The sequence below is a fragment of the Panicum hallii genome, chromosome 3 (genome assembly GCF_002211085.1).
Source record: "Panicum hallii strain FIL2 chromosome 3, PHallii_v3.1, whole genome shotgun sequence".
Classification (NCBI taxonomy): domain Eukaryota; kingdom Viridiplantae; phylum Streptophyta; class Magnoliopsida; order Poales; family Poaceae; genus Panicum; species Panicum hallii.
Genome location: NC_038044.1, coordinates 55,628,016 through 55,699,093, shown reverse-complemented (window position 1 = coordinate 55,699,093; position 71,078 = coordinate 55,628,016). Strand labels below are relative to the sequence as shown.

Here is a 71,078-nt window from a genome sequence, read left to right as displayed (position 1 = left end):
CCTTGACCATATTTCCATCCTAATAGCACTTATTTATTTTCCTATGCATGCAAGCATTAATACGATGGAATCATTGTTCGCATACATGACCGTTTAACCTGTTTACATACCGTATAAATGCTACACAGTGACTAACCGTATCCATTTAGTCAATCGTTTATCCTCTTTAATGACTGTTTAACTTATTTAAATGGTTGTTTAGTCCGAATAATAGCTAAACGATAGATGGCCGATAATTTAGTGTTTATCATTTAGGCTAACATTGGATGGAACCCATTTAATTTGTCAATTATTATCCTTATCCTTAAATCCGGGTTTACCTTTATGCTAGGTAGCATGCTCAACTGGTACTTTGGATATGAGTGGTTTAATGATGTTGAATAATACTGAAATAATTGTTTACTGTGAAGTGGATCTGTTCGCTTGTTTTGTACACTTTTGTTTGATTTTTTGTCACACCTTAGGCAAGCTAAACCTTAGTGGGCTATTACTTATTAGAGAGTTTTTGTAAAATCCTCGTAGTATACCCATGCAGTCATACCTCAAAAGTGCAATGCGTGATGGGTAACATGGCTCGTGGGTAAAGATATACAACCTCCGCAGAGTGTAAAACTGATGTATCAGTCGTGCTCATAGTTAAGAGCGACTTAAACCTGGCATGACACTTAATTGGAATTTGTACTTTAATTTGGTTATTTAATTGATCCATCCTTACTATATTGTTGCTTATCTCTCTATTATCATGAATGTGGGTTGGAAAACACTTATATAATAGTAATTAGGTTGCTAATAATTTAATGTTCATTAAATTCTACCAGCAGTCAGTCAACCAACTGTAATCCTTGTTTGGCCTTTCATATCATTTATTTATTTATATACTTGTTGAGTACTAATCATAAGTGGCTCATTCTTACTAAATCAACGTTATTCAGAAGAGAAAGTTATTATGAAGTTTTATGAACCTGTTGCCTGTGAAGTTGGAGCCTTCGTTTTCAGGATAAGAAGTTGTGTATTTCTGATAGAATTTTTAGTCATTCTAAGTCTCTTTTTCGTGATACTACTAATTATTCCATTATAACGTCGCTATACATATGGAACTGGATCCTAATATATATAGTTGTGCATTCAGTTTTCTTTTAAAAATTGGGTGTGACATCTTTTTAGAGTGATGGAGCATTTTAGGTGACATGGCAATATTTGAAACAAGAGCTCGTAGAGTATGGAGCATTTTTGTGTATTTCTGATAGACTTTTTAGTCATTCTAAGTCTCTTTTTCATGATACTACTATTTATTCTATTATAACGTCGCTATACGTATGGAACTGGATCCTAATATATAGTTGTGCATTTAGTTTTCTTTTAAAAATCGGGTGTGACATCTTTTTAGAGTGATTGAGCATTTTAGGTGACATGGCAATATTTGAAACAAGAGCTCGTAGAGTTCTAGCAAATTCATGACGCATCGGTAAGTTATGTCAATCATTGTTTTTTCCTAACTCACCTAACTTATTTGGTAAAACAAAAACGGCACGGGCTTGATAAAGAGAATCTTGCGTAACTACATACAGCAACTCTGACGTATGACATCGTGTTGGACAAAAGAAAAGTTAGCCGTGACTAAATTTGGCTAGAACCAAACACTGCCTATAGATGCCTATATAAGAAACATTGGCAAATTGTGGTGAAATTCGGCACCAAAAAATAAACAAGCCTAGAGTTAAGTTCTTCCCCATTCCCTAATCAATACTTTTAGTATTAGCCTCAATCAATCTCTATATATATTACTAAAGCAAGCAATGATTCATTGGTCCGTCAATCAAAATTCTAATCGGAATCTGGATAAACACCGCACATTTCAGTTGGCATCTATGAGTCTATCTTATAGCTACATTTGCCCTAATCGAGTTCCACCTAGCCACGTATCCCTCCCGTGTCAACTCCATATAAGCGGACACAGCCACCCGAGGTCCTACCAACCAAGCCTCGCGTACGTAGTACCGAACCGGTAAGACAGTGTGAGCAGTGGATGGCAATCAATGCTTAGTGATATACATGTGGACTTTAAGAAGGGGTATCTCATGCTTGCGAGGGGTGGCAACGCCTCTTGCAGTAGCGCCACAGCCTCCACATGAAGTAGAAGAGCATAGAGTTAGTTGTGTCATGTAGGCGGGCGGCCTGCCGACAATCTTGCTTCAACGCATTGATGAGGAGCTCGGCCAGCACCAACGGTGGTGACGCGCCTCACGCATGTTGTCATGAATTCTATCCCTAAAGTTATTTCTTGATAGATAGATGTGTCTTTATATTTGAGCCCATGAGTCAACATCATATCGTCGTTCTGGAGTTGGAATCGAACTGCACAAACTCCGGATGTACTCCGAAGAAGCACCGGCCGCTATGGCGGCGCATCACTGCATACAAGGCTGAACATAGATCTCACTCCAGTCATGAATGGAATTTTTTATTTCAGTTACAAATTTAGGGTATATTACAGCATAAATAACATCTAATATATAAAATTTTATAAAATCATATTTAGCATTACATTGCGATGATGTATACATGTACTTTCTAGTAAATAAATAAATGTTTCATTTATTTTCTAATATGTTTTAATAACAAACTGAAATATTTGCACAACAATAGAGCTAGTGCTTAAACCGAGGAAGGTTTTGAACATAACCAACACGCTAACAAAGAAGTTCAGTCAAGCTATTGTTTAGTACATTGAGCAAAAAAGTAAATATCTACCTTGTGAACTAGTTATTCATTGATTTTATATATAATTATATATATGTCCTTTTTTAATGTCCAATTAAAATATCTTTGGCATAGTTTTCTGGTGGTTGACACTAACTCTAGACAAGATGCATAATAAATATCGGAACAAATTTCATGTTCGCAACTCAAGATAGTGTGTGGAATAAATATTGGAAGGAATTCAATACTACTACATAGATCAAGAATGATGATATCCAAGAAATTGCTGCTACCTAAGTCTAGAAAATAATTGAAATTAGCTTAATCTTGGTACCCTCCTAGAAGGGTAGCCAAAAAAAACATTGTAGTGAGATGTCTGTAGTTTTCCCTTCAAAGCAATTCGCTTATTGTAGCTTTAGGACAAATTGAAAACAAATTTTCTTCCAATATATTGAGTTTAGGTGGGAATTTTCAATTTTCCACCGGTTTAGACTCACTTCACTAAATTGTGTTTTCTTTCATACTGATGTAGACATGCACATCTACAAACATATAGTCATTTCAGTTGTATTTTTCTTTCTAACTAGTTGTTTTGTTATATATAGGAGCCAGAACACCCTCATGTTTATTCTTTGTTTTTGAATCTTACTTTAGCTTCACAATTGTTGTTGTTCCAAATACTTGCACATGCTACACCTAAAATTAATTTTTATATTCTTCAAGGTTTCAATGTCATCTTCTATTTTGCAATAAAGAATGCATTTTAAGTGTCCTCGTAACCATCTACACCGTCAGACCCCTTCTCCCCTAGTATTATAAGGACATCAACTTGAAATCTTTCTTATCAAAGCTTTTCTTCTTGTATTGATCATCATCATCTTGCTTCTTCTTAAGCTTTGATGGTTGAGGGCAATCGTAGGAGATATGATCATACTTTCCACGATTGTCGCATCTTTTGTTGCCCCTATCTTGACTTCTCTAGGTACGGAACTTGTTCTTCTTGGGATCATAATTGTACCATCTAGTTTTCAACTTTAACATCATCTTGGGCTTGTGAAGTGACTGTAGAATCTTTTGGATGATGTCACTATTGGATAAAGGAGAAATCTCAAGTGTGTTAATGTCCTCAATTAATACATTCAAATGAGTATACATTTGTCCGATCTATTCATTTGGAAGCATTTTGAAATCATTAAGATTTTCTTTTAGAGCTTGATACTTCTCCTCACAAAATTTCTTATACCCAACATGGATTTTCTCAAGCTCATCCTAAATATCATAATCATTAGCTTTGCTACGAACATGAGCAAAAACTTCCTCACTAATAGCATCAAATATAACATTTCTAGTTCTAGCATTCCACCTAACTTGAGACTCAGTAAAATTTCCAATCAGGATGAGAGGTGACTTCCCAAGCTTCAGGGAGGTCCTCAAGGTAACTCGCCATGTGAGTCTTCCGATACTCATACTTCCGATACTCATAGTTTCACTCATCAAACTTCGGGGGTCCACTACTACTTCCTGGGGCCATTCTCTAGGATGATAAGTCTAAAAAGGAGAGCCTAAGGATACCAATTGTAAGGATCGTGGCCTAAGAAAAGGGAATGAATTGGGTCTTTTTCAATTTCTAGCAATCCTTAGCCTAAGACTAGTATTGCCCAACCTATGAGTTTTTTAACCTATCAACTAGAGCACACTACCAACATGATACTAGGTAGGTGACCACACTAACATGCTCATTTTCCTAGTACAAAGATCACACTAACAAATAATTTACCTAGTCAAGAGATCACACTAGCATGTATTTCACCTAGGCAACAAACAAGAAAGCAAGAACAAAGACAAGTAAAACTGAAGTAAGTTGTTTGAGTGTAAATGAGAGTGAGGTACATGAGAACACCAAATTTTTTTCTTGTGGTATTGAGGAGTTGATGCCCCCCAGTCCATGTTGGAGCACGCACTAAGGGTTTTGCTCCCTTGCATCTAAAATGGGGATGGCAACGGGTACAAACCCATTGGATTTTGCTATCCCTACCCAAACCCATGAAAAATTTCTAAACCCACTAAAAAATCCATACCCGTGATGGGTTTCAAATTTTGCCCAATCTCTTGCCCGTGGGTTAACGGGTACCCACGGGTCACCCGTGGATCTACACTTTACTATACTAGTTTTTATCATAACCAACAAGTTTACAGTGCATGGAATACATGATAAGCAAGAAGTTCATTGTTCACTAAAAATTACTAGAGGGAATAAAAATATAAATAACGAGTTCCATATTCAAGTGATCATGACACCATACTAAGTCAAAAATCCATCATATACATACATAAACACTACATCAGCAAAGTAACAACACCTCTACCAGCCACCAAAACATTAAGAGTTCACCAAAATAAGAAGTGAAGGAGAAGGAATATTAAGTTTATTATAAATTCATAAAATAAAATGACAACTGCACTAGGTTGGACCGGATTTAGAAAAATTCATAAGCTTAGGGTTCGGGTATTATAGGAACAAACCCGTGCCCATTATGCCCACTAACAAACCCACGGATAGGAAAATTGACCCATAATCATACCCTAATATAGTAACAACCCATCGGGTTTCGGGTACCCATTGTTATCCCTAGTACAATCTCCATCTCCGGAATGGCAAGCTTCAAACTATGTACAATCTCCATCTTAGGGCTCCCACAATCTCCAAGAGCTCTCAACCTCCGGGTCACCAAGATCATCTAGGTGCCGTCAAACACCAAGAGTAACAAACCTCTAAACTTTTGCTTGACCTACACTAAGCTGGCCCTAAGCTTGAAGCACACTTGCTACTCTCACATGAACTTCTTCTTGTTCGATCAACTCATAAGCACTATATCTTCTCTTCTTGGCTCAAACTCTCACTCAATGGTTCTAGGGTGGCCTTGGGTCTTCAGGATGTCAAAGGCAGCTCAAGAAGTGCTTATATAGCCTAGAGGTCACTCCATAGTCGTGCCAACCATTTTCCCAAAAAGTTTAAAGCATCGGATGAACCAATACTAGGTATCGGATGATCTGGTCACACTGAGCCTAAATAGTAGCTGTTAAACCCTAATTGCTCCCCATTGCTGACATCATTGCACCCACATATTGGACCAACAAGTATCGGACAATCCGGTGCTAAAGAGATGGCTGAGGAGAACCTTCTGTCGTGAAACATGCTCTCTGGGTAATCAAAACATGATTGCACCGATGCCTCTTGAAGTAGTACCGGATGATCCGGTACTGATAGCATTTTTTTTAAAGGTAGGTACTGATAGCATTTTTTCCCCAAACCTTCTGGAGCAAAACATGCTCTATGAGTAATCACACCATGATTGCACCGAAGCTCACCTTCAAAGTATCGGTTGATCTGGTAATGTAAGGATTTTCTGGACTTCATCGTCCTCTGAATTCTGCAGTAGTCTGCACTGTTATAGTTCGACGTCATGTTGGTTGTTCCAATGCCCTATTTCATGCCGTCCCTTGTTCAAACCAACTTGCAATGGCTTCTAACTTTGATTTCTTCCATTTTCAAGTATTTTAACTTCTTTGAGGTGTCTAGTACTAAGCTTGAGCCAGTGTGCATCTATTCTAAGGCTAAGCTTTGATATGTCAAGCTACTAACTCATAAGCCCTCCTTAATAGTACAGTTAAAGACTAAAAACTATTAAACCTAAGCTAAATATGGTGTCCTTCATCTCCTTATAGCACTTGATACTAGAAAGATTATTAATCTTCATGTCCAAGTCCTTGGCATGCATTCCAATGCAAATTGAGGAGTTTCCTTTCATATTTCATATCGTAACATAATCAAAGATAGATAATTCCTTCAAAACACACATTAGTCACATATGGTTGTCATTAATCACCGAAATTTACCATGCATCTATCGATCTAGATGCTTTCAAACAAATATTATGAATTCCAAGCAATGCCCTCCACTTAGCATCCATGTTCCCGAGGATGAAAAGATAGAAAACCTTGCATATGAAACCAACATTCACCCAAGTACTAAAATATAGTGTGTTGCAATCACCATTTGCTGCACGTCCAGACTCCCTACCTCCACATTCAGTACGGTGCGAATGGTATGCACCATTTCCAAACCCAAAGCAACAACAATATTTCTACCCAAATATTTAGTGTCCAATTTTCTCATTTGCTACGGTTACATTCCATTACTCCAACAAATCTTTGCATACCATACCTGAAGGATTTAGGGGAGCTTTTGCCTGCACGTAGAATGTCCTTGATTACTTTTGTGGGAGTTCAGCTCTGCCATGTTTATAGGGTATATTTTTTTTATTTATCTTGCTTCTTCACCTTTTCATTTATTTTTTCCTTTTTGCACATCCATTGTTGCGATATTTAGAATTCTTTTATACTAGTGAACCAGCTTCTGCAGCTTACTTCAGAGCTCAGTGTTAGACATTGGAGTTTGCAGCCATCCATACTTGCTGGAGACAGGGTAAATTTGAGAAAATTAGTTCAGCTTTTGTTTAAGACTATGAATGACCTCTTGTTGTTGGTTCTCACCCAAGAACTGTTGGAAAATTCGCACACCCTGACACCTCGAGTAAAAACATGATACTATATTACTATGGTTGAGGTTCCATACACATTGACAAATCATTGAATTTATGTAAGTAGAGCATTATTGTAGTGATTTTTTCATTTTGGTCCTTTTCACGAAATATTTTTTATAAATGGACTCCTCCGAGAAACTAGAGTAAATTTCACCAACGGTCCTTCAACTTGTCCCGAGTTCTTATCCCGGTCCCGGTACTCTTAAAATATATATAATAGTCCTTAAACTTATCTTGTGCTCTCATCCCAATCCTTAAACTTATCCCGAGTTCTCATCTCGGTCCTGATATAATGGTCCATAAACTTATCCCACACTCTCATCAAGGTCCATATACTACCAAAATGCATTCATTTATTTAGGGAAAAAAATTGTGGATTGTTTCAAACTTAGGGATATCAAATTAAGTTCTAACCTCACTCACAATTGATCAAAAAATCGTGAGGGAATCGTCTTGGATATAATATTTGATGATTTTTAGTTTTGTTATTTCAACACATTTATTGAACAATTGATTTTATTTTAGAGATTGAATGTTAAAACCATTTATCCTTTGCTTTAAAAAATCATGAGAAAACAGCAAAAAATATTTGACTCTAGGTTATTTTATGAAGAAATTATTTGTAAAATAACTTCGCAAAAGGGTGAAAATGAAAAAAACCCACCATTGTTTTAGTCTACTAGACCTTTTATGTTAGGCCACATTTTTGCTGCTGCTGCGTAATAATTTGCCCGCAATAACCTCAAGTAACACTTCGTCTTCCTCCTTATCACGACCCACTCTTCCCAACTCCCATCCTGTACATTGTGACTGCCTGGTATTCTGGTACGCTACCAGTACCAGGTGAGCTGAAAACTGTGGGCGTGCTTTACTGAATGCAAGTACAGCCCACCGTTTCCCGATATCTGACGCCATGGATCCTGCAGGGTACGGACGATCCAGCCTCTCCTGATTTTACAGCCACCACAGCCGGCAATGTCACGGACGGCCAGCGGTTCACTGCATCTTCTCGTCCAGCCTCTTCCGGCCGCCCAATCGCGTCTCCACATCTCTCCCTCCATCTGCAAGGTCCGCATGAACTGAAGTCTGAAGCCGTCCTTGGACTTCCTTTCCAACTCTTCCTGCTACGAGTGTAGGTACGCTCCAAAACCGTGATGCTTCCAGAACACCAGAATCGAGCCCGTGACCCCGAGATGCCCGCGAAAATCAAAGTCCGCGGCCTTTGTTAAATGCCGCGAGGTCACAAGAGGGCCCAGATGGCCTTCACATGCCCTTGTTTCATGTGAGTTGGAGGGATGTGTGCTCACCATATCCCTATCCCTTTCAGACCACAGCAATTCAGCATGCTCCACTCAGCTGCGCACTTCATTCCTTGTTCATCTCCTGATCTCCCAACCACTAGATGAGTGCTTCGATTTTCATAAAATGCAGATACAGCCGAGTTACTGATGATAGTTTTTGAGTTTTTTCTCGTGGCGCCGGCGTTAGCGGAGTTCAGAGGACCCACCTGTCAGCGGATGTTTTGATTTATTTATTTTTTGTTTCATACTGGTGCTCTGATTTTATTTTATTTTATTAGATGTATCGTGAGTTCATGACATTCGGCATATGCCACTCGACACCTCAGCTAATAAGGCTGAAGTGGACGTGCTACTATACTTTGACAGAATGGATATAAAGCAGGGTGTGAGGCCTACCACCCTCTTCTCAGCCATCACAGAAGCTCACAAATGAGCTCTGTGTGAAGAGCCAAGACTCTCAGCCATGAAGAAACCAAGAGCGTCGCTCGCGCTGGAGATCCTGGTGGTGTTGCTTGCCGCTCTTCTTCACGGCGCGCAATGCCAGAGCTCTCTGGGTGGCGCCGGCGGTGGTGGTGGCGCCGCTAACCTCACGGTGATCGGTACCGTGTTCTGTGACGCCTGCTCCGCCAGCTCCTTCTCCAAAAACAGCTACTTCTTGCCAGGTACCCTTCGCATATGTCAGTTGCATTGTAAATTACTGAGAGTTATTTAGCTCCTCCTATTGCCTCCTTAATCTAGGAAGACGAAGCAGCTCTGCCCTGTAAATTGTGCTTATTCTTTCTTGTTTGGAATTACTGAACATGGTGTTCTTTCAAATGAAGCACTGCACTATCGTCAGAACTTTAATTCCAAACCTTTTTTTTAAAGACATTTCATTACTCTGTGAATTGCTTGTGCACATACTCTGTTTTAATTGCTGCCACACCTAATTGCTTGTTTCTCTTTGCCTTCAGAAGGGTTTTCACTGCCAGTTTGAACATTGGTGCTCTGCTTTTGTTTTCAGATTTGACACTTTTAACTTACGGAGTTTAAATTTGTATCTTTCCAATAATTGTGCAAGAAGCATACGCACACAACTTGCAAGCCCTGGCCTGGCCTCAGCTGCATTATCATGCCACTTCCACTATCCAACAATATATTACAGTTAGGATGGAAGATTTGCTTAATTCATTGATACTGCCATGCTTCTTTGACAGAGTAGCCACTAAAAGCACTCAATTTTCTAACATCAACATGTTGGTAACCTTCCTCTGAACGTTTAAAAGTCCATAGCACAAGGAAATTTAGTCCAAAGTCCAAACGTTCAGTAACAATTAGCAGAACACAGCAATGCCAAATTGTCCCTTAATTTGCATAAGCTGACTATTGCAGAGATGACCCACAAAACTTGAATACTCTGCAAATTCTGGGCATGAAAGAATTCAAACTAAAAGACTTTGCAAACTTCTCTGTATTAATGCGCTTCTGAAGTAAATATTTATTCGAATAGATCATTTCGTCTGGTTACTCTGTGAATTGCTTCTGCACATACTCTGTTTTAATTGCATCCACACCTGAATGTTTGTTTTCTCTTGCCTCAGAAGAGTTTTCACCTCCACTTTGAACATTGGGACTGTATTTTGTTTTTAGATTTGCCGTTTTTAACTTACGGAAATTTAAGTTGTATCAATAATTGTTGAAGAAGCATACATGAAACAACTTGCAAGTCCTGGCCTGGCCTCCTCTGCATTATCATGCCACTACCACTACCCAACAAGATAATGCAGATAGGATGGAGGATTTGCTTAATTCATTGATACTGTCATGTTTCTTTGACATAATAGCCATTAAAAGAACTCATAGCACAAGGTAATTTAGTCCAAACGTTGACTTACACAATTAGCAGAACGCATCAATGCAAAATTGGTCCTCAATCTGCATAAGCTGACGATATAGCAGAGATGAAGTGTAAGCCTTGAATAATTTGCAAATTCTTGGGTTTAAAAGTAAATTTTTATTAGAATTGATCATTGCATCCGGATAAACTTCAATTTGATTTTTTTTCCATTCTCACCTCCATCAGGCGTGAAAGTCAGGCTGGACTGCATGATCAAAGTGAACTCGAATTCCAAGGAGGAGATCAAGATCACTGCCGAGAAGGTGACCAACAGCTACGGCGCCTACCAGCTGGACATCCCGGCGATCGACGGCTTCGAGTGCGCCGCCCCCGGCGCGACCGCGGCCGAGTCCTTCTGCCGGGCCGCCGTGCTGGACAACCCCTCCGCGCTCTGCAACGTGCCGGCCGTGACCACCACCGTCGGCCACATCTCGTTCCCGACCCAGGAGCCCAACGCCTGCTTCTACAGCCTCAACTCCCTCTACTACCGCCCCGGCAAGCCGGGCCCCGCTCAGTGCGGCGGCGGCGGCGGCGGCGACGTGTCGCCCGCCGCGCTGAACACGTCCCTGTTCTACTGCCCGCCGTGGCCGTGGCCGCCCATCCCGTTCTGCACGCCGCGGCCGTGGTTCCCGCCCATACCATTCTTCACGCCCCCGCCGCCGGCGTTCCCGTTCCCGCTGCCGCCGATACCGTTCCTCACCCCGCCGTCGCCCCCGCCACCGGCGTTCCCTTTCCCGCTACCACCGTGGCCATGGACGCCGCCATCGCCTCCGCCATCGCCGTCATTCCCGTTTCCTCATTTGCCTCCGATTTTTACGACACCATCTCCCCCGCCGCCGCCGCCGCCAGCATTCCCGTTCCCGTTTCCGCCGCTTCCACACCTGCCTCCGTTGCCGCACTTGCCACCATTGCCGTCGCTGTATCCACCGCCCCCTCCGCCGCCGCCGCCGCCACCTCCACCACCGTCATTTCCTTGGCCTTTCCCGCCATTACCCTTCTTCCCTCCAGGTTCTTCAGGGCCGTCTCCTCCACCTGTGAAGTATTCTCGGAAAGATCCAAGCACTTGGTCTCCTTCCGATAATCAGCCATAAAGTAAATAATTATAGTTTCGGCTCCTGCTGGGAAGGATAATGTGCAGAACACTGCTTGGTATATGAATTTTCTTTTTTTCTGTTTTTATATCCACTTAGCTGTAAGAACACGAATGTAAATTTGTGCTTGTGCCCTTGCACATATATAAACGAAGAATTTCTAGGTTCTAAACACAGGGCTTATGTGGGAATTTGTGCAAACCAAAATTATTGTAGCTTTCTCAGTTTCTCTCGAAGTGTGCAATCAGGGCCCAAGCTCAAGTCAGATTGTGAGGCCCTGCCTCAACTAGTGACACCTCCTTGAGAAAGAAAAGGAGTTTTGAACCAAGTTTAACATGTGATTTTATATTCTAGTCATTGCCGTCATCAGGGGTTTAGCGCTTAAACAATGGAGGGATGCTTACTTTCATTAAGAGTACTTCTGTTGAGGCACAGAAATTGTGCTTGGCCAGTTGCAATTGGGCTCTGGTTGATCCTACGAGGCCCAAAATTGGCTATTTTCATAATCTTTTTTATCTAATTTTGGTGCTTCTTTCACTGGGATTGAGTTTGCGCACCTTTCGGTGTTTGAGGTTATATAGAAGATGGATGGGTGAGATGAGGTGAGTAAAGCACATCACCAATATATGGCACAATTTGGTTAGAGAGGACGGATGGTTATTAACTGTTTGCATCTCGAACCTGAAATACGTTTCTCTGCCAAATGTGAGTTTAGTTTTTAACCCATTTTCAACCACTGTGTTGTCTAGATGAATGCAACAAAATGACATCCAATATAAGTATATTTTTCTTATTTATTTATTAAAAAACAGCATGCGCAATGCTTTATTCAGCATTTTGAGATGCTAATTCCACCTTAAAAATACACTTTTTTCAAAAGTTGACTGTAAATGCTGGACCTGTACCCGTTAATTTCTGAGTTATTTAATACAAAAAGTTGATTGGGCTGTCAGGACACAAAATACCCTACGATTAGAAAATTGAAAGCCCCATGGTGGGGGCTGCGCGCAGGCCGCTGGGCCACTTGAGCTCGCGCTGAACCGCTTGCTGGGGGCTGGGCTGTCTATATTGGGCCATGTTGGCTTGTGCGCTAGGGATAACTAACTATGCTGGACACCTTGTTGGAGAGGAGGACATTCGGCAGCTACACGTAGCTAGTTACGTTTCAAAAAAAAAAAACTACACGTAGCTACAGTAGCTAACAACAATGGCCTCCAAGTCCATAGCGTCCCCTTTGCTCATCCTGTTCCTCGACATGGCTCTCGTGCTTGCGGCTACGTGTATTTAAGGACAGTACGGAGTATCGAGCACGGTCACCTAAGTGCCCACGACTGATCGCTCACATTCTTTATCTACGTCTTACTAATATATTCGAGAAATACACTTAATCTTTATATATCTATCCACTTTTAATCTTTATTGTCCACATGACATGATAGGCATAAGTAATAATCAGAATAAGGGAGGAGTATTCTGCCTCCTTGAGCAACTCGTTTCCCTTTCCTTGCACACTAAAAATTCTTATGTCCAATTGCTTCGAGATCTGTTCTGCGACCTGCAAGGAGCACGAACAGCAAATAAAACATGGGAGCACGGATTTGAATAATATATACTACCGTATTCCAAAAACCAAAAGCTGTCTTACGGTATCCAAATATGAGACCTGAATTTTTGGCTGGTCCAGAAATAAAGCCAATTCGATCCGCGGATCCCAAAATGCGCTGCAAAAACAAATCATGTGTTGCTACCCCTAGCTAATAACATTCGGTGATCATGTAGCTAGACACTCCAAGACAAGGAAAAAGCTGGGAGCCAAGGCTGAAGAAGGAGAAGGAAAGCTCACACCGGAAATCTTGTACGGAGCACTATTGCATGCCACGAACTGCCTCTGTCTCTGTGGGCCGGCGGCCTGCGTCGGAGCAGCTAGCCGTAGAGAGAGAGAGAGAGAGAGAGAGAGAGAGAGAGAGAGAGAGAGAGAGAGAGCGAGCGAGCCCGACCAACAATTAGCATATCTTGGGCTTCGCGATCAGTGCCCCACTCAACGCACGTACGCGTGCGCGCGGCACGCACGCATGGCTCGTCGCACCTTTAGTTCCATCCCTTAACCCTGTTTTGCGCCTGTGCCTGTGGAAAGGAGAGCTAGTCCATGTCAAAACCTCATCTCGTCCGATCCATTTGTCAATCCCAGCGGCTTTAACCGGACAATGAACAGGCCCCTAGCTTGATGCTGCTCCTGCCTGTTCATGGATCAGAGCCCTAGCGATCGACTTCTAAAATGTGTCTTCAACATTAACAAGAGAAATACTCGAATAGCATTTTTTTTAGGACAATATAATGAAGTAGCATATTTGCCAGCCTTTTTTTGAGGTAAATATCCAACAAAGTTTGTTGCAGAGCGTAAACTCCTAAACATTATTAAGAAAAATGAATGAAAAGTGGCAGGACATTTATTTTAGATTTTTGTCAGCTCTGTATGTCCCAGCTAGACTCGCGTGAAAAATTCAGCTTTTCCCCAGTTGGGGCGGCGACGCTTGACATCTGAGAGACGCGCGAGCTGACTAGATTCGCGCGCCGCTTTACGGCATCGGTTTGGCAACGCATGCGCTCAGCTCAGCCGTGGGATTGTGGTGGTGGGAAAGATCGATCGATCGATCGACGGATGTACTAGCAAATGATGACTGATTAGCCTGCCGCTGCTGCCTGTGCGTGCCAAGGAATACCATCAGCTTGCGTCATCCGGATTGTTTATGTATCAGGGTGACAAAGACAAGGTTACATCAGCAAAGTGAAGCTCCTGCTAGGATAGAGCCGTGCGGTATCCTACGTTTAGGAGGAGGATCATCATGCGTCTCCTGTGCTAAATTGTTACCACTCCCGCGTGGGCTCGTGTGGTAAGAGAGTGCCGCGGACCATTTTGAGTGTTGTACGTTTGGAACATGCTGGGGTAGGGTTGCTCTGGTCATTTAGCTTTTTCTTTCATGCTCAAATTTAGTTTTTATGCAACATGGCTACTTATGCGCATTGGCAGAATTATTTTTCATGGAACAACGGTTACTCACAAGTTACTAGTAGTAGTAGTCTGACCAACAGCAACAGGGCAGGACACTTTGACTGACACCTTTGGGCTTTGGGCTTTGGGCTCACACTACTCAAGGTCGTGGACAAGGCGGAGGCCAGAGGAGAGCGTACATTTTGCGCCCAGAGAAACCTACGCTTGGAGACCTTTTCGCTTCTTGGAAACCAATTTTTCTGACAGAAACTAGCAGTGGTAGCGTCAGGTTTTAGATTTTGCCGTCGCTGAGAAACGGATTCGAAAGTACGTACGCGCGTACTGGACCGGGAAAACCAGATACAGAGATCCTCCTGCGACACGCGCATCGCTCTCCCTTCGGCTCAGATCCTGCCTGCGCAAGATCTCGAGCAAGATCCCTTGCTCAGTGCAGTAGTCTGCGTTTCGCAGCTCATGAAGCTAGACGATGTGACGGACTGAAGTGATTGAGTGCAATTGTGCTCATCTTTAGATGCTCTCTCGTCTCGCTGCCACGAACACAAAACCACACTACGAATTGGGCTCTGGCATGGTTTTTCACACGCGGCAGAGGAAAAGCGGTGCCTCTTTTTCTGTACTTGGACCAGAGCTCGCAACCGCAACAGTAGAGCCTGTCTCGCACCTTTTTCGTGGCCTGCGTACGTCCCTGGCTTGTCAACCATGGTGTCTCCATGCCCAATTTGCCTGAATTCGTCTTTGACGCTTGGTTTGGGATACTAAAAGGTTTGCTCGAATCCGGTGCGAGGGTGCGTTCGTTTACCGTTGCTTTTAGAGGGGTCACATCAAAAAACAATCTTATCATTTATAAGTATTAAATAAAGTCTAATTATAAAACTAATTGCAAAACCCCAGGGCTAATTCGCGAGACGAATCTAATAAGGTATATTAGTCCATGATTAGCGGATGATTACCGTAGCATCACTGTAGCAAATTATGGACTAATTAGGCTCATTAAATTTGTCTCGCGAATTAGCACCCATCTGTGCAAAAATTTTTGTAATTAGACTTTATTTAATACTTATAAATAAAAAGATTCTCTTTGAAGTGATGGGTCTAAAATTTAGAGGGTAGGAAACGAACACACCCGAATCGAGTCGTTGTCTATTTTGATGGCACTTTTTATATTTCAACTCTTTCGAAAAAATGTATTGTTCTCAAATGGATCACCGTGGGAAACAGTTTCTGAAAACAAAACATTTTATGGTCGGCACTGTGGTGCAAAAGCCAGGTGCCAACATGCTAGCTACCAGGCGCGCTCGGTCTATGCAATCCATACGCACCAGATCATATGCGCCATATTGCTATCTTTTTACCCGTGCCTAGCACGTTTTTTATTAAGATAAAAATGATAAATTTATAAAAGGTTGGTTTAAGAACCGAAGCCAACCCTTGGTACTGAAAGCCAACCCGCAGAACAAGAGAAAAAAAGTCTATTACAGGAAAATAATGCACGACCATGTAGTCTTCCTAAAGAAATAACGACGGTCTCAAAGTGATTGTAACCCCTTGAAATCAAGCAACAGCGCACTGTGCTATTTGCCCACGGTATCAAGTTGTGAGGGTGCAAGGAATTGTACATAAGGATCAAGTTGGAGAAGCGAATTGGCCAGTCTTACAGGTGAAAGACAAAATTGAGTTTTGGAACGAAGTTGAAGGAAGAAAATAGCTATTTGGATAAATCTAATATTAATGTGAAGCTTCAGCTTCAAATAAGCTTCTGTCCTATGGCGGGTCAGATCTTAAAATTGATCAATTTTTCTAGGGAAGATTATTAGTTGTTAAAAACTTCCTCCGTCCCAAATAACAAGTCACTTTATCTTTTTTAGTTATATAACTTTTGCTATACATCTGCATATATCTAGATATATGGTAAAAATTATATATCTAGAAAGAAAACAAAACGATATATTATAATTTAAAACGGCGGGAGTATAATATACTCATACACACTCGTTTCCCAATCCCTCTTATTTTAGTTCTCTCTGTATGTAAGATTTATGCATGCAATGGAACACAGTAGTGATCCTCGCGCATCTGAACTTCGATCCTTTTTGCTACGCTGAATTCTGATCGTTACTATGTTTTTTATATTTTCCAATCATTCCTCTTATTTTAGTTCTTTCTTTATGTAAGATTTATGCATGCAATGGAACACGGTAGTGATGCTTAGTGATCCTCGCGCGACTGAACTTCGATCCCTTTTGCTACGGTGAATTCTGATCGTTACTATGTTTTTTTTTTCAATTCTGAATGTTGATCACTTGCGTACAAGGTAGCGCAGAAAAAAGGAGTGCTAGCAGGAAGAGGGTGTTCCTCGGTCTGCGGGTGCACCAGAGGAGGGACACGACGGTTAAACAAGTGCACGAGCAGTGGTCACACGAGTCAATAAATAGATCCCGTGCGCACGAGCGCACGCGGACCTGAGACCTGCAACGCACGCACATCTCCTGCGGTCTCCTCCCAGATAGCCGTTTTGAGCTCAGGTCACGGTCACCCTGGGCGTGGAATTGAAGCCCCCTGCCGGCCGGGCCACCACGGAGCTACCATCCCGGGAAGGCAGCAGCAGGGCGCGGCGCACGATTGGGCGCGAGCGAGGCACCCGGCCGTGTGTCCTCCGTCCACGATCCGCCGGCCGCATCAGGCAAGGCAAACGTTGCCGCACGCAACGCAAGAGATGACACGGGCAACGCGGCCAGAGCAATAGAGCATGGGCAGGGCCCAGGGCGGGTGGGTGCTGGTCCGGCCTAGGTAGGCGGGGTAGGGCAGCGTAGCGTGGCATGATCCCTTGGGCAGCCGCGGCGTGCAGACGGGATTAACTCGGGGCCGGGGGCCGTCCGAGGTCACAGACCACAGCAGCTGAGCAGCGCTGGTGCTACCTGCCGAAGCTGTCTGCGCCGGTGGATTGATTGATGGCATCCGTCAACCCCTGGCTGTCCCCTTTCTCTCTCTCTGGTCGCCGCTGCTACTGCCCGTCCCCGTCGTCCGTCGATCGTGAGTTCAACCATCGTGCCGCGTGCACCCGCAGAACGAGAGACGCGCGGCCAAGGGGCTACGGCGCTAACCCTGGTAGCCCCCAGAGAGAGAGAGAGCACGCAGCAGCCAGGCCAGTCGATCGGATCTCCAGACCTGTGCCGCACTGTTCCAGCGCTGTGCAATGGTACGGCCGGGGTTGGCGCGCGCCGTCCGCCGCGGTGGCCGGCCCGCCGCCCGCCCCCCTCCCCCTGGGGGCATCGGTTCGTGCGTTGTGGTCGCCTCCCGCGCGCTGTTCGACGTGACCCGGGGGCTACTGTTCACCACTCATTGCCGATGGGCCAGCCGCGACCGGAGCACATTCTGCACGTTGAATCTCGGCGTCCGTTCCCTCCGACTCCGTGACAGTGGCACTGCCGCTGCCCGTTGCTAGGTTACCCTTCCAAACGAGAACGTTGCAACGGAACGGGGAGTCTGCACACATGGTAGCATTCCTACCAGGTTACCACACGTCCACACTACGCAGTACTGTACACATGATCCAGTGGCTGCAAATTTTTGCAACTCCCAAAACGTTTGCTACTCCCACTGCAATCTATACGCCATGCATCTGTTCGCTCAAACCTACAGCAACTGGTGTAGTGGTGTGCCAGATTCTACTGCACCATTTCGTTATTATTTGTTTAGTCCTTGTCACGATACAGAAAATACAGAATTCCTTCCCCCTGCCTGCCTCCCCTGCTACTGCAACCATGCAGAAGCAGCAGCGGCAGCTCCCACGGCAACAGTGAACGCAGCAACACGTGTAACCCGGCAGCAGGCCCCTACACTAAAACCCCCAGCAAAACCTACTCCTACGTCCCGCCACAGTGCCCTACCTTCATCACACCACCATCACGCTCCAATTAATGCCAGGCGCAAAGCGAAGGCAAGCCCCCCATCAATCGCTGCGGCAGCATGTCTGTCACTCGCACGGTCACTCACCGCCATCCCCTATCCCTCCCAGTCACAGGCGGAAGCAGAGGGGCCCAGCCTTGCCCAGAAAAAGCAAGTCACACACAGACAGGCGACAGACACAGCCCAGGACACGCACACACAGCTGCAAGACCGCACGGACACACGGTGGAGGTGGAACACATCGACGGAGCTCGGATCGGAACATCCACCACCCCTCCCCTACCTTGGCGAGACGGCACGGCAACAACCAGCAGGGCTCACGCACAGAGCCCAGCCAAAAGGAGAAAAGCTTGCATTGCCAAGCTGCCAACAAGCACGGAAAGCACCCGCCTTCTTTATCGCAACCGCCGCTGCCCTGCTGCTCCTCCAGCTGAAAGAAGCTTTGCCATTACAGCTACCAGAGGTCTGTCTGCTCACTTCAACCGAAAAAACAGAGGTCACATTCCAAACAAGTGTTCGCATTTCCTCCGGGGGGGTCCTTTGCCGTTTGCACCGCTCCATGCGAGCGTGTCATGTACAGTACACGTGATCTTGGACCTCTGGCATGAACAAGAACAAAAACGCAGCGTTCCTCTCAGCTCGCTCGCAGGCGCGATCCAACAAGAACAAGCTAACAAAATCACCCTCAACAACCAGCTACTTACACTTAACTGACTGCATACCCATGCGAAGCAAAGAACCAAGAATTCCCTGCGGTGTGCTGCTGCTGCTACTGGCTGACTGACTGACTAGTGTGATGACTGATCGATGCTGCTACCTGTATCGTGCTGCTGCTAGACTAGTGTGGTGGTATAGAGTGTATACGTGTCGTGGGACGGGTGGATCGGAGCTCGCGGCCGCCGGCGGCTACGGGGAAGCGGTGGGGTCGACGCAGGTGGCGACGCGGACGGAGAGGTCGTACTTGAACGAGTTGGCGTACTCGAAGGAGACGGTCTCGCCGCCGAGCAGCGGCCGCCCGTCGTTGAGGAGGCAGTCGTCGTGCCCCAGGCGCCGGAACCTGCGCGGGTCCACCAGGCTCACCGAGCTGAACCACCCGCACCGCACGTGGATGCCCGCGATCGCGCACTCGCCGCCGTCGAGCTCGCCGCCCAGGCACCGGTTCACCACGTCCACCTTGTACGCCGGCACCCCGCTCGGCAGCGGCGACGCCTGGCCCTGGTAGATCTCGATGTCCTCCGCGCCCGCGCACCCCTCGTCCATCCGGCTCGGCCGCACCGGCCCGCCCGCCCCTGCTCCGCCGCCGCCGGTGACGTTGCCCGCCGCGCCGTCCACGCCTGCATCATTATTGCCGGTGCCGCGGCGCAACAAGCAAACAAAATTGTGAGACGCGGCAGAGTGCCAGTCGTGCAGGACGCAGCAATGCTAAAAGAGAAGCTTGCGTTGGGCCCGCTTGTCACTGTCGAGGCTCGCGACAGAATGAATCAATGGAAGCTTGGAGAGTCCGAGCAGTTGGCCACCGGCATGGGATGGGTACTTGGGTACTTTCCCCCGGTCCTCCCCTCCTCGACGGGAATCAGAGATCGTTTCGAACGAACCCCACGACAAAACAGTGCCAGGCATGGGGCCGCACGACCGCCAGGGCGGCGGGGGCCGCGGGGGCAGGGGCCGGTCGGAGAAAGCGCGGGGCGGTGGGGCCCCAGGGGGGGCGCCGCGCCCGGCCCTGGCCGTCGGACCAACGGATCGGACGGCGGGGGATGGGAGGGAATGGGCGAGTAGGTGGGAGGCGGAGGACGGGACGGGGCTTGCGGTTTACCTGGCGGGCGGAGGATCTTCCGGGGCAGGGGCACGGGCGCGGGCAGGGCGGCGGCGACGGCGCGGGGTGCCGGGCGCGGCGGACCCGCGGGTACGGCGGTCGGCGGCGGCGAGAATCCTGCAGCGACACACGGGAGGTGGTTGGACGGAAGATTAGTACAGTACAGGGCCGGCACACACGGGAAAAGCCAAAACGAAAAGGCGAAATAATTCCAACCGAAATCGAAAGAAAGGGCGGAACAAGGGACAAGCATATTTGGGATAAAAAAAATTCAAACCATGCATTCAGCGAGGACATGAGTTCATCTGAGTTGGGGATTAAAAGTTTCCCAAAAACCATCGTTCCGTGGAAGTTTAGATTCTTCCTAGATTTCATCGAGTAGGGTTCGGTGGAGCAGATTAATTGATCAAAAAAACCCTGGCCGCGAACAGAAAAATTGGTGAAAAAAATCCAACAAAACAAGCACGAGAAGCAGCGGCGGATTACGAGCATTTCGAACGAGTAGTAGATTCGAATCAACGGAATCGGAGAGAAAACCCAGGCCACATTGCCGCGGCGGAGAAGTAGCACGCGGGCAAGGACGGAGCCGGCACGGCACCTGCGTCGTCGGAGGCGGTGGCGAGGGCGGCGGAGCCGAGCAGCGCGATCAGCCACGCCGAGGCGGCGAGCGTCCTCGTCGCGCGCGAGGCGGTCGACGACCACGGCGGAGAGGCCCTCATCGCGGCGGGACCCTGCAGAGAACACGAACGCATGGAGCCAAGTTGGTCGTCAGATCAATCACGAGGCACCTCGAGGTCTCCGGCTAGAGGAAAAACCCACAACGGCGAGAAAAAGGCAGCGGCGAGGAGGTAGTACTAGAAGGCAACGAAAGCTGCAGAAACTAAGCCAGAGAGCGCGTGCTGCCTGCGAGAGGACAACTAGCAACCGCTTCCGGTAATGGGGGCCTCGCTCCGGCCCCGCCGGCGCGCCTCCGGGCGCGGACGCACGCGTGCCCGCGCGCGCTTGGTTCGCCTCCGCCTCCCGGGCGCCGACGCACTTGGCAGGAGCCTCACCGGCGAGCGGACGCAGGGAGGCCACCGCGACGCGCGTCCCCAGCGAGCGGCCGCGCGCGCACGCATAGACCACCGCCCGCCGTGGGCCGCGGCCTCCACGGTCGAGCGGCCACGGCGCCCACGCCGGCACGTTGTGGTTCGGGGCGCAGGCCAAGCGCGCGCGATCCCGGCGGGAGCAGGGGCGGGGAGCGAGAGGAGCTCGAGGTGAAGGACGGAGTACGGAACGGCGGCGCCTACCTGGAGGAGCTGGAGTCGTCGGAGGCGGCCCCTGGCGGCGACGACGACCTCGCAGCGGCAAGGCCGGCACGCGGCTCGCAGCAGTAGGGTTTCCCCCCGGTCGCCCAAGCCCAGCCCCGTCTGGCTGACGCACGTGCGGCTGTCGCTGGAGCGGACGGGGACGGGACGGGCGAGGCGCGGCGAAGAATGTTTGCGAGGCGTGCGGCGGAGGTGGCGCTGCTGCGGGCGCCCGTACGTGACGCTTGGCTTATATAGGGAGGGACGGGGGGAGGGGACGGGACTACGGGAGGGGAGGGGAGGCCGGCTCGCTGCCGCTGAGATCAGGGCCGCGCTCCTCCTGGGCCAGCACGAGGCGAGGGCCCCAAATCCCACGGACCACGGCCCTCTACTGTTGTTTAGCACTGCATGGCTTCGATGGCGTGCTCTACTACCATGTTTGCTACTCCCCCTGTGTTGATTTATGTATCGTATTAGTTTATTCTAAATTAATTTTAGCCGACTTCGATCAAATTTATAAAAAAATAATATTTACCGTACCAAATTTATTTTTTTATTGAATCCACTGTGAACTATATGTAAATAGTGCATATGTTAGATAATAGTTGCATTTATACTCTACCTAAAAAAAATATACGGTCCGATTCTCGACCATGAGCAGGTTCCATCGGAAATTTAGGCATAGCCTCACGTATAAAAAGTTCCCGAAATTTACATGAGTAAATTGCAATGTATAATTATCTCCATTATTCGAGAAGGAACGATCATCTTACGTACGGCGAGAGTTGGAGGATTTACATATGTATTAATCATCTCGTTTTAAAAATATGACGCTGTCGATCTTTTTTCGTTTAACTTTTCATCATTTCAATAAACATTTACACAAATAGATGCATCCACAAGTTCAATCCAAAGAACATTTGTATAAGGATTTATTGATAGTTTATTGATGATATACCATCGAGTTTAAGAAGGATAGCGAATCTCTAGATTTAATTGAGAGTAGCCTGCCTTGTACTACATTTAATTCTTGGTCTCCAGATCAATAATTATACCCAACCCGGAGTTTCGCGATGACGGCCGTCGTTGTCCGGCTGAGATGGAAAGCGAACCGCGGTGGAGGCGGCGGTTTTGGCAGGCCGGGCTGGTGCGTCCGGGAGGGTGTGAGCGAGTGGGCCCGGCAGGCGCGGTGGCCGGGGCCCGTGGTGCGAGGCAGAAGCGATCCGGTCTGGTCCGGTTCTGGTCAAGGCTGCGATGGCAGTTGCGCTTCTGCCCGCAAGGCTGCTGCTGCGGTGGCGGGGGCACCGTGGATGAACGAACCAACAGTCGGAGTCTGGGGAAGGCTGGGCAGGCAGGCTCGAGCTCCCTTTTGGCCTTTTCGGTTTGCGATGGGCTTGGGAGTCTGAAAAGATCTTTGTGATCTCCCCGCCCGGCTCGATGCTTGTTTGCAAATTCAAATTGGAGCACCGGTTCCCCTGCGGCGCCGGTGGCAGATGGCCTGATTTTGTCCTGTTGATCGTAAACCTCGAGTCCAATTCGCAAAAAATTCGAGGAAGCTGATGATTCCAAAGGTGGCGCTCGCCTGGCAGCTTAACACGTCGGCGAAAAAGACTCCCGGCCCCGCCGCCCGCCCGACTGGGCCCTGGGCCCGCGCGCAGTGGGGGAGCCGATTCTAGCCGGGACGGTGGCTGAGAGGCGGGCCCGGCCTCTCCGGTGGGTCCCGGATCGCCGGGGCTCAACTGCTCGGATAGCCCGGAGGAGAGGAATGAATCATGGGCTACTCATGCCGCACGCGCGGCGTGGGTGGGTGGTGGCTGCTGCACGCTCTCTGGTCCCGACCACTTGGAGTAATGGGCACCAACTCGGACACGGGACACGGCACGTGCGACTCTGCTCGTCGCGCGCTGCATGGAGGGAGGAGGAGGGAAGCTGCCCTGTGCCCTGCCTGACCGCCTGGCGCCTGGTGCTGATCGGGAGTGCCCATCATGGTGCCGGGGCCTTCACGGCCACGTCCGCGCGCGTACGTGGCAGTCGGATGGGGCTTGTTCGTCCCATTAGAGAGAAAAAAAAGTAGCGTGTGCTGCTGGCAGGTGGGCCCCGGCTCGGTGCCACCGTTTTGCAGCTGGGAAGGGCAAGGTCGCAAGTCGCCCTCCTCTGATCCTTTCACTCGCCTGATCGTGGGGGATGCATGTGCCGTGCCATGTGATGATGATGCATCATCAGTAATTAACCTAATAAACCCCAGGTGAGGTGCGACCGCGGCAGAAAAGCAGAGAGGAGGCCGTGCTGGTTTTTGTTCCTTTTTTTTTTTGCTTTGTTTCCCGCACTTGTGATGCTGCTGGGGATTAGGAATAGGATTGCTATGATGGACGTCGCTGGAACGCTGCTATTTTTGCAGCGACAAGATAGGCGGATACCCGTCCACCCTTCCTCTTTTGCCATTCCGTTCGATGGGCCTCCTGGTTGAGTGCCCGGTGCGGCCGTGTGCCTGCTTTAAGTGGAAGGCCGTCGTGATGACGCTGGACCTCACGCCGGCCCACCGCCCAGCACCCTTGGATCGGCTGGGTTCGCCGGGTCACTGCATGTGCTAAGGTTACCAACAGTATGGTAACTTTTGTGTTGCGTTAGAAAATCTTTTCTTCAACTCTATAAACCTTTTTGTGCTGTGTTAGAAAAATATGTGCACCAGCATAAATCGATTAGCGGCATTTTCTTGGGTGTACAATAATACGCGCATATTTGTATATGGTAGGTAACTTTTGTTGTACGCATAGATATTTGCCGCACTACGAACCATCTTCAGTGGCCAGTTGGCTAGCTGAACTTGTTGTAATGAACATCAAAAAGGAATTACGGTTAAAACACCTAGTGGGCGAAATAATCAAACAAGCTAATACTGATTCGCTTTTTTGCTTTTTTGTGCTCAAAGAAAATAAAATGGCAGATCATGGACACTTTCTGCCGCTTCATAACTGCAGCAAACAGCCACCAACTCTATTTCCGTTCGGCCATCTTGTGATGCCGTACGGTACGACGTCTGCACTGCCAAAGCGGCAAAGCTGCACCCACGGCTCGGATCGTCCTCCCCGACCCGGTCCCTGATTCCTGCAGTTTGTTGGGTTCACTGATTGCTCCCCCGCCTCTTTTTCCTGGAGGCGATGCTAGCTGATAGTCTGATTTCACAATCACGTACACTTTGTTACTACCTGGTAGAAGTGCCTATCCTTGATTCCTAGCTCTTCCCTGTCCAACTTCAATTCTAGACATTGTCTCGCCTTTCTCCATTTAACTTGTATCATGGTGTGATTGCAACATATACCAGTTGGCGGCTGTGCTGGTTTGTGTATCTGAGCAAGCGGCTTCCTAACACTCTAGCACCATAAAGGCATAACCTGGAGACGTGACGCGGTTCATTCCATGAACAACCGAATAAATCCAATATGGCCTGCCCAAGGAGGGTACGAAACTACAAAATAGGGATCACTCAAACAAAAATACGCCCTGAGAAGGAAAAACAGACTAATATTATGGTAAACTGAGTAGTTTTCCAAAACGCTGTAACAGTTAAAATGAACACTGTTTTGAAACGTGATGCTCTTATGATATTACTATTATTATTATGAGACAAGCAGTCCTGTGGCACCCAACCTGGCACAATGGCGCCTCAAGTCTACTGAACATTACAAACGAGATGTTGCACTTTGCTACAATTATCTCCGATCAGTGAGAGCTAAGTCCTCTCACAAAGGAAAAAACAGCACACCGCTGTCATAAACATCAGCCTCAAATCTACACTCTCTAATCACCTGAATTGACAGGGGAGCGTCACTCCCTCATCAACCAGCACCCCTGTGCATATCCGCCCCGCAACTTGGCATTTGAGCCATCTGAGGAAGAATTCAGCAAGCAACTCTAGCTTCTCCTGGGCTTCTTTTTTCCTCTAGCACGTTGCGTCTTCGAAGAACCCAGTAGGGATCGATGCTGGACATTGCATCTTTGCGACAAATTTGTACTGATGAAATGAAAGGGAGAGGACCAGCATTAGAATTTGCAAACAACATTGCTGACCCTACAAATTGGCGGAATATGGCCATACCTTGTGTTGCCCGTACTTTTCTCTGACTGCAGGAAGGTTATTCAAAGGAGCAGTACTGAAAAGGTGGCACAGCGCCTTTACACTCTCGCACAATTCTGACGGCTTGTACCGTGCGTAGAGAGCAAGTGCTTGATTCTGCTTCCAAATTGCAATGAGAATTATCCGTTAGCCTATTCAGGTATTTGATTTGGCAACTGCAACAAATATGTATGCGAATAGCTTCATGATGAAGCCACTTACCCAAGGATGCCTGGTTGGATATAGTATATATTTTGCCAAGAAGATAGCTGAGGCTGCCATTTGTGAAGGAGGGTAACAAAGTAGATTGTACTCCAGCAATGATAACTCAGTGATGTAATTTGCCAGAACCTCAATATAGGCTGGATCCTGTAAAAAGAGAAGTGGGCAAGTGCAATGAAATAACATTTATACCTTATGGAATTGCAATAACCCATCACTCGATTTTAAAAGAGCAGTACCTCATCACATGCTTGTGCAGCACGAAGAAATCTCCTATTGTAAGCAAGACAGAGTTAGTGAAGTTCAATTCATACTAGTGCCATGATTTTTTTAAGATCAAAGATCAGAACCTCAAAAAACACTTTGCTGTAGGTGCACTCATTTGAAATTTCAGGCAATTCAGGACAGAAGCTTCCATTTCTAAAACCTGTTCATGTATAAGTAAGAGAGTGGCAGTGACGTGAACTGACAGATAAAAACAAGTAAATGTTGGAAAGTCGTATCACAGACCTCATCTCTGAAATATGTGTTGTCAGTTATGTAGCAAAATTCTTCTACTTGGGGTGCACATATCTCTTCGTGTTTTCTGAATTTGAAGTTGTCAACATGCCAAAATCAGTATGTTAATACTGTAAAACTACAGAGAAGACCTGAAAATAAGTAAAAAGGAGGACTGGCTGGATCTTACGCTGCTATAAGCATGCATGCGACACCAAGTAGTTGGAGCCTCTGGCGGCTGATTTTGTTGCCAGAAAGATATCGGTCAATGTAGTTAACTGTCAGATATAAAGTATCAGGAACAAGACGATATTCTTCAGCAACCTGGAAACGAGGGAAAAGTGAGAATGCAATGTTAGGTCAAACAAGATTAATATTTAGGGTTTTCAGTAAATTTACTTTGTTAAGATGAAAAGCTTACTTCCACAAGCCAATCTACCAAAATAGCCCTCATGCTTGGGTTTATATCATTTTGAATTGTTTCCATAAAATCAGTTGATGGCCTTTCCTTACTCTGCTAGAAAGCAATGCAGCACTGTTAACAAGATAGAAAATGAAGAAGCAGGATTCTAGGACTCTCGGACGTATATCATGTCTAGCCCAAACCGAAGAGTTTCTCCACATATCTGATTTATACATTCATTTGATCAAATGCAGTTCAGTCCATACACCAACAAACAACTTCTGAAAGCAATGCATTATATCTCCCAAACTGGGAAATTGCACTGATATGCTCAAACATGATTACAGGAAAAATTACTTCAATGAGAAGCACACTTATATGAGCTACAATACAACAAAGAAACCACTTAGAATTTAGAAACATTTAAGTTCTCCTTGTTATGATGAATGCAAAAACAGTTGCTTAAGGATAACCATTTTTGCACAAACACATAGCTGCAGACAAGAATGTGTCACCTCAGCCTCACGCAAGAGCATGTAGATGTCAGAAGCAAGAGCAGGATAGAACCGCGAATCGTCCTCGTTATTGTCAACAGAACAAACACGGTCTATTTCCATTGGATCAGGGGCATTTTTCTTCCACTTAGTTTCTAGCAAAAAAGAGACGTACACTTAAATGACCCACATCTAAGGATTGTACTGTTAAGCACAAATCACAAAAAGGATTTCGGCAAAGAGAACAAACCATTACCATCTCTATCCTCCAAGATACATAGGTGCTCATTTGCTTGTCCCTCCAATGATGTGAGCATGGAGGAGTCCCCATTATTACTGTACTCATAGTCTGGGTTTTTCATTGAGTCACAGGTCGACACCGTCCCATCAATGGAAACTGAGTCCTCTGAGTATGGGGGAGACATAATGCTGCTGCAGAGTGCAGGGGAAGGCGTGACATTCAGCTCACGCACACCAGTGGACACTTCTACAGGAGGAACATAGTGCTTTTGCGTGGTGCTGTCATGGCGAGATACAGCTTGACCTGTCTTGGCAGTAGCCGATTTCACAGCGGAACCTTGACCTGAGCCCACATTGCAAGCACTTGCCAATGATACCTTCTTCACTGGTGCAGCAGAGGTAGCTGAATTCAGCTTCTGCAAACAAAAGGAATTAAGTTGATTTAAACCTATAAATTTGGATCCTCACTAATTGCACCCAAAAAGGAGAAAAAATATAGTAACACTACTAGTGCATAACATTGTACTGCCAAGTGAAGATTCCAGAGCAAACAGAGACAAAGGATCGACAATTCGACACACTGGGAGCACTGATAAATGTACGTTTGAAAATGCACATTTCGTGGTCAGGCACATCCTAGCATTTTGAGCATCAGTCAATGTATAGGGAGATTTGAATAAAAAAAACGTTCCAATTCCATCAAACATAGTCTTAAAATTAGCAAGGGGACGAACATCGCAAGTACACGTGCTAAATTAATCGGTTGCAACCTCAGATTCTGGCCAAGTGGATGACGAGAAACCAGCAGAATTCTATAAACGATATAAGTAGTAATGTGGAATGCTGCGCGTGAGCCAAACTATAATAGCACCGAAACGAACATCCATGACCACATTTCAGGATCGTCAGTGATTCTCCGAACCAATACAGAAGCAACGCATACGCATTCGATCCATCCTGAGAACAGCCGAGAGGCGCAAAGATGTACCGAGGCGGCGGTGCCCGCCGGTGCGGCCGAGGCCTTCCTGGAGCCGCCGGCCCTCCCTCCCGTTCCGGCTCCCCCCTTGGCGACGTTGGAGACGTCGCCGAGCGCGGCCCGCTTGTTGGCCTGCGCCGCCTTCGCCCCCACGCCGGCGCTCTCCGCCGCGGCCACGGCGGGGCGCTTGGCCGTCGCGGCCGACGACGAGCGGCGGGGGGCGGCGCCGCTCGACATCGGCGAGGGGATTGGTTGGGATTTGGGAGGGAGGGAGGGGCGGATGGAAGGGAGGCTCTGCCGTTTTAAAATTTTTCAAACCGTGGAAGCGGAGGGAGGACGGTCTCGGGCTGTGTGAACGTTAAACAGACGGTGGGACCCGCCTGTCTGTGGCTCATCGTTTTGCTGGTTCCAATGGCCCACCGGCATTAGCTCTGATCTGTTTCGGATTTTTACCTGGGGCCTGTTTAGATTCCAAATTTGTATAACTTTTGGCACTTTTTGCTACTGTAGCATTTTCGTTTGTATTTGACAAATTTTATCTAGACCCCGTTTAGATCACTTCAAAGTTCCAAATTTTTACACTCTCTCTCCATCACATCAATTTTAGGACACATGCATGGAGCAGTAAATGTATGTAAAAAAATAATTAATTGCACAGTTTAATTGTACATCACGAGACGAATCTTTTAAGCCTAGTTAGACCATGATTAGATAAAATTTGTCAAATACAAACGAAAACGCTACAGTAGCAAAAAGTTCCAAATGTTATAAAAAGTTGCGATCTAAACGGAGCCCTAATCATGGACTAACTAGGTTTGAAAGATTCGTCTCGTGATGTACAATTAAACTGTGCAATTAGTTATTTCTTTACATACATTTACTGCTCCATGCATGTGTCCCAAAATTAATGTGATGGAGAGAGAGTATAAAAAGTTAGAATTTTGAAGGGATCTAAACAAGACCCTATTGTACACGGAATCGCCCTTTTTACACTGTCAAATTCGTCTGTACACTGTTTCGTGCCAAATCTGGGAACGTTTTTCCTCGGCTAGCAAGAAGATTTCTTATTTTGGTTTATCTCTCATAATATCTTTAGCCACTTCATATGCTTGGCGCGTTGTTATCTTGATTTACCCAGTTTAAGCCGACACGCTCATTGTCTCTCAATTTTAAATTTATTTTAATTTTATTATAAATGAAACGTCACTGACTTTCATTAAGCTTACAAAATATAAAAAAAATCCTCAAATACCAAATAAATACATGATCAACATATAATTCACAGTGCATTTTATGAAAGTAATTTGATGTTGTAGATATTGGTACCTTTTTTCTATAAACCCAGCCAAAATTAGACAGGTTTGATATAGGATAAAGTTAAAGTGACAACAAGTTTGAAATGGTGGGAGTAGCATCATAGGGTTTCCACAACGTCCTCGAAAGCAAACAACGGACTTTGTTTTTCACCTCCGATCCTCAGTTGATGCCTTCACGGATATATTATCATTCTTTTGCTTTCATCCTCTACCTTCCACATATATACAACCATTTGCTACTACATCTGCATATGGAAAACACAGACAGTATTAAGGTTTTCACATTATTTAACCATCCCTTATTCATAACTTCAATATTGTTGTCTAAAGTATATCTGGAATTAAGACCTTAGTTTATCTTGCAGGCTTCCTTTACCACACATTCTTTTTTCATACATTTTTTATTCCTCTCCCACATTGGCCAAACAAAGCCATGCGATTTTTGTAGGCTCTAGGAAACTCTTTGCATAATTTATGAGATCTGAAATTTATTTGCGCGCAATAATCACTTTCATATGAAGAGTTACATTACAATATGGACCTCTCGCTGTGAACACTAGTTGTACATATGTGTTATTTATATGCTTTTTTTACATCCACTTTCTTAGTTGTTGAAATAAAATTGTATGTTTCAAATTCATTTTATTAACACATATTACTTTTTTGTATTTTTTTTCTTTGCATGACCTGAGGTTTTCCATTGAGTTTTTGTTGTAACCGGGGCGGAGCCAAGTTGTGAGTTCTTGGTCCAGAAAAAAATCTATAATCTTTTATCATCTTTAAATTTTCATCATATTTCGTTAAATATTATGATATGTTATGGAGCGTCGCACCCTCTCTATTCTTCTCTAGCTCCACCCCTACTTGTAACATGATGTTGACTTTTGTTTTGGCTATATTTTGTTGTATGTCCTAATTGTTCAAGTTTATAGACACTTTTGGATGGCTAGCTTATGGGATCCAATAGTCAAATGCTATAAAATCTAGAATACTGCCCGACACGTTTTAAGTATTTTCTTTCGTGGTTATTTCAGAAGCTAACCGTTTTAAAACGCTCAAAATTAAAACAAACTGGACACAAACTACGTGATGATTTGTTTTGGCTTGGAGTTATTCTGTTGTTTATTTTGGAGTCATTCTATAGTTATTTAGAATATAAGCCTTTTTGGCAGGGCTTAATTTAAGAAGCTGCTCCAAAATCAGCTTTAGGAGGAGCTATGCCATACACCCATCATCAAAACTGCTTCGAGATAGAAGCACATGGAAGCTATTTTTCTCTCTCCTTTTCCCCTTCACGATATACAAGGAGCCGGAGCCGGCCGGAGCCATGCCAAATGGTTGAACTCTTCTAACTACCGGAAGAAAAAAAAGGTTTTCCACAAAAAAAATCGCAATTAGGAAAAAGAAAAGGGTAAAAAGACTCTCCATCAATCATCAGTTCATCCGATTCCCACCGCTTCCCAAGTGACTCTCCAGTCTCCGGTCCACGTCTCCACTGGACTCCAACTCCCTGCCGCAACGAAACAAAAACTACCGCTGCTCCGTCGTACGGGCGCTCGCCTGCACCGCGCGCGGAGGAGAGCCACGAAGATGGCCGACACCATCCTCCACAACGCGGTCGTCGTCACCATGGACGGCGAGCTCCGCGTCCTCCGCGACGGCGCGGTCGCCGTCGTCGGCGACCGCATCGCCGCCGTGGGCCCCACCGCCGACGTCCTCGCCGCTTTCCCCAGCGCCGAGCGGACCCTCGACCTCGGCGGCCGCATCGTCCTCCCAGGTCGGTGGCCGCGGTCCCGCCTTCTTGGGCTCTTCCCCCCAACCTCGAAATGTAGTCTAATTTTGGTGAATTTCGTTTTGCTTGCCTCGGCTGTTGGTGTGCAGGGTTCGTGAACACGCACGTGCACACGTCACAGCAGCTGGCGCGGGGGATCGCGGACGACGTTGACCTTATGACGTGGCTGCACGGGAGGATCTGGCCCTACGAGTCACACATGACGGAGGAGGACTCCTACGCGTCCACCCTCCTCTGCGGAATTGAGCTCATCCGCTCCGGGGTGAGCATCAGCTTACAATTTTACCAATACGGCGTTTGATTTGCTATGTTATGAATGGATTATTTCATTTAGCGAACAGTCTGCTAATAGATGAATTTTCCGACTTGGATCTGCCCCAGATGTGAAATGTTGCTGCTATTGTGTGAGGCACGCCCTGTAAGCCGATTGCTAACATTGATGGTGCTCGTTAGGCAAAAGCAGAAAACTAGGTCCCATTGGCAGTGTGCTTACTCTACAGTTTGTTGGCTAATCTATTGACTTCAAGGGATGCTCTCATTAGTACTGTAATGACTTTCGTTATGCAAATTGCTTGTACAGAAGACAGAATTTTTGAGCTACCTTTTTAAGAGGCTCAGTGTCGTGATAAGTGTAACTGATATGAATGGACATGTTCTTTTGTTATCATCAGATATAGAAAGCTTTGTTTTGCTATTGCTGCTCCAATCACCCAAAAAATACATGCTAGTGGCTAGTGACCATAATCTAAAGAGAGCAAAAGTTGAATTTCCTTTTGTTCTATTAATTATATTTATGATGTAAGGCTTCATCTTTTTTTTTTTGCTTATGTGGTAATATTTTCATGGAGGTTTTCATCTGATGTAGAGCTTGGTAGGAGTTCTGAGGTGCTGCAGAGGTTTCTTGTCTGTCTTTTGGTGAATTACCAACTATTCTGTACTTGTAAGTTTCATATATTTGAAATCCTGGAGAGTGAGTACTTGAGGAGATTCTAGAAATGGGTGTCGATAAAGACAATGCTGGGCCAACAATTCGGAATTTTATTTACCCGAGCGAACAGCTGTTAATTTTTTTCTTTAATCTGTCTTCTTTATCCTGTTGTTGTGTGACTCTTCTTATCTAATGCATGACTATAACACTGCGTCATTGATTTTGTATAGGTTGAATGGTTAGTATGCTCAAATTAGCAATAACCTGAGATTTTTCTCTGTGCATGACCTTTGTTTCCCTCTTTGGCCATTGAATGACAGGTAACATGCTTTGCTGAAGCAGGTGGGCAGTTTGTTTCAGAAATGGCACGGGCAGTGGAATTGTTAGGCTTGCGGGCATGTTTGACAAAGTCAACGATGGATTGTGGTGAGGGTTTGCCTACAAATTGGAGTTCTTGCTCCACTGATGATTGCATTCAGGTGTTGGTCTGCCATAAAGTTTACCATCCTTTGCTTCACATCATTTTCTTATATCCTAGGACTATATATTTTCAGTATAACCACTTTCCTGGACATTATCACCCTCTGTTTGATCCTTTCTTTTGCTTCTGACTAAATTCGTAATCTTGTGCCGCTGTACAAATCTGGTAAACACATAGCATCTTAGGTTCCATTTACCATAATTTGAATGGTTTTGTTCGTCTCTGTAGCGAACGGGTGCCTAGCCGGGTTGGTTAGGTGGCCTCAGTAGCACTCCTCAGGTCCTGGGTTCGACTCCCGGTGGGAGCTTATTTCAGGCTAGGGTTAAAAAAAAATCCCCTCGCCTACCTAAACGCCAAGGCACATGGAAGTGGATCGGCCCGCTCTCACACGGGGAATCAGTTAGGGCTACGGTCCCCTGTGTAAGGGTGGGGCAAGGGTTTGGGGATTTTCTCGGTCTGCGTGAGAAGACCATCTTCTTAGGGCCAGTTTGGCAGAGCTCCCAGAGCTGATTCTCTGCTGAATCCAGCAAGAGCTCTGCCAAACAGTTTTTCAGAGAGAAGTGATTCTCTGCTGATTCCGTAGAGTGATTCTCTGAAATGAACTAAGAGGCTGGGAGTTGAAAAAAGTAGCTTCTCCTGATTCTGCGAAGTGATTCTCCATCCTGATTTTAAAAGTTTATGCTAGAGAATCAAAGAGAATCACCTTCAGCCACAGAATCACTTCTATTAGAGAATCAGCTCCCACAGAGAATCAGGATCAGTTGGAGCTCTACCAAACTGGCCCTTACTTTAATGCTCGAGGAGCGGCTTGCTCCTCGCAGGCTGAGTTTGGAAGTCGCTTTCAAGATAGAAGACTTTTTCCGAAATTGAAATACACCTTTTGAAGCAGTATTTACCAGAGGGCTGGGTTTATCGTCTTTATATATTTAAGTTAGATATACTGCAATTGTAAGCTTCTTGATATGTAAGCTTAATTTAGAATAAGGGCTCACTGTTCAGGCTGGTGAACTAGCTGAACTGGAACCAGGAGACTGAAATTAGACACTGATATTTGACTTTTCTTTTTCTGGCTAAAACAGGCAGTTCCATCTGTGGAACCCTGATTGATCCTTTGAAGATGATCTACAAGACTGTGAATAGTATAAGCATGCGGAGGAGATCCAAATGTGGTGTCTTCTATTTTATTGTAATGTAATGTTCTTGAATTACTATCAAGGAAAAACTTCAAACTAGGATTACTGCTAAAATTAGGGAAGGGTTGGTATCTAGCAGAACATCTATTTCTGTTTATAGTCAATTGTTCCCGAACAAGTTGGGGTAGGCTACAGATGAAATCCAACAGAGTAAAAAAAAAGTAAAAAGAGGTATTAGTAATAGTAGTAATAGGAAAATGGGACTGATAGCCTAGTTCATGGTTCGGGCATGTCAGTTTCTGATTTCCACTCGCTGTTGTTCAAAGCTAGTTCTTTCTCTGTTTATTTCGAAATTCAAATAAATGAGAAGGCTTGCTAAGTGCAGGCTACAGCTTTTGGTTGAAAAGAAGTACAAAAAGTGCAAACAGAAGTGTCTACTTTGTTAGTACTGTTCCTTTGGCCAAGTTAGTCTATATTGGATTGTATACTGTATCCATTATAGATTTTCTAGTGTGGTTTGTTTTCTGTTGTCCATCTTAGGAGAAGCATACTTGTGTTTGCTCTTTCCATTTTGTCTGTTATGTGATGTAAGTAACAGGGTGCATTTATTTTCTACAGTCGCAGAAGGAACTATATGAGAAGCATCATAAAACAGCTGATGGGCGTATCAGGATATGGTTTGGGTTGAGGCAGATCATGAATGCAACAGATCGTTTACTGTTTGAAACAAGAGATGTTGCCCAGAAGCTAAATACTGGAATCCATATGGTACATACACAAAGTTTATTGGTGTATCGAAGTTTATCTACTTTAAATAATGTGCTACTTCGTTTGGTTCATGCTTACATGATAGAAGCATTCATGCATAATCTAAGTACTGGCTTGAGCTGTTTTCAACTTGGGCATGCTTATGATCTGAGCTTCCCAAGTTCTTTTGCAGTTGTGCCGGATCACGTATATTTAGTCCAATACTACTTTAATGCTGTATTGAAAAAATTGTATTGAATTACTGAGCCCAATCTGCCCCAACTTGCTTGGGACTAAAAGATTCTGTTGTTGTTGATTGAATTGCTGCACCCAGGAACCTGCAGTAGATTCTCTTACAAGATTGTCTTTCACTTTCTTCAGCATATTGCTGAAATACCATATGAAAATCAACTTATAGTGCGGACCAAAGGAATTGATCATGGCACGGTGACATATTTAGAGAAAATTGATTTTCTGAGGAGTAATTTGCTGGCCGCCCACTCTGTCTGGTTGAATGAATCTGAGGTGAGTAAACTTTTCACAATTAATTGTTGCCTTCCACATTGTCTACTGTTTTTGTAGTCTGAAAATGTACAGCAGTTACAAAATAATAAAAAATAGGCTGGAAAATGTTCTGGCTGTAGGAATGTTGTGGCCAAATGGCCTTAGGTATTGGGTAGGTGCTATGGATTGTTTACCAGATGATGAGATCAATGGCATCCTGTTGGGGCCATGATTGCAGGAGAGAAATAGTGGGGGCAGGGGTGGATAACAGCAGGGGATAAAAGAACTGAGGAACTTGGCTGGGAAGAACAAGAATAGTAGGTGCAAGAGATATACATAGATTATGTCTTTGTTCCCTTGCACAAAAACAGAGCTCAACTCCTGTAAAAAGCAGTGCATTATTGGTCCATATAAAAGTACTACCTGGACTAGTAGTACATGGACTCAATTGCCTTGCCTGTGCCTACGAATTAAGTAATCTAGTTTAAGCATGAGTTTCTACCTTTTACGCCTTCCTAAGATCAGAACCCCTTTACAAAACTGAGCTCTCAGTTCAGAAAAACAGAAACTAACCTGAACACTTCTTCTTCTACTCACAAACTGATGCAAATTTCTTCACGAAGGGTTGCCTCTGTACATTTGTTCAGCTACTCATGCAGGAGTCATATGACAGCTAAAACATCTATACATGAAGTTTTTTTTTTGCCACATTCATAGCTGTTGCTAGTTATGAAATTTTTTTGTTATGTACTATTTTTTCAATAATAGATTGCAATACAGCAGTTTCTTCAAGAAAGCTTCTAGTAAGCCCGTCCAGGAAGGTTTCATTCTGTCATTCTCAAATTGCAGATAGGGCATTTTTCAAAGGCTGGTGTCAAGGTTTCTCACTGCCCTGCATCTGCCATGCGGCTGTTGGGGTTTGCTCCTATTAGAGAAATGCTGGATTCTGGTGTTTGTGTCTCCCTTGGTACAGATGGAGCACCAAGCAATAACAGAATGAGCATTGGTCTGCTTCAAAAATCCTTGCAACAAACATTTTTATGAGCATGTGTGAGCAGAGATGGTGATATAAAATCGCACAAAAGAATTTTTATGTTCCAAAATCTAGATGGGAGGGCCTAATTGACTATTGTTAGTCCGTTTCAACCAATTACTTTTCTCATGTCCTCTTTATAGAATGATTATATTCTGATGCAGATATTTTTCATTACAATGTCATTGCTAGAATTTTCACAGCCATGCCTAACATGTAGTTTGAAAGGAAATGGATTATCAGGTTGCTATGTAGTTCAGTTCTGCGGTTATACGAGGCAACAGTAAACTATCTGAAAAAAGGAGTAAAGATGTGGAAAAGCATATCTTATTAAACAATCTACGATCGAACTGAATGAAAAAGAGAGTATTTGAGGCCTCCATTTAATTAGACATGTTTTTGTTAAAAATAAACAAATTTTTCTTCTTTGATTTTCATAAGTTTGTTAAAAAAGTCACTTGTTTGATCACACAATTTTATGAAATTGAACTTTCTACTTTACCCTAGGCTGTACCCACCTTATCTTTGAAACTTTGACATCTTGTGTGCTTTTATCAGTATGCTATATATATCTATATCTCCTTCGAATAGAAAATATAGATCTATATCTCTGCTGAATGTGGACATTTGCTTATTTCGAATCATATTTTGTCCCACTCGATGATTTAGATTTGACTACCTTGTGCTATACAGTGGATGAGATGTACCTAGCATCTCTAATTAACAAAGGACGTGAGGCATACATCAGTGGAACAACTAACCCAACTGCTCTTCCTTCTGAGACTGTACTGAAGATGGCTACTATTAATGGCGCGAAAGCAGTTCTATGGGATAATGAAATAGGTTCGCTGGAGGTCGGGAAAAAGGTGATGCTCCTAGTTGCTATTTTGTTCATGTAATATTCTCAATATATTTCGGAGGTTGATAAATCTCTCCATTTTCATCACCCTAAAACCTCGCATTCAACTTATTTTTCATAGAAAGCACCGATGAATATTTAACTCTTGATGTATCTGGTTTAGTTTACGCATGGGATTATCTTGTTTGTGTAGGCGGACTTGGTTGTAGTGAATCCATTTACATGGTCCATGGTTCCCTTACATGACAGGTGTGCACTACTATGATTTATTTATTTTTAAATTTTTTGAATTGCTACTAATTTTTTATGGGTTTATCACTGGGTTTATTGTGTCAATGTTTTCACTCTGGTATTGTAGGTATACAATAGATTGTTTTCTTATTTATTTAATTTCTGTACTCTAGCCTGTTATTGCCATAACTAGCAAATCTTCATGTTACCTGATATATGCATAGCTAGTCATCTAGCCATACTGCTGGGCTTTTGTATGATTGGCTATTTGGCATTTATCTTCTCCCTGATTCACAGCATTGCCAACATTGTCTATTGTATGAGGACGGAGAATATAGAGTCTGTTATGTGCAATGGTCGCTGGATTATGAAGGATCATAAAATCATGAATCTCAATGAGGTAATTTACTGCTTGTTTGTTTGTACTTCAAACATTGAAATGAACCAAAAAGTGCATAGAATACTATTGACTCGTTGTCACTCTAAACACGTTGGCATTTGTAAGTTTTTTCATTTCTAGTTCATACGTAATGCCACTTCTGATGATAGCATGTGACATAGTGATAGCTGAAAAGACAATGACGACTACTTCACAAGGCGTTGAACATACTAGGTTTGCAAGTGGTGTAGAACTGTCGCAAATTTCATTAACTAGTAAAAGCAACGCTGGAAGTGGAAATCATGTGCTGGATAAGCTCCGATCCTCAGATCTCTGAAGATCAGAAACTTGAAATGGTAGCCGGTTTTAGCTGTGGTTTTTATCAGCTAAAAAATTATGCGTTCCGCTTTTTTGTGATTGCACACTATGGCTGTACTTACTTCTTAGCAGGGAAGAAAGATAACTTGGGTATACCGCTGATGCTTGCGCATGTCTGTTTCTCCCTGGTCCAGGAGGAGGTAATTTCTTCAGCTGTGAAAAGAGCGAATGACCTCCTTGTGCGAGCTGGCATCAATCTCCCCAAACGGATGAACTACGTGTAGTTATTGCCTTGCCAGTTCGTCACGCATCGCCACCACACCCATTGTGGAGTTGCAGATGATGCACGCTGGCCCAAAGGAGTGAAGACATGTTTACCGGATTGTTGGCATCACTTCATTTTCTGTCAGTACCGAATTGAAAATAATGTGCAGTAGCATGTATAGTTTCTGACATAAAAGCATGCCAGAAGTCTCGATTTACGGATGTTTGGTTTGCTGGGTTTATTTTAAATTCTGTCATCGAATATTTTAATACCAATTAGATGTTTTGATGCCAATTAGAAAGACTAAATATAAGCTAATTATGGTTTAATCATAAGATGAATCTATTAATCCTAAGTAATTCATAATTAGCACATGTTTAATGTAGCATCACATGGGTTAATAACAGAGTAACTAGGTTTAATATATTCGTCCCGCGAATAAGCTATAGAATTTATTTTATTATTAATCTATATTATATTTATATTTCTAATTAGTATCAAATAACTGATATGACGGGCTAAAATAAGTTCTAGAAAACTAAACATCCCCTTGTATTAACCGTAAGAATCAAATTATAATAAAAGAACGCTTTTTACTGGTAATGCTACTGTTGTAACTAATGCATCATATTGGAGTCCAGAAGATGTTCATGCGCACAATTTCTTCTTTATATTGTGTAATAGTAATAACAATGTTTATCTCTTGACCGAAGCATCGATGTTTGTGCTGAGATCCATAGATCCATCCTCTCGTCAGATGATGACTTCGGCGGTGTTTTTTACATGATCCGGATATCCGGTCCCTCTTCATGCTCTTCCGCTGCCTCGCCGATGCTGTCTTTGGCGATGACTGCTGGCGCTGCTTCTTCCAGCCCCAGTGGAGCCGCCTCGACTCCGGCAGCTTTTGCTCCTGCCGCCACCACCAGTGGACTGGCTCTTCATTGCCTTTCCAGATGTCACACTGGCGGGTGTCGTATCCCTTTCTCCCCAGGATTGGCCCCGCCCGCGCCGGCCATTCTCATCCCTTTATAGTCACCTAATCAAGTAAATCTGCACCCTAAACTCTAAATCTCCACCATCAAACCCTAATTCTAACATATTCTATAGAATTTTGGGTAACTTAATATAGATATAAGCAAGATTTAAGTCAGCATACATGGAGCTAATGATATGACATAGTTTGCTTGGCTATAGAGGCATTGTTGGGCACACTTTCTGCTTCTGCATAATCTGGCTTTATTAGAGGCTCTGTTAATCAGTGAGCGCGCGCTAGGAGGGTTATGAGCGCTCGATCTTGAACAGCATGTGATTTTCCTTTTCTGGAAAGTTTCTTTCTCCACCTCTTACTATTGTTAGAAACGTATAACTTATATATATGTATAACTTCTTCCACATAACTATTAGATGATATTTTTCCAGCATAACTATTGGATGATAATTTTTCAGCACATATTTTATGATATGCATAACGTTTACACATAATTTTCCAAAGAAGTTTACGTAGGATAATTTTTTAACACAACTTTCACGACACGTACAATTTTTACACGTACAATTTTTACGCATATTTTTTTCAGTCTACGTACTAAAGGATAATTTTGAACACAACTTCTATAAGAATATTATCAGGAAAACTTCTCACACAACTTTGATACATAAGTTCGTCATATAGTTTGTAGAAAATACAACTTCTCAAGATAACTTTTTAGCATACTTTGTACAAAATATTTGTCAAAAGAACATCTCCAAAACACAACATAAAGAGGTAAACAAAAAGATTGAAAAAAGAAAAAGCAAGAGAATACTAGGTATCATAGAATGTAAATAATAAAAGTTTAGAAAGGAAAAGCAAAAAAAGAAAGAAAGTAATTATACCTGGCACATCATATGAGTGTGAACTCATAATAATCAACTGTACATTAGTTGATGCAGAGTTCGAATACATAAAAGTATATTTCTGAGACCCTCACGTATGCAACTGGTATAGGTATACGGACTCCAACTAGACAAGCATATGTCTGCAGACAACTTGGGCTGCTGTCGCGTCGCACACTACGAAGCCGGTTAGTAATTGGATGTTCAGGAAGAGAGACTTCACGTGGAAAAGAAAAATAAAAGGAAAAAAAAGGCAGTTGTAGGGTCCACACACGTGGAACGTCAACAGTGATTGCACGCGGTCCGGATCGGTCGCTGCGAAGCTCGCTAACGCTCCCTTGCAGGATTGGATTTGCTCTTTATTAGAGATGTTGTGCTATTCGATTATTTTTGAAAGACCTGTGCTATTCGATTATGGAGGACCAGCATAGCTTGTAGTAACAAAGTTACTCATAGATGCCGACCTGAGCATTTTACGGTCTAGACCGATAAAAACCCTGAGTTCTTTTGGGTCTAAAATTTATACTCAAGCTCATCCAGTAACTCCATCGAGCCTATAAAATCGGGCCGGGCCACCCATTCTTTTTTATGCAAAAATAATTAGTTTTTATTATGAGCCCGGCCCAATTGTTTCGGGCTGCCAAAATCTGGGCCTCGCCCGGCCCTAAATGAGGGTAAAGCCAAGCTTAGCCTGTTGGGTTTGGGCCGAGCGGTAAGGTCAGGCCTGTGTTTTCGGGTCTATACATTGTAATAGTGCAATTAGTTTCTCAGTATTTACACTCACAACACTACTTCTAGTATATGATACCATTAACTTTTTTCCATTCGTTTGACTCTTCATCTTTTAGACAAATATTTATGTAAATAGATAAATCTACAAGTTAAACCTAAAATAGTTTTGATGATAGATCTAGCGGTACTCATTTTACTTTACTTAATATAATTGCTTAAATAAATATAGCTGGTTAAAGTTTTACAAAAAATCAACGGTGTCATATATTTAAGAATGGAGGTAGTATTTCACAAAAGCTCGTTTTATGACAACAGCCATCACAACAAGTTAGACACTGTATTGCTAAGAAAGAATAGCATTATGCAAGACCAGCAAAGCTTGTAGTAACAAAATTCAGTGATACCAAGTGGAATTCATTCAAAACAGTACCAGCATAGCTTGTAGTATATATAGTACAGTAGTATTGTAATTAATCCATCAGTGTAATCATAAATTTCACAAAAGGTCACTTATTAATTCGTTTGAATATTCGTCTTTTATTTAAAATTTTAAAATATTTATGTAAATAGATAAATCTACAAGTTAAACTTAAAGTAATTTTGATGATGGATCTAATGGTACTCATTTTACTCTTACTCATTTTACTCTACTTAACTAATTGATTAAATTAATATATCTGGTTAAAGTTTGAGAAAAAATCAACGGTATCATATATATTTCAAAACGGATGAAGTATTTCAATAGAGCTCGTTTTATTACGACAGCTATCACAACAAGTTAGACACTTTACTACTAAGAAAGAATAGGGATCAGTATGCAAGATAAGCATAGCTTGTGGTAACAAAAGTTCAGTGATGCCAAGTGGAATTCATTCAAAACAGTACCAGCATATCTTGTAGTCGAGCACAGTAGTAGTGTAATTAATCTATCTATGTAATATTTCAACTATTACAAACAGTCAGCCATTATAACAAGTCGCATGCTGTATCGCAATGAAAGAATAAGGATCATTATATGCACGCAATGCAACGACGGATGTGTTTGGTTGAGATGTGATTTTTGAAAAAGTAGCTGTGAGCTATGGGTTGTGAAAAAGTTATTGTGAGTTACAGACTGTGAGAAAGCTGAAAGCCGTTTGGTGAAACAACCGTGGCTTTTGGAAATGCTTAGGAGCGGACCCCACATGTCACTCACAGTCCACCCAACTCAACTCTCTCCCTCTCTCACTGGCAAGTGGACCCCACACATCAGTACCATCTTCCTCCCGCTGCGTCCAGGGAAGGGAGCATGGGAGCCGCACACGCCTCCAGTGGCCGCCGGCGAGGCCTTCCCGGCCACCACCATGCGTCCCTGCGGCGGAGCTCGCCCTCGAGGCCCACGGCAGCAGAGCCCTCCCGCGGCCGTGGTGGCTCGCGCAACTTTAAGCGGAGAAACGGCGTGCGATGGGGCCTCAGCGTGCGCGTCGTGCTCCATCCCGCGAGGCGAGGGTCGACGGGAGCACGCGGTGGTGGCGATGTGCCTAGGGTGGAGCTCGCCCTCGGGGGCCCGCGGTGGGGCTTGCGCGGCGGGGTCACATGCCCATGGTGGGGCTCGCGTGCGGCGGGGTCACAGGCCCGTGGCGGAGCTCGCCAACGGGGCGCCCAGCTCCTGTGGCGGCTCGACGCTGTTGATGCCAAAAAAAACTTGCGTGACCAGATTTGCTTTTGTCCGACGCAGGCTCCAATTAGCTTCACGTGGATGCGAGGCGTGCTGGTCAATTTGACCTGTAAATTGATAAGGAATGATAAACTGTCAAAATCAAGAACGTACCGACTGGTGTTCCGAATCGTTCCATAGGGGTAATGGCTAGAGATTTTGATATGAGTCAAAAAGCAATTGGCTAAGGTCAGCCGATTCAATTGTGAAAGCAGTATTAATTTTACTTAATAATGCTCCGAAAACAACACCTAGATCTAGATCTGATTGGCTATACTTGACGAAATAGATTGAAACAACAAAGCTGCGTAAAAACCGATAAATAACTGAAATCTAAGCTAGATAACCATGATAAGAGCTAAGTTAAACAAGACTAAATAAATTAATTTCGTGAAGAAAAGCTAATATTGATAACTGGTGAATAAATAGATCGAGAAAGAAGCAATACGTCGTTGATCAAATATCTAATTTACTCAGTAGACGCGGAACTTACTAGCAAGCTGGAGATCGAAGCCATGCAGCCTCGCCGACCAGAAGAACTCGTTGAAGAAAAAAAAGCTACAAAACTAGGGTTTGGCGAAGTCGCCCACAAAGAAGAAGTAATCTTTGTATTTGATTGGATCCATATTTTTTTTACAAGCCGGTAGACCTATATTTATAGTCCAAGCTAACAAACCCTAGTCGATCACGACACCATATAACTTGACAAAAAATAAAACAATCTTTTCTATAACAAACGACTCGCACAAGACTCGGACTCTACATAATATTTTTTTTGCTGACGTAGGTCATCAGCACCAATTCCGCTCCATCGGCTGCGACGCCACATTAGCCAATCGGCCAACTCCGTTTTAACATTGGCCAGCTTCCATCGGCTACCTCCCTTGCCTCGTCATAGACCAGACTCATGTCAAAAAACGGTGTCAACATGTACCCCCCAATTTTGGAATAAAATATTTTTGTTCCGAAATTCCTCCGGTCATGATCGCCTCTCTGATCCCGTACGCACGCACACAGCATTCAAACTAGCAATGATGACACCCTTTCTTGAGCCAAACACGACCGACCCTTCGATCCTCGCCCTACTGATTAGTCTTTTCAAATTACTTCACATCTCCTCGATTCTTGGAATGAGCCCCAACACGCGTATCTCACCCTTCCACTTCCTCATCAATTGTAGCGGCGCGACGCTTCAAGTCCTCCAACCAGTACTCGACCTATATCTTTCCTGCGGCTATAAATACGGGCTCTGGACAAGGAAAAAAGAATCAAGCTACCTCTGCTGTTGCACCATCTTGCCCAACTCTTCTAAATCATCCTCAGATCAAAATGATGGCTAGCAACAAGCGACCAGCAGAAGGTCCTTCCGGAGCCAACCAGCCACTCCGTGTTCGTCTCCACCATCAAGGGTAAGAGGACCTTTGTCTTCGCATATCCTCATGTTCATGCCGCTGATCTTTCCACTGTGCAGAGCTATCTCCATGGCTGGTGAAGCTTCCAGCACCGCTCGTGGTGCACCATCCGTGGCCCCAGCGAGCTCTTCCATTGGCTCCACCAACTCCTACAATGGAGACGACACCCGGTGCTTCCTCCATCAGAGGAATGAGGCCCGCGACCTCTACTCTAAAGCGACTCGCGAGGTCAGGCGCCTGGAGTTATGTCTGGAGGCTACCCAGGTAGTATTATCGGCTGCTGAGGGTGAAACTTCTACCGCCCGTGCAATGCTGACTGATGCCGATGCCAGAGTTGCAGGTAGGGTTTCTTTGAACAGAATCTCTTCCCCTTGACAACCTCCATATGTTGATCGCTTTTCTTTTTCTATTTTGAAGCTCTGGAGGCCCAACTCCAGGTTCTGCACCAAGCAGCGAACCACGCCTCCACCACGGGGAATGCCAGGAGTGCCCTGCTCACCGACCGTCTGCAAGACATCCCCAACCGTGCCAGAAAGATTGCCAGCCATGGAGTCCGCTAGGGAGCCGCAACTAGTCTGGCATAGTGCAGACTCAACTCAGTCACGAGCTCCGAACTCTGCAGCCCGCTTTCCCTAAGGGAGAAAACAGAGCAGACTTCGAAGAGCTCGTTGATGAGCTTGATGAAGCTACCTGGGCCATCGGCGACGAAGTTGACGTCAAGGGTGTAGTTAATAGGGTCTTCCTTGATGATTAGATTACATCTGAAAGACAATGAATGTACAATCTTTTGCCTATATGAATGTACTTGTCTTCAAGAACTCTCACGCCTATGTGTTTTGCATCAGCCTCTATTCTTCCTGACCATATCGGCTATTAGGACGATCAATGCCCCTTTACCCATACTTCTTCGTAGCCGCTACCTAAAATGATGCTTTAAACAAATGACAGTGTAATTATTTTTGTAATTTTTTCCCTCAAGGCAAAATGTATCGTGTCAGCTATTTCTTAGTTGATGCCTTTCATCTAACCATCAGTTTTCACGATTTAACCTTCAACTGATCTTTCTTTTGAACAATCGGCTTGCATCTCATGCATCTATCCATATGCTAGGATGGTATTTCTTCAGATATTTGCCGTTCAAAGCCCGGGTTAACTCTTCTCCTTCAAGTGTTTCCAAAATATAAGTATTGCCAGGAACACACCGATTTATCCGATAAGGACTCTCCCTTGTAGGAGACCACTTGCCATACTTTTGATCTCTAGATCCTATCGGCAAATCAATTTCCACACCAAATCCCCTTAGGAAAATTCTTTGACTTCGACTTTGACTTTCTTGTCATACCATCTGACCACCCGTGCTTTATTTGCCTCAACATTAATCAAAGCCCTAAGCCGATGACAAGCCAAGTCTTCCAATCCATCCTTCATCAAACTTGTATATTCATCAGCTATTAGCTCATCTTGCAGGTTTGTACGCCTCGAGCCAGTTTTTAACTCCCAAGAAAGAACTGCCTCATGCCCATAAACCAACTCATAAGGAGACACTTTAGTAGCCCCATGACAAGCCATCGGATACGCCCATAATGCTTCATTTAGAGTAGTATGCCATCACATTGGCTGCTCATCAATCTTCCTTTTAATTAATTTGATAATCCCTTTATTAGACGCCTCTGCTTGCCCATTGGCTTGAGCATAATAAGGAGAAGAATTTAACAATTTAATCCCCATACTGGTAGCAAACTCTTCAAATTCCCATGAAGTGAACATAGTTGCCTGATCGGTCATGATAGTCTAAGGAATACCAAACCGATAGATTATATGTTCTTTGATGAAATCAAGCATATTTTTGGATGTAATAATTATTAAAGGAATTGCTTCGACCCACTTGGTGAAATAATCAGTCGCCACCAATATAAATTTTTGATTCTTACTTGATGACGGATAAATCTGGCCGATCAAATGAATTCCCCATCCTCTAAAAGGCCACGGCTTTATAATAGGATTCATAGCCGATGTGGGAGCTCTCTGGACATTACCAAACTTCTGTCAATCCTGACATCCTTTATAGTATTCAAAGCAATCTTCCAGGATTGTTGGCCAAAAATGCCCATTTTGCTTTATCATCCACTTCATCTTGAAAGCCGATTGATGTGCTCCACACACGCCCTTATGTATCTCACCCACTAAACTTTTAGACTCTTCAATGCCAAGGCATTTGAGCAAAACACCATCAATCGTCCGATAATATAAATCGTCTTCAAGCAAAACAAATTTAGTAGCCTGAAATCTTAGCTGCCTGAAGACTTTCTGTGAAGGATTTCTTAAGTAATCAATGATTTCTCTTCTCTAGTCATTGGCCAATAGCTCTAAAATGGAGACATCACACATCGGCTGATAACCAAAAGCACTTTGCGCAAGCCTATTAGCCTCTTCATTATGCATCTTGGGAATATGCTCGATAGAAACCATCTTGAACTCCCTCAACAGCTTAATACACTCTTCATGATAAACCCTTAGAATATCATTGTTGCAATCATGTTTTCCAATCAGCTAATTAACAACAAGCATAGAATCTCCAAATATCTCAACAACATCGGCTTTGATCTCTCTTAGTAATTTTATCCCCTTGAGCACAGCTCCATACTCTACCTGATTATTGGTTGATGTAGCAGTAATTAGCAGCGAGAACTCAAAGCTTGCCCCCCCGAGGCGATATAAGAACAATGCCGATGCTGCAACCTTTTCCACATGATGACCCGTCAAAAAATAAAGTCCATGGAGCAGGCTCCACAACAATAATATTTGGACCACAATGTTGTGTAACAAAATCGGCCATAACTTGCCCTTTAACTGCTTTAGCCGATTCATAACGTAAATCAAATTCTGGTAGAGCTAGAATCCATTTTCCAGTCCACCCATTTAAAATCGGCAATGATAATATGTATTTGACAACATCATCTGGTCTCTGCATCTAAGAGTTTTCTGCTGACGTAATACATCACACATTCTTTTCCCTCAAATTCTTGAATAAGGGCCGATCCAATGGCACGCTCATCAGCTGATAAATATAATTTGAACGGCTTGTGCTTCTGGGGTGGAACTGATACTGATGAAGTCACCAAGTATTGTTTTATGTCATCAAGAGCTTTCTATTGCTCTTGTCCCTAGATGAACTCCTGATCGGCCTTCAGCTTTAACTATGGACTGAACGGCTGTATTCTCCCGGATAAATTTGATACGAACCTTCGGATAAAATTGATCTTGCCGATCAACGACTGAAGCTGTTTCTTATTTTCTGGAGCAACCACCTTGTTAATTGCATTGATAATCTTCTGCCCTATTTCAATTCCTCTTTCATGACCATGAAACCTAAGAACTGTCCAGCCGATATGCCAAAAGCACACTTGTTTGGATTCATTTTCAACCCATGCTTTCGGGTGCACTCTAGAGTCCTGTGCAAATCGGCTAAATGTTCCCGGAATTCCTTAGACTTGACCACCACATCATCAATATAAATCTATACAATCTTGCCGATGAGATCATGGAATATATAGTTCATTATCCTTTGATATGTGGCCCCAGCATTCTTCAAGCCAAAAGTCATGACAACCCACTTATACAAACTAACATGTCTGGGGCATCTAAACGCTGTATTTGGGATATCTTCCTCTGCCATAAAGATCTGGTTATACCCCGCATTGCCATCCATAAAGCTGATGATGTTCTGTCCATGGGCGTAGCATTGTTCAAGTTCCTAAAGTCAATGCATACTCGAAGTTTGCCATTCTTCTTATACACAGGAACTACATTAGAGATCCACTTAGCATATCGGCACCGTCGAATAAACTTTGTTTCAATTAATCTGGTAATCTCAGCTTTTATATCTGGCAACACCTCTGGTTTACATTGTCTAGCACCCTGCTGATACGGCTGATATCCTGGCTTAATTGGTAACCGATGTTCGATAATCGATCGGTCTAATCCAGGCATCTCATAATATTCTCAGGCAAAACAATTTCTGAATTCTTTTAACAATTCAACTAACTCTTATTTATACTTAGGATCTAACTTAGCACTGATAAATGTCGACCTTGGCTTACCACCATCTCCAATATCAACTTGTTCTAACTCATCGGTTGATGTAAATCCGTGCCCCAGCTTGCCTTCATCATCTAGCACAAAGTCATCCATTAGGACGATTCTTCAGAGCCGACTGCTTGGATCGGCTTTAATCCGAAATCGGACATCTTCAGGAAATCACCTTCCCAAACTTTGCTCGATATACACTCCACACCATCATACCCCTATACGTGAGGATTGACTGCTGCAACATAGAGCGATGAATTGGCGTAGACGATATCAACAGTATCCTCCAACCATTAGATAAGACATTGATGCATGGTAGACAGAATACAACAGTTGGCATGGATCTAATCCCGACACGAGAGCAAATTATATGAACCCTTGCCATTAATAATGAAGAAAGTAATTGGGAGAGTCTTACTTTCAATCGTTAATTCAACGTTGATTGCCCCCCGTGTCGGTGTTTTACCACCATGCCCATCGAGGGATACCCCCGAGGTGGTGAGTTTGTGGGAAGGGTGTTGCTGAGATCAGGAACTCAAAGGTGCAAGGAACACAAGGTTTAGATAGGTTCAGACCGCCAAGAGCGTAATACCCTACATCCTGTGTGGTTTGTATTTTCTTAGGTGGTGATCGGGTGATCTTCTGTTTGGAGGGAGTCCCTGTCCGCCCTTATATAGTCTGGGGGACAGGTTTATATGGAAGTCCTAGTCGGGTACAAGCCCAGGAGTCCTACCCGAGTACTTATCAGGTAGTTTTCTACCGTGTCCAACTAGTTTTACTACTGTATGAGTAGTCCTACTACACTACAAGTAGTTATAATAGATATAGGGCATGGGCCATGTTCCATCCTTTATCCTAGTAAAAGTACGCCACGTGCACAGTTCCGTGTGCCCGGGTCTAATAAGCCCCCGAGCTCTTCGTAGTCGAGTAGTGCAGGCGTCCGAGTACTTCTGAAGGCGTCTTCAAATTCTCTCAAACTTCATCTTGAAGGTGTCCTTCGAGTACTTCCTTGGCTGCATCAAATCTGTGAGGTGCTTATACCCCGAGTAGTTATCAAGTCTTCTTTTATATGGGGTGCGATTGAACTCGCACTCCATATGGAGTAGTCCCCGAGCCTTACGTTGACTTGTAGATTTAGGCTCAGGGTCAATTTAATCCTGAGTCTTCTGTCCTTATCTTCCAACAGACTTGAAAAATAAGTCGCTGATGACACATGTCCCGCAAGCCCCAAGCCTTGAATCCAAATTCCCAAGGTTTGGAATAAAGGATCTAAAGAATCGTGGCATGCAATATGTGACAGTAAAGATTTGATGGTTAAGATGGGCAAATCGGTTTAGTAAATTCGAAAACCTCTTTTTTCGGGATGAATTCCCTAAAAAATGGTTAAGAAAATAACTTCTCCAAAAAACACCCGAAATTACCTCTCAAATCAGATCTTGTTCCCGGAGTCAATGACTAAATAAGACCTTTGGGTATGTGGCGGAACCAACCTGAATTATACCGGTTGAAGTACGCGAGTCCACCTCTGAGGGCTCCAACGTGCTTCAAACGGTATAATCCCTTGGCCTGTCGGGTAACGTCCCGATAAACCACCGATACACAGGATCAAATAAGGTTACCTCACACGAAGGTGAGTCCAGAGATACAGTCACCATCATATTTTACACCACAGGAAAATTTACAATACAAGAGTTTCTTAAAGCAGTGCGAAGTTCTAAATTTAGAATGGACATTACAAATTGTAAAGCTATGGTTTTTAGCAGCGGAAAACATACGCGATGTTTTACAACTCGTCATCAAGGCGGGTGTCATGCTAAGTCCGGGCACGACATCACTCGATATCATCAGTGTTGGCCGGGGACGGATCCCATTCCACGGACCAATCCTTCAGAAGAGTACAGGGCCAAGGCAGGGAAAGAGTAGGGTCTTCAAGACTTTACTTGAAAAATATAAAACTAGCAAGGCTGAGTATACTAATACTCAGCAAGGCTTACCCGGAATTGGGTATACTTTATCCCATAACTAGACTCATGAAGGCATTGTAAAGGCTCTGGGTTTATTTTCAGCTGAAAAGCAACTAAGAGTATAGTCTACTTTCAAGTTTTAGCTTTCAGATTCTAGTTTGATTAGTCCTCTAGGTAAGCACCTATACTAAGCAAGCAATGTAGATATTCCCATCCATCAAAATTATTCCATTGAACATTACACTTTTTACTCGATGTGGCAGAAGGGATAAGAAATCTCAATCCTCGTGAGAGGCGGACGATTCGAATCGAATTTAACCTTGCAAGGTAAACCTAACACACACGCTTGGAATACCAACAGGGCGTTCCGAAGCAACCGTTTCCCTCATATTCTGGGTTATGGATCAGGGCCACCACAAGCGACTGCAGGACCGTACGCACATCACTCGTGCAGGACATACGTCTGTAGCGCGACTACAAAACCCGTATTCCTGTCTGCCATGCAGAACGTACTCCCACACGTCGGTGCGTGTAAACATAAAATAAAAGTCGAGTGGTGGAAGCGCGTCCATTTGCCGGGCCAATCGGGTACTAGGCTTACCGCTTACCATATTTCGCGGCATGTGGCTAGTACTTTCAAAAGCTTAGCCACCACTACCACACATTTCGACCTTAAAACTTTTATCAAAATAGACAGGGTAAACCACAGGTCATGATACAACACATGACCCTGTCCATTATCCTTATAATGATTGCGGAATCGTAAACAAGCAACTCCTATATCGCGCGAGTGACAGGAAATCACCCGACTTTTACCGGTCCTATTTAGCAGAGCATCTAAGCGATAAGAACTCGGGTTCAATACATTGGATTCCTAAGAGATCATGCACTAGGGTTTCATCTCAACTCCTAGACTTAATGCATAAGTATAGATAAATAGACATAGATTACAGTGTAAATAAAGTAATGGGATATGTCCGGAGCTTGCCTTTACTGGTGGGACTGAAGTCAGAAATGTCAATATCTTCCGAACTTTGGTTCGGGGCTTCAGTTAATCCCTTGGTGACGTTTATTTGGTCTTCAGAAACATCCTCCGTAGACTCCGGGGAGATCTCGTAGGTACTGTTGCCAAAGTAATCGTATCTACATGCAATGCAACATTTCATTCAAAGTGTGCACACAAAACTACCTTACTTCACAATTCAATTGCAAACCAGCATTCATACAGCATACTATTCACATATCAACCAAAAAGATCTGAACTAAATCTAGATAGAGCTTTAGGGGGGACAACTAACTAGAATCGGCTACTCGTTGAAGATTACAACAGAGCCGATTGGAAACAATAGAGGTTTAGCCGATGGAAAGGTGCATCATGTTCCTAGATGATCAATGAAAGCATCGATTACTTTAGCAGCGGGATGATTCCTAAAGCAGCTATATCTTAATTGAGATGTGCTTAAGTGTTATTCTAGGTAACTAGGTGTGGTTGTATCGACTCGATTACGTTAGCACAACTATTGAGTGACGTATAGCTGATTGGAGTGTGGTTAAGGGTATGTGACCGATAGATATATAACTGATCTCTCAGTCGATAAATCGACTGATAGAAGTGTGTGGACAAGGATGGGGAAACTAAGGATCGATCGGCCGTGTTTGACCGGTATGGAAAAGCAACCAAAATCGGTTTAGGTCGGCCGATGGTAAGAATCCTAAGATCGTGGATGTCTCTCCGATACATCGACTCTGTGCAGTCGATGTAGGACAGAACAAAAGGATTGTATCGGCAGTAGCCGATACTAGAAAGGTAATAACCGTATCAGCTAATCAGCCGATAGTAGAAGTATTGACTGACAGCTGTTACGCAGAAACATTATAGGCTTAAAGAAAACGGATGCTAAGTGGTTGGGTTGATAACCTAATACTGAAGCATAACTGTTAAGACGTATTAGCTAAGCAATAGATGCACATGGACTAATAAGGATCTATATACGACAAGGAACTTAAGGAAACAGCAATCAAGACGTGGATAATGTCTTGATGGTAGGGATAGGAGCACTAGGGTGATAGGATTAACTAACTGTCACACTTTTCCACTTAAAACATACATCCTATAATTACTCTTCAACTATAACACATGCACACAACACAAGGTACAAGTAAAGCATTCATTTCTTAGTATTCAACCTAGATCACAATTCAAAGACTTTCACTCAAGATCATAACATAAAACTTGTAGATTTCAACCTAGGGTTTCAAACAAAACTGATTTTGTATTTTTATGAACTCCTTATGAAAATCTATAAAATGTAGAAGTTCATTGATTTGAAATAAAGAAAGCTCTAGAAATCTTACAGAAAACACCCTAGAACTTTCTAAACCAAAGCAATTAAGTCCCTGGTCCGGGAAAATAGATAACCGGAAGTTAACGACGATATTCCAGCAAAGGAATCGCCGGCTTTAGAAAGATTCGGTAAAACAGGGCAAACCTTGGGGTAGCCTTGGCTGTAGAGGAAGAACAGACGGAAAGTGAAGTCCCGTGGCGAATAGAATCGGCGATGAGAAGTACTTGACGATGACGAGATTCCACGGATGATGAAGAAGTTTGCCGGGAAGGGTTGTCGCAGGTGGAAGATGGTCGAAGGGGTAATCCCCGTGGGTGACGAAGAGCAGAAGTTGCTAGATGTCGTGGATCATGGGACGAGATGATGGAGCCGAATTGATTCGCTAGGCCAACTCCTCCGCGAACCTCAAGGTCCTCCTGCTCATGGTTGAACTTCCTCCGCTCACGCACATGTGCCACTGAAACATGGCTGGCACACCCGCGTAGCTCCCTGCAGAAATGTCGTGCTTGGCTGCACCGAGACTCCTCTGAGCTCATCAAGCACGACCGCCACCTTCGCTCCGCAACTTCTCCTTCTGACTTGCCGCGCCATAAGCGCTTCTCCGCCTCCGCTAGGATTGAGGAAGCTCACCGTGCGTGGTTCCTCTAAGCTCACCGCATCCGATCACCACCTCCACACATCATCGCTCTGGACGTCGTCGCCCTGCATGATTATTCTTCTTCCTCCTGTTGTCAGGCCCGCACTCACCTCGGCCTTGCCGCGTCGCAGGTCCCTCCGCGACCGTCCTTGCCAAGGTACTGCCGTGCGCGACCTCATCGCCCTTCGTGTGGGTCTGTCCCGATCCGCCACGCCTCACTTTCGCCCGCGCACGTCCGAACCGCGTGCGTCCTTGGCCCGTATCGCGCTGCTGCTCACGTGTCTGAAACCGCCCTGCATGCCACTGCTCACTCCGGACCGTAAACGCACGCCTGTACTGGTCCAACGCCTTGGCTCCGTTCCGCTTGCCGCTCAACACCTGCCCACACCGCCAACTCCCGCGCGCCACACGCTCGGCGCCGCCCACGTTCCGCTCCTGCACCTATACCGGCTCTCCAGCACACGAGCTCCTGCATCGCCTAAACCATGTCGCTCCCGAGCTGCCGCGGTGCCGCTCGCGCCTGGCTCGCATCGCCTGCTCCTGCTCAAGCCTGCACTGCTCCTGTTTCCAGCGCCTGCCTTCGCTCGCTCCTGAGCCCGCCACTCTAGGCTGCCCGCACGCCTGGCCGCTGCCGCTCGGGCTCGCCTGCGCGCCGCGCCACCGCCAGCCCGCGCCGCCTGCGCGCCTCCTGCGTCGCGCAGTCCTGGGCCCGCCTGCCCCCGCTGCGCCACCAGCCCGCTCGGGCTCGCCTCCCTGCGCCCTGCACCGCGCCGTGCGCCGCTCGGCCCCTGCGCTGGCGCCCGCATGCCGCGCCGCCTGGCCTGCCTCCAGTCGCTCGTCCAGCGCCCCTCTGCTTGGGCCGTGGCCGCCCGCGCGCCTGGGCCCGCTCGCCTGCGCTGCGCCAGCGCCGGCCGCCGCTCTGCTTCGCGCGCGCCCACGCGTCCGCCTGCCGCGCGCGCGCCCGATCTGCCGCTCCACCGCCTGGGCCCTGCGCCAGCCGCGCGAGCTGCTCAGCTCCGCCCGAGCTACTTGCCAGCCGCCGGCCCACGGAGCAAAGAGAGGAGGACCGGGAGGAGAGAGAGGAAGACCAGGAATTTGGATGTGCCGCCAGTGGAAGAAGAAGGCCAAATAGGAGAAGAACAGAGAGAAAAGAAGGAGGATTAGTTTTCCCCAAGGACCTATACGTAAATATAGAAAACTGCAAGGGCCTGAGTGTAAAACAAAATTTCCCGTTGATTTAAAACCCAAATGAAGAAATGCCCAAAACGAAAGTTGGAGAGTTTTTCAAACTCTACAACATTGCTTTAGGGCTCAATTTCAAAAACTCGAATCTTACATTTTTACTCGTGAATCTTTGAACAAAAGTCGGATTTGTATTGCTTTTGTCCTAAAGAACGTAATTTTATAAAATTCAGGACCTAAATGCAAGCATTTATGACACGTCATGATGATGGGATAGACTTGTCATTATGACTGGATAGACATGTCATGATGACTCGCACTTTTACACTTTAGTCCTGAATAAATTTGAAAGTTACTTTTGTAAATCAAAGATTTGCATAGAAGGACTTGTACTTTTATAAAATTGCATAAATATCCTTATTTTTACCATTTTACCCAAAATTTTTACACACCTCAACATACACATTTCAAATGAAACTTTTGGATAAATAGTATATATATTATTTATTTTTTTTACAAGACATAAAATAAGAAAAACATGTTTACAAAACCACCTTTCATTTATTTTGATATTACCCTAATCTAAATACATTTTGCAAAAACAACCCTAGGTTTTTCTGTAATTACAAAAATACTCTTTTTACTTACACTTTAAATTTTCAAAAACTTCACATAAACACACATACGCTTTATACAAACAAACACATATTTGACACTAACAAAATATATCTAGTATTGCAAGTACACGAACTGTCACAGCCTCCCCCCCTAAAAAGAATCTCATCTCGAGATTCGGACGAAAGACTCTGATGGGAAGAGAAGCAAATCACTCATCAAAAGTGGCAAAAAGCAATCACATCAGAGAAAATTGAGGTCGATGACGAGAGCATGATGAAATGAGTATAACGAGAACATGGATAGATTGTACATGGATGATTTTGACGAGAGAAGAGAGAGAAAAGTGATCTAGTTTTCCTAGAGCTAAGATCAATACATGACGACGACAAATGTCGGCGACATTCGTCATAAAGCTCATGAATAGCAAGTAAGGATAGCACAAGAGACTGATAAGTGATGTTTGAAACATTTCTGCTCAGAGCTTATTATCTGAATGATTTAGATGATATTGATTGCAAAACATGCCTATTACCATGATGCTAACCGAATGATGCATACACCATGATGCAAGGATGATGATACTTGCAATGTATGCACGTATGAAATGCATGAAATATGATGCATACTCGCATGAGTTGATGATGCATATGACTCGCGCTCTACAACCGTTCTCTCATAACTAACACCTGGGTAGATCTATATCCTCGAGCGAAGATCAAAAGTTAGGACACTAGTAAGGTTGCATAAGAAGAGACTGCAGTGGGGTTACGTCACATGGACCTAGTCACCAGTGCGCTCCTAATGGCTCAATCATGTGACTGCAGTGCACATGAGGCCTTAGGTTCCGACACGGCATCATGGTCATGTGATTAAACACCACCACAGAAGAGGAATAGCAACCTTGTAGCGCCAACAGCAACAAGAAAGACTTAAGAAACCGAAGACAACCCAAAGTTATACTAGAGGCACACCCGTTAGTCAATCTACGGATTGTCGTTGACGATGCAACACCATGCACTGACCAAAGATGGTATATGTTATGATGCATGACTTTTGCTGGGAGAATTGTATTCAATAAGTAGTTATTGTCATAAATCTTTTTAATTTACCCATAATCATCTGAGCAAAAATTGAAGGTGTAACTTTCAGATGTTGTAACCAGAATAGCCAACAATATAAGGTACAACATCATGAAAGGATAGATGAACCACTGAATGATGGATTGAAGGGTTTGCTAACAATTACCAAGGTTTAACCATCAAAGGAAAAGCTCAGTGCTTCTGCCGAAACAGATTCGAAGCAAGATCAAGGGTTTGATTTAGCCGTCAAACTAAGATCGGCGATAAGGTTCAAACATGACCCAACCCACTTGATTCTCAAAAGACTTTCTTAACTCTAAGATAGCCCAGCAGATTACGTTGGCTCCTACCATACAAAGTCAAAACAGGCATTCAGATACAAGCACATATTTCAGTGCATCAACGTAACAAACAAGGCAATCAGGCCAATCCAAGATAACATGATGTATGCGCGTTCTACACGTCCTCACAAACAAAAATAACTGCCAAGTAATCTTGGTCTTACGTGGTTAAGTACGGTGGCACAATATAAATACGTCTGTCCCTATATTATCTAGTCGTTCTTACGTTCAAGCTTACACAATGAGGTTAGCGTACCTGCAGAAAACCACAAGATATATATACCGAACTTTTCATGCCAGCATATCATGAAAGCGTCCCCAATCATTACTGTTCACTATAGAAACAGCATCTGTATAATTACCGCCATACAGACAACGTTAACATACGTTATCGAAATAACGTATTCACGGGGTACCGCAAAATGCGGGGGTATTGCTATTCATACCCTGTACCTAACCATATACCCCAATGTAGTCAACCGAAGTTGGTACATTGGCAGCATCTCAAGTAGGCCACTGCTTGAGAAACAGCGTTCGGTTCGCATCACCGACGGGAAGGCTAACTCCCCAGTTAGCTGAGGATCCTTACCTCCTTACCTCATCATTGAAGGTGTCGTTACAGAATGTAAAGTTGGGGTTGTGCATGAATTTAAGTTTTAACCGAAAAGTAATGCTGGTAGTTAGGGTTATATATATATATACTATAGCCACCTCTATTTCCCTTATAAGCATTACCCTAGGGCTTTACGTACTAAATATAATCCTTAACGAATCCAACGTAGTTTTGCCAAATACTCTGTTGGTCAAACTTTTATACTGAAAATATTTTTAAGGTAAAATGTATCTCCAGAGTAAACTTATAGCTCTGATACCAGCTGTGGCAGAATCAACCTGAATTATACCGGCTGAAGTACGCGAGTCCACCTCCGAGGTCTCCAACGTGCTTCAAACGGTATAATCCCTTGGCCTGTCTGGTAACGTCCCGATAAACCACCGATACACAGGATCAAATAAGGTTACCTCACACGAAGGTGAGTCCAGAGATACAGTCACCATCATATTTTACACCACAGGAAAATTTACAATACAAGAGTTTCTTAAAGCAGTGCGAAGTTCTAAATTTAGAATGGACATTACAAACTGTAAAGCTATGGTTTTTAGCAGCGGAAAACATACGCGATGTTTTACAACTCGTCGTCAAGGCGGGTGTCATGCTAAGTCCGGGCACGACATCACTCGATATCATCAGTGTTGGCCGGGGACGGATCCCATTCCACGGACCAATCCTTCAGAAGAGTACAGGGCCAAGGCAGGGAAAGAGTAGGGTCTTCAAGACTTTACCTGAAAAATATAAAACTAGCAAGGCTGAGTATACTAATACTCAGCAAGGCTTACCCGGAATTGGGTATACTTTAGCCCATAACTAGACTCATGAAGGCATTGTAAAGGCTCTGGGTTTATTTTCAGCTGAAAAGCAACTAAGAGTATAGTCTACTTTCAAGTTTTAGCTTTCAGATTCTAGTTTGATTAGTCCTCTAGGTAAGCACCTATACTAAGCAAGCAATGTAGATATTCCCATCCATCAAAATTATTCCATTGAACATTACACTTTTTACTCGATGTGGCAGAAGGGATAAGAAATCTCAATCCTCGTGAGAGGCGGACGATTCGAATCGAATTTAACCTTGCAAGGTAAACCTAACACACACGCTTGGAATACCAACAGGGCGTTCCGAAGCAACCGTTTCCCTCATATTCCGGGTTATGGATCAGGGCCACCACAAGCGACTGCAGGACCGTACGCACATCACTCGTGCAGGACATACGTCTGTAGCGCGACTACAAAACCAGTATTACTGTCTGCCATGCAGAACGTACTCCCACACGTCGGTGCGTGTAAACATAAAATAAAAGTCGAGTGGTGGAAGCGCGTCCATTTGCCGGGCCAATCGGGTACTAGGCTTACCGCTTACCATATTTCGCGGCATGTGGCTAGTACTTTCAAAAGCTTAGCCACCACTACCACACATTTCGACCTTAAAACTTTTATCAAAATAGACAGGGTAAACCACAGGTCATGATACAGCACATGACCCTATCCATTATCCTTATAATGATTGCGGAATCGTAAACAAGCAACTCCTATATCGCGCGAGTGACAGGAAATCACCCGACTTTTACCGGTCCTATTTAGCAGAGCATCTAAGCGATAAGGACTCGGGTTCAATACATTGGATTCCTAAGAGATCATGCACTAGGGTTTCATCTCAACTCCTAGACTTAATGCATAAGTATAGATAAATAGACATAGATTACAGTGTAAATAAAGTAATGGGATATGTCCGGAGCTTGCCTTTACTGGTGGGACTGAAGTCAGAAATGTCAATATCTTCCGAACTTTGGTTCGGGGCTTCAGTTAATCCCTTGGTGACGTTTATTTGGTCTTCAGAAACATCCTCCGTAGACTCCGGGGAGATCTCGTAGGTACTGTTGCCGAAGTAATCGTATCTACATGCAATGCAACATTTCATTCAAAGTGTGCACACAAAACTACCTTACTTCACAATTCAATTGCAAACCAGCATTCATACAACATACTATTCACATATCAACCAAAAAGATCTGAACTAAACCTAGATAGAGCTTTAGGGGGGACAACTAACTAGAATCGGCTACTCGTTGAAGATTACAACAGAGCCGATTGGAAACAATAGAGGTTTAGCCGATGGAAAGGTGCATCATGTTCCTAGATGATCGATGAAAGCATCGATTACTTTAGCAGCGGGATGATTCCTAAAGCAGCTATATCTTAATTGAGATGTGCTTAAGTGTTATTCTAGGTAACTAGGTGTGGTTGTATCGACTCGATTACGTTAGCACAACTATTGAGTGACGTATAGCTGATTGGAGTGTGGTTAAGGGTATGTGACCGATAGATATATAACTGATCTCTCAGTCGATAAATCGACTGATAGAAGTGTGTGGACAAGGATGGGGAAACTAAGGATCGATCGGCCGTGTTTGACCGGTATGGAAAAGCAACCAAAATCGGTTTAGGTTGGCCGATGGTAAGAATCCTAAGATCGTGGATGTCTCTCCGATACATCGACTCTGTGCAGTCGATGTAGGATAGAACAAAAGGATTTTATCGGCAGTAGCCGATACTAGAAAGGTAATAACCGTATCAGCTAATCAGCCGATGGTAGAAGTATTGACTGACAGCTATTACGCAGAAACATTATAGGCTTAAAGAAAACGGATGCTAAGTGGTTGGGTTGATAACCTAATACTGAAGCATAACTGTTGAGACGTATTAGCTAAGCAATAGATGCACACGGACTAATAAGGATCTATATACGACAAGGAACTTAAGGAAACAGCAATCAAGACGTGGATAATGTCTTGATGGTAGGGATAGGAGCACTAGGGTGATAGGATTAACTAACTGTCACACTTTTCCACTTAAAACATACATCCTATAATTACTCTTCAACTATAACACATGCACACAACACAAGGTACAAGTAAAGCATTCATTTCTTAGTATTCAACCTAGATCACAATTCAAAGACTTTCACTCAAGATCATAACATAAAACTTGTAGATTTCAACCTAGGGTTTCAAACAAAACTGATTTTGTATTTTTATGAACTCCTTATGAAAATATATAAAATGTAGAAGTTCATTGATTTGAAATAAAGAAAGCTCTAGAAATCTTACAGAAAACACCCTAGAACTTTCTAAACCAAAGCAATTAAGTCCCTGGTCCGGGAAAACAGATAACCGGAAGTTAACAACGATATTCCGGCAAAGGAATCGCCGGCTTTAGAAAGATTCGGTAAAACAGGGCAAACCTTGGGGTAGCCTTGGCTGTAGAGGAAGAACAGACGGAAAGTGAAGTCCCGTGACGAATAGAATCGGCGATGAGAAGTACTTGACGATGACGAGATTCCATGGATGACGAAGAAGTTTGCCGGGAAGGGTTGTCGCAGGTGGAAGATGGTCGAAGGGGTAATCCCCGTGGGTGACGAAGAGCAGAAGTTGCTAGATGTCATGGATCATGGGACGAGATGATGGAGCCGAATTGATTCGCTAGGCCAACTCCTCCGCGAACCTCAATGTCCTCCTGCTCATGGTTGAACTTCCTCCGCTCACGCACATGTGCCACTGAAACATGGCCGGCACACCCACGTAGCTCCGTGCAGAATTGTCGTGCTTGGCTGCACCGAGACTCCTCTGAGCTCGTCACGCCCGACCGCCACCTTCGCTCCGCAACTTCTCATTCTGACTTGCCGCGCCATAAGCGCTTCTCCGCCTCCGCTAGGATTGAGGAAGCTCACCGTGCGTGGTTCCTCTAAGCTCACCGCATCCGGTCACCACCTCCACACATCATCGCTCTGGACGTCGTCGCCCTGCATGATTATTCTTCTTCCACCTGTTGTCAGGCCCGCACTCACCTCGGCCTTGCCGCGTTGCAGGTCCCTCCGCGACTGTCCTTGCCAAGGTACTGCCGTGCGCGACCTCGTCGCCCTTCGTGTGGGTCTCTCCCGATCCGCCACGCCTCACTTCCGCCCGCGCACGTCCGAACCGCGCGCGTCCTTGGCCCGTATCGCGCTGCTGCTCACGCGTCTGAAACCGCCCTGCATGCCACTGCTCACTCCGGACCGTAAACGCACGCCTGTACTGGTCCAACGCCTTGGCTCCGTTCCGCTTGCCGCTCAACACCTGCCCACACCGCCAACTCCCGCGCGCCACACGCTCGGCGCCGCCCACGTTCCGTTCCTGCACCTATACCGGCTCTCTAGCACACGAGCTCCTGCATCGCCTAAGCCATGTCGCTCCCGAGCTGCCGCGGTGCCGCTCGCGCCTGGCCCGCATCGCCTGCTCCTGCTCAAGCCTGCACTGCTCCTATTTCCAGCGCCTGCCTTCGCTCGCTCCTGAGCCCGCCACTCTGCGCTGCCCGCACGCCTGGCCGCTGCCGCTCGGGCTCGCCTGCGCGCCGCGCCACCGCCAGCCCGCGCCGCCTGCGCGCCTCCTGCGCCGCGCCGTCCTGGGCCCGCCTGCCCCCGCTGCGCCACTAGCCCGCTCGGGCTCGCCTCCCTGCGCCCTGCACCGCGCCGTGCGCCGCTCGGCCCCTGCGCTGGCGCCCGCACGCCGCGCCGCCTGGCCTGCCTCCAGTCGCTCGTCCAGCGCCCCTCTGCTTTGGCCGTGGCCGCCCGCGCGCCTGGGCCCGCTCGCCTGCGCTGCGCCAGCGCCGGCCGCCGCTCTGCTTCGCGCGCGCGCCCACGCGTCCGCCTGCCGCGCGCGTGCCCGATCTGCCGCTCCACCGCCTGGGCCCTGCGCCAGCCGCGCGAGCTGCTCAGCTCCGCCCGAGCCACTTGCCAGCCGCCGGCCCACGGAGCAAAGAGAGGAGGACCGGGAGGAGAGAGAGGAAGACCAGGAATTTGGATGTGCCGCCAGTGGAAGAAGAAGGCCAAATAGGAGAAGAACAGAGAGAAAAGAAGGAGGATTAGTTTTCCCCAAGGACCTATACATAAATACAGAAAACTGCAAGGGCCTGAGTGTAAAACAAAATTTCCCGTTGATTTAAAACCCAAATGAAGAAATGCCCAAAACGAAAGTTGGAGAGTTTTTCAAACTCTACAACATTGCTTTAGGGCTCAAGTTCAAAAACTCGAATCTTACATTTTTACTCGTGAATCTTTGAACAAAAGTCGGATTTGTATTGCTTTTGTCTTAAAGAACGTAATTTTATAAAATTCAGGACCTAAATGCAAGCATTTATGACACGTCATGATGACGGGATAGACTCGTCATTATGATTGGATAGACATGTCATGATGACTCGCATTTTTACACTTTAGTCCTGAATAAATTTGAAAGTTACTTTTGTAAATCAAACATTTGCATAAAAGGACTTGTATTTTTATAAAATTGCATAAATATCCTTATTTTTACCATTTTACCCAAAATTTTTACACACCTCAACATACACATTTCAAATGAAACTTTTGGATAAATAATATATATATATTATTTATTTTTTTTACAAGACATAAAATAAGAAAAACATGTTTACAAAACCACCTTTCATTTATTTTGATATTACCCTAATCCAAATACATTTTGCAAAAACAACCCTAGGTTTTTCTGTAATTACAAAAATACCCTTTTTACTTACACTTTAAATTTCAAAAACTTCACATAAACACACATACGCTTTATACAAACAAACACATATTTTACACTAACAAAATATATCTAGTATTGCAAGTACACGAACTGTCACAGGGTAATAACCTTCGAGTAGTTTTACAGCGTCCAGAATTAAAGCATGAGCTGTTACTGGAGGCACGCTGAGTGCCTTGTCACATCCAGCCCCCAAGCCAAGGAGCTAGATGAGTAGCATAGAATATACCTAGCTAGCAGTCGGTGGTGCCAGCCCTCGAGCCTAGGCATCGGCGAAGTAGCCGCTGGATCTTGAACAGTGGATGATGCCATCTAGTCCGATTCGATCCCGACTAGATTTATAGACGAGACGAGTAGTCAAAGTAGTCAAACAGGTGTAGAACTAATCGTAAACTAGCAAACCCCTTGCCATGGGAGCGAGGCCCCTTCAGTAACATAGTATACTAGTTGGAAACTAGTAATCTTTTAGTGGGAGTATGGGAGCGAGGCCCGTTTAGCAAACTTGTGCATAATACCAGTCGTAAACTAGTAAAATAGAGTTATACTAGAAGTATGAGTATGAGGCCCCTTCAGTAACGTAGGATACTAGTCGAAAACTAGTAATATGTTACTGGGAGTATGGGAGTGAGGCCCCTTCAGCAAACTTGCGCGTAATACCAGTCGTAAGCCAGTAAAACAGAGTTATACTAGAAGTATTAATCTCCAAGCACCGATAGAAGATATCTCGGTTGATTAAGGATGAAAACAGCGTAGATGCTCGATATTCCAGGAATTAGGAACCTCCTGGACATCAGGGTACTGTAAGCGATATGACCCAGGGCCTGTAACCTTGTGCATGATGAAAGGCCCTTCCCATCGTGAGTTAAGCTTGTGTAACCTGGTATCATCCTGGATTCGTCGAAGAACCATATCTCCAACATTGAAAGAGTGTCGTTGAACGTTCCGATCGTGGTAACGACAGACTCCTTGTAAGTAGCGGGCTGACTGTAGCAAGACATTGCATCTGATTTTCTCTGCTGAGTCGAGCTTGAGATGTCTTGCGGTGTCAGCTTCACCTTGTTCAAACATCTCCAGTTGGGGAGACTTCCATATCACATCAGCTGGTAATATAGCTTTAGACCCATATACGAGAAAGAAAGGTGACTGTCCTGTGGCTTTTCTTGGTTGTGTGGGAAGTCCCTAGATTACTGACGAGATCTCTTCGATCCACTTGCCGCCCTTTTTGCTGTTTGCATCATAGAGTCTTTTCTTCAAGCCATCATGGATCAAGCCATTGGCGCGCTCAACCTGGCCGTTGGCCCGCGGGTGAGCCACTGAAACGTACTTGACTTCAATGAAACTGCATTAACAGAAATCTCAGAACTGATGTGTGTGGAAATTAGATCCCAGGTCCATAATGACGGTGTTGGGGAAGCCAAAACGGTGTAGGATGTCGCAGATAAAGGTAACCACTCGATCCGCAGAGAGCGTTAAGATTGTCTTGTACTCAATCCACTTGTTAAACTTATCGATGGCCACAAACACATGTGTGAAACCTCCTGGCGCAGTTGTTAAGGGCCCTATCCTATGCAGGCCCCAGCATGCAAACGGCCATGAGGGTGGTATGGTGATGAGGTTATGAGTCGGGATATGGGGCTGTTTGCTAAAGAACTAGCAGTTGGTACACCGGCGAACGAGTGCTTCAACATCTGCCAAAGCAGTCAGCTAGTAGAAACCAGATCTAAAAGCCTTGCCGACTAGTGTGTGAGAAGCCGCGCGTGGTTCCTGCACACGCCTTCGTGAATCTCTTGGAGTATCTCTCTACCCTCCTCCATGCGGACACACTTCATGAGTATGCCTGACGATGATCCACGCTTGTACAGATTACCCCCGACTAGAACATATCCTTTACTGCGTCTTAGGACGCGAGTAGCTTCAATACTTGTTGGGTCGACACCCCGGGGGGGGGGGGGTAGTTTTTGCTCCTGGATGTACTCGATGAAGGTCACCCTCCAGTCGTCCTTGATCATCAAGACCTGTCGGTCGGGTTTCTTTGGACCTTGAGCGATGGAACTTGAGTCTGGTGCCTTGATGGAAGGGTGATCCAACTCGTGAATGAAAACTCCTGGTGGAACGCTAGCTCGATCAGAACCTAGTTTGGAGAGCACATCCGCGACAACAATGGGTGATTTCCAACCTCGAGAACTTGTTCTCGAGCTTGCGTATCTCCATAATGTATGCATCCATGGTGTCCTTGTTGACGTCCCACTCCTTGTTGACTTGTTGGACTACCAGTAAGGAATCATCGTAGATGAGTAGTCGCTTGATGCCTAGAGAGACTGCTAGACGTAGCCCGTGAAATAGTGTCTCGTACTCGGCTTTGTTGTTAGAGACCTCAAATAGTAATTGGAACATGTACTTGAGTTGTTCTCCTCTCAGACTGATGAAAAGTACTCCCGCGCCACTGCCACCGAGCTTGAGTGAGCCATCAAAGTACATGACCCAATGCTCTGGCTGGTTGGCTGGGGCTTCCACTTGGTTTTCTTGCTACTCCACCTTGAAATTGACTAGTGTCTGCGACTTGATGGCTGTCCGGGGCTTGAAGTCAAGGGTGAGGGCCTCCAGGTCCACTACCCACTTGGAGATGCGCCCGGTGGCATCCCGATTGTGGAGGATATCTGCCAATGGGAAGTTAGTGACCACCAAGATGTTGTATGCGTCGAAATAATGGCGAAGCTTCCTGGAGGTGATGAGTATACCATAGAGTAGTTTTTGAATTGTCGGGTAACGAACCTTGGATTCAGAAAGAACTTCGCCGATGAGGTAGACTGGTCACTGCACCCTAAAGGCATGGCCTTCCTCCTGGCGTTCCACCACGATTGCCATACTGATGATGTGAGTGGTCGCGGCGATGTAGAGTAGTAGGTTCTCGCATGGGTGGGGAGCCGTCAGGATGGGGGGCGACTGCAAATGGTGCTTGAGATCTTGCAGCGCCTGCTTTGCCTCCTGGATCCATTGGAACTTGTCGTGGCGCTTGAGCAATTTGAAGAAGGGTACTCCCTATTCTCCAAGTCGGGAGATGAATGTGTTCAAGGCTGTCATGCAGCCTGTGAGCTTCTAGACATCCTTGATCGTCCGTGGAGCATCCATGATTGTGATCTTCTTTGGGTTTGCTTCAATTCCTCGGTGACTAACAATGAAACCGAGTAGTTTTCCTTGTGGCACACTGAAGATGCACTTTTTCAGGTTAAGCTTTCATCAAAACTTCCGCAAGCTGTTGAATGTTTCCTCGAGATCAGCGATGAACTCATCATGGGATTTGGTCTTGATGACCACGTCATCCACGTAAGCTTCAACGTTGTGATGTAGCTGGTCCGCAAGGCACAGTTGAATGGCCCGTTGATAGGTGGCTCCTGCGTTCTTCAACCCGAATGATATTGTAGTGTATGCGTATGCTCCAAAGGGGGTGATGAACGCTGTTTTGATCTGGTCTTCTTCCTTCAGAGTGATATGGTGGTAACCTGAGTAGTAGTCCAGGAAGGAGAGCAGGACACAGCCAGCCGTAGAGTCGATGACCTGGTGAATGCTTGGTAGCATGAAGGGATCCTTCGGGTAGTGTTTGTTGAGATCAATATAATCCATACAAATCCTCTATTTATTATTATTCTTTTTCAAGACTAGTACAGGGTTAGCTAACCACTCAGGGTGGTACACTTCCTTAATAAAACTAGTCGCGAGTAGTTTTGTTAGCTCCTTCTTCATGGCCTCACTCTTGTCGGGAGCAAAGCGTCATAGTCGTTGCTTCTTTGGAGAGGCTTTAGGATCAACCTTTAGGCAATGCTCGATCAGCTCCTTAGGGACCCGTGGCATATCCGCTAGTTTCCACGTGAATATGTCTCGGTTAGCCCTAAAGAAGCTGATGAGCGCGCTTTCCTATTTGTTGCTCAAGCCGTCCCCGATCAAAGTAGTCTTGGACGGGTCGCCTTCTTGTAGCTGGATGGCCTTGATGCCGACGTCGCTGGGGTTGGGTTTAACCCTCGACTGGTTAGGCCACTGGCTGGAGATCTCCATCTATGAGTCGGTCAGCTTCTGTGCAGCCTCGAGTACTTCTGCAGATGGCTCTGGCATGGGTGATTTTGTGGTGTACTCGATCGCCTCCTGGTCGTAGTCGTACGACTTCTTCAGGTCGCCATGGAGCGTGAGTACGCCTGTCTTACCTGGCATTTTGGTAGCGGGTAGATGTAGTGGGGTACGGCCATGAACTTGGCCAATGCTGGTGTGCCGAGGTTGGCATGATATGACGAGTCGAAGTCAGCCACCTCAAACTTGATGTACTCAGTGCGTTATTTATCTTTCGTCCCAAAGGTAACTAGCCGGACCACTGAGCCGAGTGGTGTAGCCGCATTTCCCGGGACGATGCCGTAGAAAGGAGCTCTGCTAGGGGTGAGCATCTTGGAGATGTCCAGGCCCATATTCTTTAGAGTACTCGTGAAAAGCAGGTTGAGGCCACTCCCGCCGTTGATGAGTACTCGGGTCAGCTGTGAGCCCACCATGATAGCATCCAAGACGAGCGGGAATTTTCCTGGCTTGGAGAAGCTGGTCCATTGATTGTATCTAGAGAAGGAGATCGGGACCTTGCTGTATCTCAGAGGCTTTTACGTGGTCGGCTCTACAGAGAGGATTTCGCGCAGGGCCAACTTCTGCGCGCGCTGGGAGTGGAATCCGCCGTCTCCGCTGAAGATGATATTGATGACGTTCTTTGGATCCTGGAAGTCATGAGCCCTCGACTTGTCACCCTCGTTGTTGTTCTCCTGGTCCTTTCACTTTCCTCCTGGCCCTCGTGGTTGAACAAATTCTTTGGGAAAAAGCCCCTTGTGTCGAGATAAAACTCGAGACAATGGTTAAAAAAATCCCTAAAGATCTCCGTAAAACCTCCTTAAATCAGGTCTCAGTCTTCTCATGGTTAGCCGCCTTGATACGCCTAGCCCCAGAGCGTAGAAACCAGACGAGTGTGGATAGTTGTCGATCTTGGTTCGTTGGTGATTGCCGATGAAGCCATATCACTTCGTTGATGGAGCTGCAATGGTTTGTTGATGAAACCTGATTAGTCGGAATTGATTCTAACTAAGTCCCGCTTCCGACTAGTTGTGTAGTCGAAGTAGTCCTCCAAGGGTCGCTGAGTTGCCTCGTAAGGGTGAAGTAGTCATCGAGGAATCGAGGGTCCTACCTACTTGGAACATTTCTAGGCCTGACAGGGGTTGGTGGTGCGGAAAAGTGGGCTAGGGTCGGGTAACTTGGAGGACTCCGTGCCCATCCAATGCCCGAGCCCGCCTGACCTAGTTGAAAACACAGAGAGGTGGGCTGAGCCGGGTAGCTTGGAGGACTCGTGCCCTTCCAATGCTCAGGCCCACCCAACCAAGTTGGAGGTGCAGAAAGGTGGGCTGAGCCGGGTAGCTTGGAGGACTCATGCACTTCCAATGCCCGGACCCTCCCGACCAAGATGGAGGCGCCATCAGGCCCCGATGGCTGTTTGATAAGGGTAGTGCATCTTTGATGAAGTCCGAGTAGTGGGGGGGGGATGGGAGCCCTTCGATGGATGCTGGCTAGTCCTCCTCCAACTTGTAGTAGACGATCCAAATCCTCCTCCGACTTGTAGTAGACGAACCAAATCCTCCTCCGACTTGTCGTAGACGATCCAAATCCTCCTCCGACTTGTTGTAGACGATCCAAATCCTCCTCCGACTTGTCGTAGACGATCCAAATCCTCCTTCGACTTGTGGTAGACGATCCAAATCCTCCTCTGACTTGGCGAAGAACTTTTGGTACAGGACCTCCAACCCAGGCAGATTCGGTTCGAGAGATTAAGGGTTGTGGATCAAGTCGTCGATTGCATTGTTGATTTCCATGCGGGTGGTACGGGTGCTTCATGCTGCTTCAGGTTGGAAAAATTGAATTCCATTGAGACCGTTGGCGAGGTCGTACGGGAGTAAGGCCCCTTCAGTAAACTACACGTAATACTAGTCGGAAACTAGTTAACGGAGTATTATTGGAACTTTGGGAGCAAGGCCTCTTCAGTAACATAAAAAACTAGTCAGGAACTAGTAATCTGATGGTTACTGGAAGTATTTGATAGAAAATCGCGTAGGTGCTTTGTTTGACTAATTAATGGGTTCCGCTAGTCATTGCCAAACAAGATGACCACTTTTGGCAGTCGCATGGTTCGGCTGTGATAGGGTTCCCTGAGTTTTAGTGAGGGAGTCATGATTAACCCGAGTAATAAACATAAAAGGTGACCCTGGTTAAGTGGTAAAAGGGGTGCTTTTAGGTGTACGAAACTCCTTGTTTCGAGATATAGTCCCAAAACAATGGTTTAAACAAGCGAAACACCAAAAGACTCTCAGAAAACCTTATTGAATCAGGTACTTAATTTGTGTATACATCATTATTTGGGTAGTCCAGTCGCGTTTCTTCGGAGTTTTGACGGAGCTCCCAGGGCTCTCCGAAGGGGTTGACATTCAAACGGAGAATGCTTGCTCTTCGGGTGGCATGGGCATTGCCTGTGGGGGGTTGCTTCGAATTGTTCCTTTGAACTGAGAGTCTTTTTTCTACGAGTGGATTGTTCCCCTGCTTCTGGCTTGCGCTTATGAGTTTTCTTCAGGCAGTCGAGAGAGAATTAATAGCAGCTGGGGCTGTAGGCTTCCACTTCTTCGCGTTCCTGCTGCTTGGCAGTGATGACATTGCGAGCGTCCCGGCCAGCGTTGATGATGGCATGAAGGTCGCCCGTGGAGGAGTCGTGGAGGTTACCGCTCCCTTGCTGGTTCGTCTCGACCGCGCGGTGCCTGCGTTGGGCGCGCTTCACATTGATGAGCCCGCGGTGCTCCTTCTGGATGTCATTTGCGTCTGCCACCTTCATGTTGGCTGAGGATTCACTATCCATTGTTACGTCCATGTCTTTGTCGAGTGGATCAAGGAGGTAGTCATCGTAGTCATCTAGCTAGACCCGTTCTAGGCCTTCACAGTCCTCGTTGACGTGAATCATGAGTACTTCTCGATTGGGGGCGAAGCGTTTGGCACTCTGCACCACCTGGCCCTCGTCTTCGTCGTCGAGGGGATGGAGGCGTCTGCCTTTTTGGAAAGGTAGTTCATCGGGTGTGGCAATGAATCGTGGTGGACTTGATTTGAGGGACCTGGAGGGTTTCATGCAGTTTCGATGCTCAAACCTGCCCGACCAATCTGATCCCTTTACCAGACCCTAGGTCTCATGAGTAGCTGGATACGAGTAGTTATCAGAAACCATAGCCCCCCCGACAGGTAGACGATCCAAATCGTCTTCCAATGCGGAGAGGATCCTGGGTTGCACCGCCTTGAACCGATTTTGATCCGTGAGCGATTTGTCGATGGAGCCAACTAGTCGAAGCTGATTCCGACTAGTTGTTGACTGTGCAGAGCTTGTTGTCGAATAGTTTGAGGCTCGTTCCTGACTAGTTTCTAGTCAAGACAAGTTGTTGAAGTTGTCATTGGTGCAGCCAATTTGTCGACGTAGTCATAACTGCGGCATGAGTTGAGTAGTCGAGGTCGTCGCTGCAGCGCGTTGATGTCGTGACGTGGGGTGAAGTTGAGCGGAGTAGTCGAATTCTTCCGGCTCCCTGGGGTTGATATGCCGAAGGGTGGATTCTGCCACAAGGTAGGAGTCGTATTCGAGTAACTCAGAGGGTTCTAGACCCTTCCTGTATAGGAAATGGCCTTGCAGCATGGATGTTATAGTTAAACCCAGATGATGACCTGTAAACAACTCGGAGTAATCATCGGGTTGCGAGTGGTTGTCGAGAACTGGGGCCTCCCGACAAGCGGTGGCTCCCTCGTCCTTAAGTCCTCCTCGGCTCGAACTTGTAGTTAACGGGTACTCTTCATTTGAGTCAGCATCGTAGTCGAGAACTGGGGGCCCCCGATGTGAGGTGGCTCCCTCGTCTCGAACCTTGAAGAGGCGATCCAAGTCCTCCTCCAAGTCATAGAGGGAGTTGGATCGTGAAGCCTCTTCAGATCGGTTTGAATTCGATCCGAGTAGTCCTGGTGCATCACGAGTTGATGTCGTGTCGAAAACGGACATCCTTTCGATCTGCCTCGGTAGGTCGGGGAGCAACAACTCGTCGAGGTTGCTGCTTCGAGTCGATGTAGAGGCCTCCGGCTTCCTGGAGTTGACTAGGTGGCTGCTGAAGCCACCCAGGCCATTGGCGACGCAGATCTTGGAGCCAAAGATGAAAGTTGTGCCCTCATCGAGCATGGTGCTGGTGAAGCTGAGTGATGCCATCGAGTTCTCCAGTGGATGCTTGATGAACACCCCTACCTGGCGTGCCAGCTGTTGGTGTTTTACCGCCACGCCCACCGAGGGATAACCCTGAGGTGGTGAGTTTGTAGATAGGGTG

General features: G+C 45.3%; 4 protein-coding genes across 7 annotated transcripts; 2 read left to right on the top strand and 2 right to left on the bottom strand.

Moving 5' to 3' along the window:
- Window positions 1-8,999: 8,999 nt before the first annotated feature.
- On the top strand, window positions 9,000-11,763 carry LOC112886497 (leucine-rich repeat extensin-like protein 3). The gene is made up of 2 exons (XM_025952406.1): window positions 9,000-9,267; window positions 10,668-11,763. The coding sequence occupies exons 1-2, from the start codon at window positions 9,069-9,071 to the stop codon at window positions 11,570-11,572; spliced, it is 1,104 nt and encodes a 367-aa protein (XP_025808191.1). The 5' UTR covers window positions 9,000-9,068; the 3' UTR covers window positions 11,573-11,763.
- A 7,245-nt stretch (window positions 11,764-19,008) lies between these two features.
- On the bottom strand, window positions 19,009-21,756 carry LOC112887787 (TPD1 protein homolog 1A-like). The gene is made up of 4 exons (XM_025954059.1): window positions 21,591-21,756; window positions 20,900-21,032; window positions 20,302-20,418; window positions 19,009-19,822 (listed from the first exon to the last, which is right to left on the bottom strand). The coding sequence occupies exons 2-4, from the start codon at window positions 21,018-21,020 to the stop codon at window positions 19,395-19,397; spliced, it is 666 nt and encodes a 221-aa protein (XP_025809844.1). The 5' UTR covers window positions 21,021-21,032; window positions 21,591-21,756; the 3' UTR covers window positions 19,009-19,394.
- A 3,427-nt stretch (window positions 21,757-25,183) lies between these two features.
- On the bottom strand, window positions 25,184-28,771 carry LOC112886783 (cyclin-A1-1-like). Of its 3 annotated transcripts, none has more exons than XM_025952770.1 (11): window positions 28,547-28,771; window positions 27,575-27,974; window positions 27,340-27,473; window positions 26,843-26,938; window positions 26,612-26,745; window positions 26,434-26,509; window positions 26,274-26,350; window positions 26,163-26,196; window positions 25,924-26,070; window positions 25,684-25,818; window positions 25,184-25,599 (listed from the first exon to the last, which is right to left on the bottom strand). In XM_025952770.1, the coding sequence occupies exons 1-11, from the start codon at window positions 28,769-28,771 to the stop codon at window positions 25,528-25,530; spliced, it is 1,530 nt and encodes a 509-aa protein (XP_025808555.1). In that variant the 3' UTR covers window positions 25,184-25,527. The 3 variants fall into 3 exon arrangements, with proteins under 3 accessions (XP_025808555.1, XP_025808556.1, XP_025808557.1); XM_025952771.1 differs by having other exon boundaries at window positions 26,843-26,935; XM_025952772.1 differs by lacking the exon at window positions 26,843-26,938.
- Window positions 28,772-31,308: 2,537 nt separating this feature from the next.
- On the top strand, window positions 31,309-38,814 carry LOC112887034 (5-methylthioadenosine/S-adenosylhomocysteine deaminase-like). 2 transcript variants are annotated; one of them, XM_025953106.1, is made up of 10 exons: window positions 31,314-31,627; window positions 31,732-31,904; window positions 32,891-33,049; window positions 34,803-34,952; window positions 35,313-35,456; window positions 36,285-36,441; window positions 37,162-37,334; window positions 37,521-37,576; window positions 37,856-37,958; window positions 38,450-38,814. In XM_025953106.1, the coding sequence occupies exons 1-10, from the start codon at window positions 31,441-31,443 to the stop codon at window positions 38,537-38,539; spliced, it is 1,392 nt and encodes a 463-aa protein (XP_025808891.1). In that variant the 5' UTR covers window positions 31,314-31,440; the 3' UTR covers window positions 38,540-38,814. The 2 variants fall into 2 exon arrangements, with proteins under 2 accessions (XP_025808892.1, XP_025808891.1); XM_025953107.1 differs by lacking the exon at window positions 37,521-37,576 and having other exon boundaries at window positions 31,309-31,627.
- Window positions 38,815-71,078: the final 32,264 nt, after the last annotated feature.

Coding starts and splice junctions, on each gene's coding strand:
- LOC112887787 (XM_025954059.1), bottom strand. CDS start 21,020: ATGAGGGCCTCTCCGCCGTGGTCGTCGACCGCCTCGCGCGCGACGAGG. Junction 20,419..20,899: donor CACCGCCTCCGACGACGCAG/GTGCCGTGCCGG, acceptor GTGTCGCTGCAG/GATTCTCGCCGCCGCCGACC. Junction 19,823..20,301: donor GAAGATCCTCCGCCCGCCAG/GTAAACCGCAAG, acceptor ATAATGATGCAG/GCGTGGACGGCGCGGCGGGC.
- LOC112886497 (XM_025952406.1), top strand. CDS start 9,069: ATGAAGAAACCAAGAGCGTCGCTCGCGCTGGAGATCCTGGTGGTGTTG. Junction 9,268..10,667: donor AAACAGCTACTTCTTGCCAG/GTACCCTTCGCA, acceptor CACCTCCATCAG/GCGTGAAAGTCAGGCTGGAC.
- LOC112887034 (XM_025953106.1), top strand. CDS start 31,441: ATGGCCGACACCATCCTCCACAACGCGGTCGTCGTCACCATGGACGGC. Junction 33,050..34,802: donor CCACTGATGATTGCATTCAG/GTGTTGGTCTGC, acceptor TATTTTCTACAG/TCGCAGAAGGAACTATATGA. Junction 37,577..37,855: donor ATGGTTCCCTTACATGACAG/GTGTGCACTACT, acceptor CCTGATTCACAG/CATTGCCAACATTGTCTATT.
- LOC112886783 (XM_025952770.1), bottom strand. CDS start 28,771: ATGTCGAGCGGCGCCGCCCCCCGCCGCTCGTCGTCGGCCGCGACGGCC. Junction 26,939..27,339: donor TGCTCTTGCGTGAGGCTGAG/GTGACACATTCT, acceptor ATTGCTTTCTAG/CAGAGTAAGGAAAGGCCATC. Junction 26,746..26,842: donor TGGTAGATTGGCTTGTGGAA/GTAAGCTTTTCA, acceptor CCTCGTTTCCAG/GTTGCTGAAGAATATCGTCT.